This window comes from Coregonus clupeaformis, chromosome 10 (genome assembly GCF_020615455.1).
Source record: "Coregonus clupeaformis isolate EN_2021a chromosome 10, ASM2061545v1, whole genome shotgun sequence".
Lineage (NCBI taxonomy): Eukaryota > Metazoa > Chordata > Actinopteri > Salmoniformes > Salmonidae > Coregonus > Coregonus clupeaformis.
The window spans coordinates 21943758-22015846 of NC_059201.1; the positions used below are offsets into that span (position 1 = coordinate 21943758).

The 72089-nt window shown below is 44.9% G+C and overlaps 1 protein-coding gene and 1 long non-coding RNA gene across 2 annotated transcripts; both read right to left on the reverse strand.

The window, feature by feature from the left end:
* Nucleotides 1-6376: 6376 nt before the first annotated feature.
* LOC121575349 (taste receptor type 1 member 3) lies at nt 6377-14689 on the reverse strand. Its single transcript, XM_041888378.1, has 8 exons — nt 13654-14689; nt 13145-13445; nt 12547-12903; nt 11739-12161; nt 11422-11625; nt 11036-11156; nt 10382-10752; nt 6377-7606 (listed from the first exon to the last, which is right to left on the reverse strand). The coding sequence occupies exons 1-8, from the start codon at nt 13878-13880 to the stop codon at nt 6989-6991; spliced, it is 2622 nt and encodes an 873-aa protein (XP_041744312.1). The 5' UTR covers nt 13881-14689; the 3' UTR covers nt 6377-6988.
* Nucleotides 14690-22087: 7398 nt separating this feature from the next.
* LOC121575350 lies at nt 22088-23113 on the reverse strand. The gene is made up of 2 exons (XR_006002317.2): nt 22866-23113; nt 22088-22393 (listed from the first exon to the last, which is right to left on the reverse strand). It is a non-coding gene; the product is annotated as an uncharacterized LOC121575350 (long non-coding RNA).
* Nucleotides 23114-72089: the final 48976 nt, after the last annotated feature.

Below are 72089 nucleotides of genomic sequence, written 5' to 3' on the forward strand. Positions count from 1 at the left end.
AACTGCCCGTCTGCCCAACGGCGCCTGAACTGCCCGTCTGCCCAACGGCGCTTGAACTGCCCGTCTGCCCAACGGCGCCTGAACTGCCTGTCTGCCCAACGCCGTCTGAACTGTCCGTCTGCCAAGCGCTGCATAAGCCGCCCGTCTGCCATGAGCCTTCAGAGCCGTCCGCCAGACCGGAGCCGCTAGAGCCTTCCGCCAGACAGGATCAGCCAGAGCCTTCCGCCAGACAGGATCAGCCAGAGCCTTCCGCCAGACAGGATCAGCCAGAGCCTTCCGCCAGACAGGATCAGCCAGAGCCTTCCGCCAGACAGGATCAGCCAGAGCCTTCCGCCAGACAGGATCAGCCAGAGCCTTCCGCCAGCCAGGATCCGCCAGAGCCAGCCAGCCAGGATCCGCCATTCAGTCCGGTGCTGCCCCTTAGTCCGGTGCTGCCCCTTAGTCTGGTGCTGCCCCTTATCCTGGTGCTGCCCCTTAGTCCGGTGCTGCCCCTTAGTCCGGTGCTGCCTCTTAGTCCGGTGCTGCCCCTTAGTCCGGTGCTGCCTCTTAGTCCGGTGCTGCCCCTTAATCCGGTGGGGGGGTCAGTTGGAGGAGGCTACGAGCGGGTAGTGACTATGGTGGGGTGGGGACCACGACCAGAGCCAGAACCACCGCCGAAGAGGTATGCCCACCCAGCCCTCCCTTGGTTAGCCCTAGTTGAGGCGCGGTCGCAGTCCGCGCCTTTGAGGGGGTACTGTCACACTCTGGCTCCGGGACTTGTAGTTGGGCCAGGGTGTATTCGTTTTGTTGGGGTTTGTTTTGGTTAGGTTGGGAATAGGGTGTGTTCATTTGGGTGTGTGTGGTTTTGGTTAGTTCTTGTGTAGTCATGTGACTCCCAATCGGAGGTAACGAGTGTCAGCTGTCGGCTCGTTATCTCTGATTGGGAGCCATATTTATCTGTATGTTTTCCTTTGGGTGTTGTGGGTTTTTGTTCCGTGACGGTATGTTTAACCGTGGACTTCACGAATCGTGTTTTGTTTATATTTAGGAACTTTAATTAAATAAAGTCATGTTTATTTCACACGCTGCGCCTTGGTCTACTACTCCTTACCCAGACGATCGTGACAGGGTGGGCTAATTTCAGATGGGCTGTGTACAGGTGCAGTGATCGGTAAGGTGCTCTGACAACTGATGCTTAAAGTTAGTGAGGGAGATAAGAGTCTCCAGCTTCAGAGATTTTTGCAATTCGTTCCAGTCATTGGCAGCAGAGAACTGGAAGGAATGGCGGCGAAAGGAGGTGTTGGCTTTGGGGATGACCAGTGAGAGATACCTGCTGGAGCGCATACTACGGGTGGGTGTTGCTATGGTGACCAATGAGCTAAGATAAGGCAGGGATTTGCCTAGCAGTGATTTAAAGATGGCCTGGAGCCAGTGGGTTTGGCGACGAATATGTAGTGAGGACCAGCCAACAAGAGCGTACAGGTCACAGTGGTTGGTAGTATATGGGGCTTTGGTAACAGAACGGATGGCACTGTGATAGACTACATCCAATTTGCTGAGTAGAGTGTTGGAGGCTATTTTGTAAATTACATCGCCGAAGTCAAGGATCGGTAGGATAGTCAGTTTTACGAGGGCATGTTTGGCAGCATGAGTGAAGGAGGCTTTGTTGCGAAATAGGAAGCCGATTCTAGATTTAACTTTGGATTGGAGATTCTTAATGTGAGTCTGGAAGGAGAGTTTACAGTCTAACCAGACACCTAGGTATTTGTAGTTGTCCACATACTCTAGGTCAGACTCGCCGAGAGTAGTGATTCTAGTCGGGTGGGTGGGTGCCAGCAGCGTTCGATTGAAGAGCATGCATTTAGTTTTACTAGTGTTTAAGAGCAGTTGGAGGCTACTGAAGGAGTGTTGTATGGCATTGAAGCTTGTTTGGAGGTTTGTTAACACAGTGTCCAATGAAGGGCCAGATGTATACAAAATGGTGTCGTCTGCGTAGAGGTGGATCTGAGAGTCACCAGCAGCAAGAGCGACATCATTGATATACACGGAGAAAAGAGTCGCCCCAAGAATTGAACCCTGTGGCACCCCCATAGAGACTGCCATAGGTCCAGACAACAGGCCATCCGTTTTGACACATTGAACTCTATCTGAGAAGTAGTTGGTGAACCAGGCGAGGCAGTCATTTGAGAAACCAAGGTTATTTAGTCTGCCAATAAGAATGCAGTGGTTGACCGAGTCGAAAGCCTTGGCCAGGTCGATGAAGACGGCTGCACAGTACTGTCTATTATCGATCGCGGTTATAATATCGTTTAGGACCTTGAGCGTGGCTGAAGTGCACCCATGACCAGCTCGGAAACCGGATTGCATAGCGGAGAAGGTACGGTGGGATTCGAAATGGTCGGTGATCTGTTTGTTAACTTGGCTTTCAAAAACTTTCCAAAGGCAGGGCAGGATGGATATAGGTCTGTAACAGTTTGGATCTAGAGTGTCACCCCCTTTGAAGAGGGGGATGACCGCGGCAGCTTTCCAATCTCTGGGGATCTCAGACGTTACGAAAGAGAGGTTGAACAGGCTAGTAATAGGGGTTGCGACAATTTCGGCGGCTAGTTTTAGAAAGAAAGGGTCCAGATTGTCTAGCCCAGATGATTTGTAGGGGTCCAGATTTTGCAGCTCTTTCAGAACATCAGCTGTCTGAATTTGTGTGAAGGAGAAGCGGGGGGCATGGGCAAGTTGCAGCGGAGGGTGCAGAGCTGGTGGCCGGGGTAGTGGTATCCAGTGGTCTAAGGCACTGACTGCATCGCTGTGCCACTAGAGATCCTGGTTCGAATCCAGGCTCTGTCGTAGCCGGCCGCGACCGGGAGACCCATGGAGCGGCGCACAATTGGCCCAGCGTCGTCCAGGGTATGGGGAGGGAATGGCCGGCAGGGATGTAGCTCAGTTGGTAGAGCATGGCGTTTGCAACGCCAGGGTTGTGGGTTTGATTCCCACGGGGGGCCAGTATGAAAAAAAAAGAATAATATATGCACTCACTAACTGTAAGTCGCTCTGGTTAAGAGCGTCTGCTAAATGACTAAAATGTAAATGTAAACATCCAGGTGGAAAGCATGGCCAGCCGTAGCAAAATGCTTGTTGAAATTCTCGATTATTGTAGATTTATCGGTGGTGATAGTGTTTCCTAGCCTCAGTGCAGTGGGCAGCTGGGAGGAGGTGCTCTTATTCTCCATGGACTTTACAGTGTCCCAAAACTCTTTGGAGTTAGTGCTACAGGATGCAAATTTCTGTTTGAAAAAGTTAGCCTTTGCTTTCCTAACTGCTTGTGTATATTGGTTCCTGACTTCCCTGAAAAGTTGCATATCGCAGTGGCTATTTGATGCTAATGCAGTACGCCACAGGATGTTTTTGTGCTGGTCAAGGGCAGTCAAGTCTGAGGAGAACCAGGGGCTATATCTGTTCTTAGTTCTGTATTTTTTGAATGGGGCATGTTTATTTAAGATTGAGAGGAAATTACTTTTAAAGAACAACCAGGCAACCTCTACTGATGGAATGAGATCTATATCCATCCAGGATACCTGGGCCAGGTCAATTAGGAAGGCCTGCTCGCTAAAGTGTTTTAGGGAACGTTTGACAGTGATGAGGGGTGGTCGTTTGACCGCGGACCCGTTACGGACGCATGCAATAAGGCAGGTGTATTTAGAGGGTAAGTTAGTCAGGATGATATCTATGAGGGTACCCATGTTTACGGATTTAGTGTTGTACCTGGTAGGTTTGTTGATAATTTGTGTGAGATTGAGGGCATCTAGTTTGAATTGTAGGATGGCCGGGGTGTTAAGCATATCCCAATTTAGGTCACCAAGCAGTACGAACTCTGAGGATAAATGGGGGGCAATCAATTCACATATGGTGTCCAGGGCACAGCTGGGCCTGAGGGGGGTCTGTAGCAAGCGGCAACAGTGAGAGACTTATTTCTGGAAAGGTGGATTTTTAGAAGTAGAAGCTCAAACTGTTTGGGCACAGACCTGGATAGTATGATAGAGCTCTGCAGGCTATCTCTACAGTAGATTGCAACTCCACCCCCTTTGGCAGTTCTATCTAGATGGAAAATGTTGTAGTTGGGGATGGAAATGTCAGAATTTTTGGTGGCCTTCCTAAGCCAGGATTCAGACACTGCTAGAACATCAGGGTTGGCGGAGTGTGCTAACGCAGTGAATAACTCAAACTTAGGAAGTAGACTTCTGATGTTAACGTGCAGAAAACCAAGGCTTTTACGGTTACAGAAGTCAACAAATGATAGCTCCTGGGGAGTAGGAGTGATACTGGGGGCTGCAGGGCCTGGGTTAGCCTCTACATCACCAGAGGAACAGAGGAGGACTTGAATAAGGATACGGCCAAAGGCTTTAAGAACTGGTCTTCTAGTGCATTGGGTACAGAGAATAAAGGGGGCAGATTTCCGGGCGTTGTAGAAAAGATTCAGGGCATTATGTACAGACAAGGATATGGAAGGATATGAGTACAGTGGAGGTAAATCTAAGCGTTGGGTAACAATGAAAGAGATAGCATCACTGGAGGCACCGATTGAGCCGGTCTCGGCGTGTATGGGGGATGGAACAAAGGAACTATTTGAGGCAGTTTGAGAGGGACTTGGGGTTCTACAGTGAAATTGCATAATAAGAACTAACTGGAACAGCAATAGGCAAGGCATATTGACATGGGAGAGAGGCATAAAGCAATCACAGGTGTTATTAGAGAGAGCTAAGACAACAACTGGTAATGGCGATAAAGTTTGGGCTGAGGCTAAACAGAATAACAGGACAGGGTACCGTGTAAAGGAGCAGTCCAGCAGGCATCAGCTGTGCAGCTGAGTGATCATAAGGTCCAGTGAACAGCAATATGTGAATCCGAGAGCAGTTCAAATTGGTGCTTCAGAACAGCGAGCAGGAAGCACAGTTGTAGTTTGCGTGTGCTAGCGGGCCGGGGCTAGCAGATGGAGCTTCGTGGTCGTCGCATCGGGAAGCCTGCTGAAACCACAGACGATTATGTCGGCAGACCAGTCGTGATGGATCGGCAGGGCTCCGTGTCGACTCTAGGAGGTCCCGTCCGGTTGACAGAGAGGTAGATAGCCGGGAGATGTGCTTGACTCAAGGCTAGCTCAAGGCTGATTATCCAACAACAACATTCATTTGGTTGCAGCTAGCTAGTTGCGATTATCCAGAGTTAAAGGTCCAGTGATTCAGTGATTCCGGCAGAAAATCCGATATGCTCTGGGTCGATAACTCGCTGTGCAGACAGTGCAGCCTGGCCGATAATAGTCCAGGCTAGAGCTGGCTGGTAGGTAGTGCTGGCCACAGACAATGGAGAAAAAATCCGCTAACCGTGGCTAATAGCAAGTAGCTAGTTAGCTGGTTAGCTGGCTACTCCCGTCCGGTAGACAGAGAGGTAGATAGCCGGGGCTAGCACAAGGCTCAAGGCTAACTGGTGCTACGGTGCTGCAGAGGATAAGTTCATTAGAGTTACCAGCCTCAGAAATTGCAGCACAAATAAATGCTTCACAGAGTTCAAGTCACAGACACATCTCAACATCAACTGTTCAGAGGAGACTGCGTGAATCAGGGCTTCATGGTCGATTTGCTGCAAAGAAACCACTACTAAAGGACACCAATAAGAAGAATAGACTTGCTTGGGCCAAGAAACACGAGCAATAGACATTAGACCGGTGGAAATCTGTCCTTTGGTCTGATGAGTCCAAATTTGAGATTTTTGGTTCCAACCGCCGTGTCTTTGTCAGACACAGAGTAGGTGAACGAATGATCTCCGCATGTGTGGTTCCACCATGAAGCATGGAGGAGTAGGTGTGATGGTGTGGGGGTGCTTTGCTGGTGTCACTGTCTGTGATTTATTTAGAATTCAAGGCACACTTAACCAGCATGGCTACCACAGCATTCTGCAGCGATACGCCATCCCATCTGGTTTGCACTCAGTGGGACTATCATTTGTTTTTCAACAGGACAATGGCCCAACACACCGCCAGGCTGTGTAAGGGCTATTTGACCAAGAAGGAGACTGATGGAGTGCTGCATCAGATGACCTGGCCTCCACAATCACCCAACCTCAACCCAATTGAGATGGTTTGTGATGAGTTGGACCGCAGAGTGAAGGAAAATCAGCCAACAAGTGCTCAGCATATGTGGGAGCTCCTTCAAGACTGTTGGAAAAGCATTCCAGATGAGGCAGGTTGAGAGAATGCTCAGAGTGTGCAAAGCTGTCATCAAGGCAAAGGGTGGCTACTTTGAAGAATCTAAAATATAAAATATGTTTTGATTTGTTTAACACTTTTTTGGTTAGTACATGATTCCATATGTGTTATTTCATAGTTTTGATGTCTTCACTATTATTCTACAATGTAGAAAATAGTAAAAATAAAGAAAATCCCTTGAATGAGTAGGTGTGTCCAAACTTTTGACTGGTAGTGTACTGCTACAGAATCATAACATTTGATAAGACTTGATTTTGCCTACATCATCATCATAATTCGGTCTGGTTGGCTGATACACGCAGCAGAGAGAGGCAGAAAGACAGAGAGAGGTAAATCACAATCACTAAAATAAATCGAGTTAGCTAACTAGCAGATTTACATCAATCATCAACATCAATGGTCAGCTGATAGCCCACCCTCTTTTCCTGATGTCAATCATGTCTTTAGGAGGTACTGTTACTAGCTTGCTTACAATTTGTGATGACAAGTGAGTGTGTTGTTGCAGAAATAAATAGGCCTATGCAACAACAAAAAATTGCTACAGAGACATTTGGTATGTTATTAATTAATTTTTCATTTTGAGCACCTGTCCCCTGAAAGGTCTGTGCACGGCCCTGCTCCTTTACAATGCGTTTATTCACAATTTCTGCAGAGATATATAACTAAAATAATTCAATCAAACTAGTATACATGCACATGAAATGTATAACACACTAAATTAAATTGTATACATTATTGAAACATTAAACAGAATAAATGTCACTGTCCCTGTCCCTCCCCTGATCCCTGTCCCTCCCCTGCAGGTCCCTGGTCCTGTTCCTCCTGTGGAGTTCCTGGAGCTCCCTCGAGGAAGGTACGGAAATGCTCTGCTGTGTTGAGCTCAGGTTTCTTCAACAGCAGGTGACATTTTGGCAGATAGTAGGCTGCCATCAGCCCCATGTTACTGAGCAAACTGACAGATACATGGACAATGGAGCGTTCCTTGTCATTCAGACCGGTGTAGATGGGGATGAAGATCACCCAAACCACGCAGTAGGTCAGGGTGGAGAAGGTGATATCTCTGGCCAGGTTGTACTGTCGAATGGGCTTCACAGCCATGAAGGTGCACATGAAGGATATGAGAGCGAGGAGGCCATTGAAGCCCTGCATCAGGCCCAGACCTAAGATAGGCTCCACAGGGCATCGTAGGAACTTTCTCACAAAGGTCACCTTTATCTTGGCCAGGTACAAGGATAGAGAGGGCCCCTCCTGGACATAATAGCCACAGATCCCTGCTTGCACACCACAGCAGGCCAGTACCAGCAGCCAGCCTCCATGGCCTCTCAGTGTCTCCAGATGAGACAAAGCCTTCTCAGGGAACTCTGTCACATACACAATCTGTCAAAAGAGGGAGGAGGACAGAAAATTAGCTATTATATGATTCAAGATACTTTGGGTCTTCCTCACTCATATTCAATCAAATGTCTCCTTACTGAAGAGCTCAGTGACTTTCAACGTGGCACCGTCATAAGATGCCACCTATGCAACAAGTCAGTTCCTCAGATTTCTGCCCTGCTAGAGCTGCCCCGGTCAACTGTAAGTGCTGTTATTGTGAAGTGGAAACTTCTAGGAGCAACAAAGGCTCAGCCACGAAGTGGTAGGCCACACAAACTCACCGAACAGGACCGCCGAGTGCTGAAGCGTGTAGTGCGTAAAATAGTCTGTCCTCGGTTGCAACACTCACTATCGAGTTCCAAACTGCCTCTGGAAGCAACGTCAGCACAATAACTGTTTGTTGGGAGCTTCATGAAATAGGTTTCCATGGCCGAACAGCTGCACACAAGCCTAAGATCACCATGCGCAATGCCAAGCGTAGGCTGAAGTGGTGTAAAGCTCGCCGCCATTGGACTCTGGAGCAGTGGAAACGCATTCTCTGGAGTGATGAATCACACTTCACCATCTGGCAGTCCGACGGACAAATCTGGGTTTAGCAGATGCCAGGAGAACCCTACCTGCCCGAATGCATAGTGCCAACTGTAAAGTTTGGTGGAGAAGGAATAATGGTCTGGGGCTGTTTTTCATGGTTCGGGCTAGGCCCCTTAGTTCCAGTGAAGGGAAATCTTAACGCTGAAGCATACAATGACATTCCAGTCGTGGTCAAAAGTTTTGAAAATGACACAAGTATTGGTCTTCACAAAGTTTGCTACTTCAGTGTTTTTAGATATTTTTGTCAGATGTTACTATGGTATACTGAAGTATAATTACAAGCATTCCATAATTGTCAAAGGCTTTTTATTCACAATTACATTAAGTTTATGCAAAGAGTCAATATTTGCAGTGTTGACCCTTCTTTTCAAGACCTCTGCAATCCACCCTGGCATGCTGTCAATTAACTTCTGGGCCACATCCTGACTGATGGCAGCCCATTCTTGCAGAATCAATGCTTGGAGTTTGTCAGAATTTGTGGGTTTTTGTTTGTCCACCCGCCTCTTGAGGATTGACCAAAAGTTCTCAATGGGATTAAGGTCTGGGAAGTTTCCTGGCCATGGACCTAAAATGTCGATGTTTTGTTCCCCGAGCCACTTAGTTATCAATTTTGCCTTATGGCAAGGTGCTCCATCATGCTGGAAAAGGCATTGTTCGTCACCAAACTGTTCTTGGATGGTTGGGAGAAGTTGCTCTCAGAGGATGTGTTGGTACCATTCTTTATTCATAGCTGTGTTCTTAGGCAAAATTGTGAGTGAGCCCACTCCCTTGGCTGAGAAGGGTCTCAGGATGCTTTACTGTTGGCATGACACAGGACTGATGGTAGCGCTCACCTTGTCTTCTCCGGACAAGCTTTTTTCCGGATGCCCCAAACAATCGGAAAGGGGATTCATCAGAGAAAATTACTTTACCCCAGTCCTCAGCAGTCCAATCCCTGTACCTTTTGCAGTATATCAGTCTGTCCCTGATGTTTTTCCTGGAGAGAAGTGGCTTCCTCGCTGCCCTTCTTGACACAAGGCCATCCTCCAAAAGTCTTCGCCTCACTGTGCGTGCAGATGCACTCACACCTGCCTGCTGCCATTCCTGAGCAAGCTCTGCACTGGTGGTGCCCCAATCCCACAGCTGAATCAACTTTAGGAGACGGTCCTGGCGCTTGCTGGACTTTCTTGGGCACCCTGAAGCCTTCTTCACAACAATTGAACCTCTCTCCTTGAAGTTCTTGATGATCCAATAAATCGTTAATTTAGGTGCAATCTTACTAGCAGCAATATCCTTGCCTGTGAAGCCCGTTTTGTGCAAAGCAATGATGACGGCACGTGTTTCCTTGCAGTTAACCATGGTTAACAGAGGAAAAACAATGATTTCAAGCAACACCCTCCTTTTAAAGCTTCCAGTCTGTTACTCTAACTCAATCAGCATGACAGAGTGATCTCCAGCCTTGTCCTCGTCAACACTCTCACCTGTGTTAACGAGAGAATCACTGACATGATGTCAGCTGGTCCTTTTGTGGCAGGGATGAAATGCAGTAGAAATGTTTTTTGGGGATGAAGTTCATTTTCATGGCAAAGAGGGACTTTGCAATTAATTGCAATTCATCTGATCACTCTTCTTAACATTCTGGAGTAAATGCAAATTGCCATCATAAAAACTGAGGCAGCAGACTTTGTGAAAATTAATATTTGCGTCATTCTCAAAACTTTTGACCACGACTGTAGATGATTCTATGCTTCCAACTTTGTGGCAACAGTTTGGGGAAGGCCCTTTCCTGTTTCAGCATGACAATGCCCCCGTGCACAAAGCGAAGTCCATACAGAATTGGTTTGTCGAGATCGGTGTGGTAGAACCTGACTGGCCTGCACAGAGCCCTGACCTTAACCCCATCAAACACCTTTGGGATGAATTGGAACGCCAACTGCGAGCCAGGCCTAATCGCCCAACGTCAGTGCCCAACCTCACTAATGTTCTTGTGGCTGAATTGAAGCAATTCCCTGCAGCAATGTTACAACATCTTGTGGAAAGCCTCCCCAAAAGAATGGGCAAAGGGTGGACCAAATCCATATTAATGCCCATGATTTTGGAATGAGATGTTCGACAAGCAGATGTCCGCATACTTTTGGTCATATAGTGTAGCTGTATAATATCTCAATAATTCATGTTTGTCTGGTGTTCTACAGGTCTAGGCTTTACCTGCAGTGAGATGGCTAGGATGGTGGACAGGGTGACCGTGTGGAAGATGGAGCTGAGGGGAAGCTGCAGACGACACACCATGTCCCCCGGCTGGACCAGGAACAGCAGCAGGCAGGCACAGCACCCCATCATGCTGAGTAGGGACACACCACCCAGGTGCCCCCCAGAGGCCCTCACCAGCGGAGACCCACGGTGCTGCAGGAACAGGACCCCAACAGCCCCCTGACAGGCCAGCAGCACCAGCATGGCCAGCAGCAGCCCCAGGGACTCAGGCTGGCCCCAGGTCAGGAAGTCAAAGGTAGGCTCGGAGCAGTTGGTGCTACGTATCAGGGACCACTGGCCCTCTCGACACTGGGTACACTGGATGTCCACTTGGAGTCAGAGAGGGAGCAGAGAAATGTAGTTAGAATGATAGAACCAGATAAGAGTAGAAAGTCTTAAGGCCACCACTCACACCTTTCAGTTTTGTAGATGTATTGAGCATTTTTTTTACGCAGCGTTTGTCAGCATGTGAGAAAAGTGTAAAGCTGAAATATCTATGACTTTCACCATGTCGCTAGTGGAAAATATCAAATAAATCTACAAAACAAAATCACAAGAATTATCGAGTTTTAATGCATAGATTGATGGAAGTCATGTCTGTGAATCACCCACTTCTGCCATTCTGGAACGTGCCCGGTAAACAGTCAATACAGTCAAAGCAGCAGGAATGGAAGCCTTTCACTCTGCGCACCTGGCCAGGGCCACACTCAGAGGAACAGGTAGATTCAGGGGCCTGCAGCAGAGGTGGTGTCAGAGAGAACGTAGTGGTAACACATACTTAAATGTACATTATTTTATGTCAAACCTTTTAGCAGCTTTATCCAGTAGTGGTGAAAATTGATTTTGCTGCATAAAAGGAAAAGTAAATCTTCTCTAGCTGAGGTACCACTTTGCAGAGCGTAGCTGGCACATTGAAAAGTTTAGTCCCAGAGGGAAAAAATTGAAAAACCGATAAAGTGCAACATAATGTTTGATGAGGAGATGCAGGCAGAGATTACCTTAGCATATACTGTATGCCATTGGATTAGGGTGTTGTTGATTGACAGGTTCTCATAGAAGGTGCCGACATCTTTGAAACTCAGACTGTTGTTTCCCCAGACCCACTGTAGTATGTTGTAGCCAATGTTTGGGTTTCCATTACTGTCAAACTCAAAATGACTTCCATTTAGACTGAAGTTAACCTTCTTGAGGACATCCAACAGCTGCAGGGTGTCAATCAATGTGTTATTTATCTTTGTTAATTGCATGTGGAAAGTACCTTGCACATCTTCACATAATCATTGTTTGGAGAAAAGAAAACTGAGGGAGAAAGTACCTGCCAGGGGTAGACTTTGCTTTTAGCGCCCCTCAGGCAGCTCTTGGCACTGCACCCGAGCATGCTGTGCAGTGCGTGTGCAACACTGTAGATGGCAGCATAGACACTGAAAGCTGACCTCTGCAGTATGGGCTTTGTCACTAGACTCATGTTGTCTGGGGACAGGTTCCAGCAGTTTGGGCATTGGTTCATACTATGGGTTGGCTCTGTATCTGGACCTGGTGAGGGCGGCCTGGCCCTCTCCTCTCTGATCCTGGAGAAGAGTTCCCTGGTGTAGGGTGTGAGCAGGCCCAGGGTCTGGCTCTGGACTGTGAAGGCGATGATAGTGCCCACAGTGTGGATGTTTGGCAGAGTTGACACATCTCTGTGCAGGGCCCACGCATCGCTGGCCACCCAGACCCCTGTCAGATTCATCCTGATCACCTGATCACAAACAGCATGTTGGGATCTTACATGGTCCCAGTTCTTACAGACAAATGTATTAGTCAGAGGAGGCTGGTGGGAGAAGCTATAGGTGGACGGGCTCATTGTAATGGCTGGAATGCAATAAATGGAATGGTTTCAAACACATCAAACATATGGAAACTACGTTTGACTCTGCTCCATTTATTCCATTCCTCCTATAGCTCCTCCCACCAGCCTCCACTGGTATAAGTGTAAATTTAGATATTATAAATGAGTAGCATTACTGTACTTAAGAAACAGTCAAACCAATGGCTGCATAAAGCTTTTTGAAAAGCTTGTGAGAAACGTTTTACAACTTTGTCAAAGTCTCTAGACCTCTTGTGTGACTTGCTGTCTTACTGACCTCAGTGAAGAAGGCTCTGGCGGGCTGGGAGAGAGAAAACACCACCACCACACCCACTTTGGTCTCTATGATGCGGTCCAGGATTTCTCTGACCACAGGCTGTGGGTCGCTATAGATGGGGATTAACCCCTCGTATGCCACACAGATGGAGCTCTCTGCTGCCAGGGTGGAGAACTGCCGCTGGCCCTGGCGTCCATACTCATCCTCACTGCCCACCACGGCCACCCAGTTCCACTGGAACCTGTTCATCAGACGCACCATGGCCTCCACCTGCCTCTTGTCACTGGGCACGGTGCGCAGGAACGATGGGTACAGACTCTTGTCACTGAACTTGTCACTGGTGGCACTGTAGCTGATCTACAGAGGGCAGATGAAAAAACAGTAGATTGATAACAAACAATTATGTCTATACTCATTGCAGTTGTATCGCACACGTTCATCTTAGTTTCACCACAGCACACAGTTCAATCGAAATTACATTTAAGGGATTGTTGTAGAGGGGATAAATGCTGGATTCTTCATTTTGTTATCACCTTATTTTTTGAGGATGGTATTGTTTGCATTGAAAGAGAGCTTTCCATCATGTGACCAAACAAACCTGTGGCATGAGGAAGAATCCCAGTAGTTTTCCTATGACTGAGACCATCTCTGAGGTGGACGGGCCGATGACAGCCACCACACGGGTCACGTAGTCTGTGTAGTTACACATGATGGCCAGCTCCCGGCTGGAGTCCTCTGTGAGAAAGAGGAGGGTGGGCTTTACGATGATGGCAGACTGCCTGCAGGTGTCGAAAATCTCATAGCCCAGTCTGATGCCAGGGAGTAGGGTGGAGTTGGCGTTGATCTCATCCACTGTGTACTTCATCACCAGGGCCATACCCAAACCAAACTCATTAATCCTGCCAGGTGAAACACATGACAAGGAGGGGCTGTTATAGTGCTCTCCATGGTCAGATGATTCAAACATATTAGACGCACTAATTAGAACGAGACATGCAGAATCTGCCCATATGATTACAGTATAAAGGCACTAGACATAGAACAAAAGTCATATTCAGACAAAAGTACATTAATCATTCGTTATAAGTGTGTCTTGTGTTACTGTACCTGTCACAGCTAATGCTGTCCGGCTCTACTCTCTGGCTCAGGTTGCTGGTGAGATCATTGATGGGGAAGAGCCCCCCGAGGAGGATGTCTCCCGAGGAGTTGAACAGAGTTGTAGTGATGTTCTGGAACCATGGTGGAGAGCTCTGACTACACCCTGCACCAAACAGCCAGCATAGAACCAGCAGTCTCAATGGCACTGCCATGCTGCTGAGGGCAGGGAGAGACATGCTGAGAGGACATGGCAAACATCAGAGGGTAAAGCAGGCATCAACAAATGAGAGTTTATAGAGATACATTGAGAGAGAAAGAAATGGTGAGAGGGAGAGAGAAAGAAGAGACAGAGGCCAGGAGAAAGTTAGGAGTCAGCAGCTGATGCTGCAAGAGAAGGGTAATTTGCCAACCAGTTACAGAGTGATAGAGAGGCTCACCTGTATGTGTACCTTCACAGCCCAGCGAGATATTTGGGGAGAACTATATTCTCAGTCTGTCTGCACCTCCTGTGTCTCCTGTATTGTGATGGGTGGTGAACTGAATACCTGGGGTCAGGCTGTCCTGTGTCAGACTACAGGTCTCACCACAGGTGTGCAGTTGCTGTCAGCATGACTCCGGAGGTGCATTTGCATTTACATTTATTGTGCACGTGAAGATGTTTGAAATGAGACACCAACACATGAAAATCACCAGGTGACAGGTTCTTGTCCCACACTTCCAGAGCATTTTATTGACATTTGCTTGTGGTTGGCTGATCAGGCTTTGTCAGTGTAGTGCGTTGTTGGGGAGGTTAGAAAATATGAGCACTTTAATACCACACGCCTGATTTGCAAAGTTTTTTTATAAGACAGTAAAACCTCGCAGGTGGCCTTGTGTGTGTTTGATGAGTCCCTGTGGTGTCTCCATTTCATATATCTATAATATTGAGACAAATCAGGTGTCAGGTGGCAAATCAACAGAAGCCTATTCATCTCTCTCCTTTCCTTTTCTGCTCCCGGTGTCATTTCATGTTTTCATGTGTATCTGAGCTATTGCCGTTCAAGCAGGCAGAAATACAGCCGGTATGACGAGTTTTGCATAACAGCTCAGATACACATGAAAACATGAAATGACCCCGGGAATCGATAGAACATCGCTCAGAGATGTACCAAAATGATAACATTCAAAATGAGTGAATATTTTCTTTAAGGTTAAGTTGAAGTTGGAGTTGAATTGTGACAGTTGAGCGTTTAGGTTTTTTCTCTCTATGATTTTTGCATATTTGTATTAAGCCCGTATTAAGGTGTGTGTTTGGACACTAGTTAAAACAGGTACTGTAGTCTTTCCTTTATCTTGTCTGAGATCTTGACGTGAGCAGGTAGGCACATTGTGATGAAACTTGATGTTTCACTTTAGTACAGGTTGTCTACTTTCCACCCACGTTTTTAGTTTTTACGTCATGCTGTTATTTCCTTTTTACCATCAGTTCGTGATATAAAGTGCTCTAAAACAGAGACAGTGTTTTACATTTCTCATCATTTCTTCATTATACAAATTTTTGCTTGTTTGCATGTGTACACTACTGTGAGGTGGGTTTTATGTGTGTGCATCTGTGCACCACAGAAGGTTGGTGGCACCTTAATTGGGGAGGACGAGCTCGTGGTAATGACTGTAGCGGAATTAGTGGAATGGTATCAAACACATGGTTTCCATGCGTTTTATTCCATTCCTCACAGCTCCGTTCCAGCCATTATTATGAGCCATCCTCCTCTCAGCAAAATCTAATTTTATTTGTCACATGCGCCGAATACAACAGGTGTAGAAGACTTTACAGTGAAATGCTTATTTACAAGCCCCTAACCAACAATGCAGTTTGAAGAAAGAATACCACCATTTTTATTTAATTTTTAAAAATATAATATAAAATAATACGAAATAAAAGTAACAAATAATTAAAGAGCAGCAGTAAAAATAACAATAGCGAAGCTATATACAGGGGGTACCGGTACCAAGTCAATGTGCGGGGGCACCGGTTAGTCGAGGTAATTGGGGTAATATGTACATGTAGGTAGAGTTATTAAAGTGACTATGCATATATAATAAACAGAGAGTAGCAGCAGCGTAAAAGAGGGAGGGGGAGGGGGGGCAATGCAAATAGTCTGGGTAGCCATTTGATTAGATGTTCAGGAGTCTTATGGCTTGGGCGTATAAGCTGTTTAGAAGCTTCTTGGACCTAGACTTGGCGCTCCGGTACCGCTTGCCATGCGGTAGCAGAAAGAACAGTCTATGACAAGGGTGGCTGGAGTCGTTGACAATTTTTAGGGCCTTCCTCTGACACCGCCTGGTATAGAGGTCCTGGATGGCAGGAAGCTTGGCCCCAGTGATGTACTGGACCGTACGCACTACCCTCTGTAGTGCCTTGCGGTCGGAGGCCGAGCAGTTGCCATACCAGGCAGTGATGCAACCAGTCAGGATGCTCTCAATGGTGCAGCTGTAGAACCTTTTGAGGATCTGAGGACCCATGCCAAATCTTTTCAGTCTCCTTAGGGGGAATAGGTTTTGTCGTGCCCTCTTCACGACTGTTTTGGTGTGTTTGGACCATGATAGTTTGTTGGTGATGTGGACACCAAGGAACTTGAAGCTCTCAACATGCTCCACTACAGGCCGTCGATGAGAATGGGGGCGTGCTCGGTCCTCTTCTTTTTCCTGTAGTCCACAATCATCTCCTTTGTCTTGATCACGTTGAGGGAGAGGTTGTTGTCCTGGCACCACACGGCCAGGTCTCTGACCTCCTCCCTATAGGCTGTCTCGTCGTTGTCGGTGATCAGGCCTACCACTGTTGTGTCATCGGTAAACTTAATGATGGTGTTGGAGTCGTGCCTGGCCATGCAGTCATGAGTGAACAGGGAGTACAGGAGGGGACTGAGCACGCACCCCTGAGGGGCCCCCGTGTTGAGGATCAGCGTGGCGGATGTGTTGTTACCTACCCTTACCACCTGGGGGCGGCCCGTCAGGAAGTCCAATATCCAGTTGCAGATGGAGGTGTTTAGTCCCAGACATGCAGAGATGCGATTCGCCACCTGGTTATCAGAATATTAATTGGGTGTCGTCTGCGTAGCAATGATAGGAGAGACCATGTGAGGATATGACAGAGCCAAATGACTTGGTGTATAGAGAGAATAGGAAAGGGCCTAGAACTGAGCCCTGGGGGACACCAGTGGTGAGAGCACGTGGTGCGGAGACAGATTCTCGCCACGCCACCTGGGAGGAGCGACCTGTCAGGTAGGACACAATCCAAGAGTGAGCAGCGCCGGAGATGCCCAACTCGGAGAGGGTGGAGAGGAGGATCTAATGGTTCACAGTGTCAAAGGCAGTGGATAGGTCTAGAAGGATAAGAGCAGAGGAGAGAGAGTTAGCTTTAGCAGTGCGGAGAGCCTCCGTGACACAGAGAAGAGCAGTCTCAGTTGAATGACCAGTCTTGAAACCTGACTGGTTTGGATCAAGAAGGTCATTCTGAGAGAGATAGCAGGAGAGTTGGCTAGAGACGGCACGCTCAAGAGTTTTGGAGAGAAAAGAAAGAAGGGATACTCTCGCTCTCTTGAAGATGGAAGGGACATAGCCAGCGGTCAAGGATGAGTTGATGAGCGAGGTGAGGTAAGGGAGAAGGTTTCCGGAAATGGTCTGGAGAAGAGAGGAGGGGATAGGGTCAAGCGGGCAGGTTGTTGGGCGGCCGGCCGTCACAAGTCGCAAGATTTCATCTGGAGAGAGAGGGGAGAAAGAAGTCCAAGCATAGGGTAGGGCAGTGTGAGTAGGACCAGGGGTGTCATTTGACTTAATAAATGAGGATCGGATGTCGTCAACCTTCTTTTCAAAATGGTTGACGAAGTCATCCACAGAGAGGGAGGAGGGAGGGGGAGGAGGAGGAGGAGGATTCAGCAGGGAGGAGAAGGTGGCAAAGTGCTTCCTAAGGTTAGAGACAGAGGCTTGACATTTAGAGTGGTAGAAAGTGGCTTTAGCAGCGGAAACAGAGGAAGAGAATGTAGAGAGGAGGGAGTGAAAAGATGTCAGGTCCGCAAGGAGTCTAGTTTTCCTCCATTTCCGCTCGGCTGCCCGGAGCCCTCTTCTGTGAGCTCGCAATGAGTCGACAAGCCACGGAGCAGGAGGGGAGGACCGAGCCGGCAGGGAGGATAGGGGACATAGAGAGTCAAAAGATGCAGAAAGGGAGGAGAGGAGGGTTGAGGAGGCAGAATCAGGAGATCGGAGGGAGAAGGATTTAGCAGAGGGAAGAGATGATAGGATGGAAGAGGAGAGAGTAGCGGGAGAGAGAGAGCGAAGGTTGCGACGGCACATTACCATCTGAGTAGGGGCAGAGTGAGTAGTGTTGGAGGAGAGCGAGAGAGAAAAGGATACAAAGTAGTGGTCGGAGACTTGGAGGGCAGTTGCAGTGAGATTAGTAGAAGAACATCTAGTAAAGATGAGGTCAAGCGTATTGCCTGCCTTGTGAGTAGGGGGGGACGGTGAGAGGGTGAGGTCAAAAGAGGAAAGGAGTGGAAAGAAGGAGGCCGAGAGAAATGAGTCAAAGGCAGACGTAGGGAGGTTACAGTCACCCAGAACTGTGAGGGGTGAGCCATCCTCAGAAAATGAACTTATCAAGGCGTCAAGCTCATTGATGAACTCTCCAAGGGAACCTGAAGGGCGATAAATGACAAGGATGTTAAGCTTGAATGGGCTAGTGACTGTGACAGCATGGAATTCAAATGAGGAGATAGACAGATGGGTCAGCGGAAAAAGAGAGAATGTCCACTTGGGAGAGATGAGGATTCCTGTGCCACCGCCGCGCTGACCAGATGCTCTCGGGTATTCGAGAACACATGGTCAGATGAGGAAAGAGCAGTAGGAGTAGCAGTGTTTTCTGTGGTAATCCATGTTTCCATCAGCGTCAAGAAGCCGAGAGACTGGAGGGTAGCATAGGCTGAGATGAACTCTGCCTTGTTGGCTGCAGAACGGCAGTTCCAGAGGCTGCTGGAGACCTGGAACTCCACGTGGGTCGTGCGCGCAGGGACCACCAGATTAGAGTGGCAGCAGCCACGCGGTGTGAAGCGTTTGTATGGCCTGTGCAGAGAGGAGAGAACAGGGATAGACAGACACATAGTTGACAGGCTACAGAAAAAGGCTACAATAATGCAAAGGAGATCGGAATGAAATGAACTAAACATCTGGGAAAGCGAGAGTACGGGGCCTCCCTCACTTACGTTTCACTGATTCACTGAAACACTCAAATATAACTCTCCCAACTTCCACTTTAGAAATTATAATTGTTGTAAACTACAGCGGTTCAATGTTTTCTAGGAATAGACTCTAACTTAGTTTATTCAGCTAGCTAACTTGGTACAGTATTCTTCTGTGAAAACCGTCCAAGGCACCGAATCCTATGACACCATAGCCAACTAGCATGCCAGCCTCCAATAACACGGTTTAGCACCAATACTTGGTTACAACAAACCACCAGTGTGTTAACACGCCAAACAGATCATTCGTGTCCGTGTCTAACGTTGTGTCAAGTTTTGGGTTAGTTTTATCAGTTTGAGTGAGTACTTCGTCAACTTATTCAGCCAGTTAGTTAGCTAGAATAGCTAGCATACTAGCTAGCCATTGCTCTCTGCCAACGAACCAACCCCTCCTCCCACGGCACGAAACACAGAGAGAGCCAAGCTAACGTTAACTAGTCACCCATGTCCCGAATTCCCTTGAACGACTCTGGTTACCAGTATGTAAAAACAAAACAAAAATAAATGTAGGTTGTAACTTACCCTTAGTAGCTACTGTTAGCCAGTTAAGTGCAAAGCTATCGATTCAGCCAGTTCGCGTCTGTCCCAACGGAGAGAAAGCGTCTCCAAATATTACAGCTAGGTCGTTCCAGCTATTGTTTAGTTAGCTATCCAGGTAGCAACAAGCTAGCTACATTTCGAGTACAGTAGCTACTAACTACCTAACGTTAACGCTTCAGATAATGAGGTTAGAAAAACAGCTGAATGGGCAGTAGACTCAGATAAACATCTTGTTTGTCAATGGAAGTTTTTTGTTTGGTTCTTCGGTAGCCTACGCCATGAATCCACCCACAGCCTTCCTAAAACGTTCCTGTGATAAGGTTCCAGGAAACACACACACACACACACACACACACACACACACACACACACACACACACACACACCTTTTCAGATGATAGACAGATCTACTGTATATATTTTAATACAACACAGCGTACAGTTTCACAACTAGGTGTCAGGTGTGGGTTTATAACACACTGATACACCACACAAAAAAACAGTAAGAATGCCTGATTTGCACAGTTTTTATAGGACAGTAAAACCTCACAGGTGGCCTTGTGTGTGTTTGATGAGTCCCATTGATGTCTCCATTTCATAGACCGGTCACACTTTATTTGGATAGCCCGTATTTTCCATATGTAGATGATCTACCGATCAACAAACTATCTGTTGATAAGCAACTGCTTGCTAAGGTTACGTTTAGGGTTAGGGTTAGGTTTAGAATAAGGGTAAGGGTTAAGGTTAGGATTGTGCTAGGGCTGGGGTTAGGATAAGGGTTAAGGTTAGGGTTAGAGCTAAGGTTAGGGTTAGCAGATTGATAGTTGAAACGTTACTGATAGTCTGTAGATAGTCTGTAGAGCATCTACAGATGGACTATCCAAATAAAGTGTTACCCATAGACCTATAATATTGAGGAAAATCAGGTGTCAGGTGGTAAATCAACAGAAGCCTATTCAACTCTCTCCTGTCCCTTTCTGCTGCCGATACCACTTTGTTAGCACAAGCTGTTCAACATTTGCCAAATTCAATATTAGCATACTATATCTACTTCTACCATTATAATCTTAAGGTTAAGTTGAAGTTGGAGTTGAAGTGTGATAGTTGAGTTTATTTTCTCTATATATAATTTTTGCGTATTTCTATTAAGTCCTGGATACTAGTTTTACCAATGTTTTGCATTCACCTTTGCATGTCAATTCATTTGTCCATTTTCATACAGGCAGAACGTCACATTTCCAGGTTCCTCCAGGTATTTTGCATGAAACAATAAACACCTTTAACCTTAAAGGGGCAATCTGCAGTTGCTACAATCATTTTAGGATTTATGAATTCATTATATGTACCCATTGATTCTTGAAGAATATAACTTATAAATGCCTCATGAGCTTATTTGAACTGTCATACCCCATCAGAACCCAAAATATAAGCTTGTTTTACTCCAATGTTTGTAAACAAAGTAAATGTAAACAAACACTGTATAGCTTCAAAACATGGTTAGAACTATAATTTTGATATCATGGATGGTCGGTCCTTGTATCCATAGCTGTCTATGAATTTGAGAGTGGTTACATTTATCCAGCCACATCCCTCAGCTTTTTACTGAAACAGTGTTAGGGACACACTTAGTTCTTTTTTCAACTGTTGATTGCCACTGTAACACCATCCTTTGAAACATTTTACTCACGGTCATATATATATAGGTGTGTGTTTGGACACTAGTTAAAACAGGTACTGTGGTCTTGTCCGCGATCTTGACATGAGCAGATAGACACATTCCAATGTTTGTGATGAAACACTTGATGGTTCACTTTAGTACAGTGTGTCTACTTTCCACCCACGTTTATATTTTTTACTGCATGCTACTATTTTCTTTTTAACATCAGTTTGTGATATGAAGTGAACTATTGTGAAAATGCTATACAATTTCTGTTCATCCATGTTTTTGCTTGTTTGCATGTGTACACTCTTGTGAGGTGGGTTTTATGTGTGTGCATCTGTTCACATTGTTCCTGTATTTTAGCAAGATGTTGCACTGGCAGTAGACTCAGATAAACATCTTGTTTGTGAATGGAAGTTTTTTTGTATTTTTTTGTAGCATGAATCCACCTCCAGCCTTCCTTATCCTTTCCTGGGATAAGGTTCCAGGACACACACAGGGGCATGGACTCTACAAGGTGTCGAAGTCGTTCCACAGGGATGCTGGCCCATGTTGACTCCAATGCTTCCCACATTTCTGTCAAGTTGGCTGGATGTCCTTTGTGTGGTGGACCATTCTTGATACACACGGGAAACTGTTGAGCGTGAAAAACCCAGCAGCGTTGGAGTTCTTGACACAAACCAGTGTGCTTGGCACCTACTACCATGCCCCATTCAAATGCACTTCAATATTTTGTCTTGTCCATTCACCCTCTGAATGGCAGACATACACAATCCTTGTCTCAATTGTCTCAAGGCTTAAACATTTTTTTTTTTTACCTGTCTCCTCCCCTTCATCTACACTGATTGACATGGATTTAACAAGTGACATCAATAAGGGATCATAGTTTCACCTGGATTCACCTGGCCAGTCTAAATAATAGGTGTCAGGTGTGGGTTTATAACACACTGACACACCACAAAAAAACACGAAGAACTCTTTACATGGGGAGAATTGCCTCTAACATGTTTTGATGTGGACTTTATTTTTCACAAAGGTATGATATTTATCTTATTCGTAGGGGTCAGAGCCCTGATGTGGAGAGAGAATCAGAGTCCATGTGGTGGTGGTAGTGGTGGTGGAGGTTGAGAGGCTTCCAGGGTTTCTGTCTGTGTGGGTAGTGTGTACACATGCAGGCTGTTTGGACAGTTGATAACAGAGGTGAGTGTACCTGCCTACTGGGAACCTATGGTTGTCTTTCCTCGCTGTACAAGGCTGGTTGTTCTGAACAAACATAATGGTCCTGCAAACGAAAACAGTTTTGATTAGTCTGTTGTTTTCCATTGCTCAACTTTTTGACTTGCATAATAGGATTGTAGCTATTGGTTAGTTGCAGACATGTTTTACAGATGCAACAGAGTAGACATCATTCTACATTTGCATTAAAAATAGACATAGAGGTTGGACAGAGTTGTAGTGATGTTCTGGAACCATGGTGGAGAGCTCTGACTACACCCTGTTCCAAACAGCCAGCATAGAACCAGCAGTCTCACACTGAAGGCAGGGAGAGACATGCTGAGAGAACATGGCAAACATCAGAGGGTAAAGCAGGCATCAACAAATGAGAGTTTATAGAGATACATTGAGAGAGAAAGAAATGGTGAGAGGGAGAGAGAAAGAAGAGACAGAGGCCAGGAGAAAGTTAGGAGTCAGCAGCTGATGCTGCAAGAGAAGGGTAATTTGCCAACCAGTTACAGAGTGATAGAGAGGCTCACCTGTATGTGTACCCTCACAGCCCAGCGAGATATTTGGGGAGAACTATATTCTCAGTCTGTCTGCACCTCCTGTGTCTCCTGTATTGTGATGGGTGGTGAACTGAATACCTGGGGTCAGGCTACTGCCCACTGGGCACAGACGTCAGTTCAAGGTCTGGTTTTGTTTTACATTCGGTTGAGTTGTCAACTAACGTGAATTCAATGTGAAATCAAGAAAGATTTCACAATCTCATTGGACTTAAGTTAAAAGTTGGGTAAAGAAAAACACAATATCCTTAAGTTGATGACTTTTTGCAATTCCAATCAGTTTACCACATTGATTCAACATCATCGTATTCATTTTTTTTTGTTGAAATGACGTGCAAACAATGTTGATTCAACCAGTTTTTGCCCAGTGGGAGGTCTCACCATGGGTGTGCTGTTGCTGTCAACATGACGCCGGAGGTACATTTACAATAGCGGTGCACATAAAGATGTTTGAAACAAGACACCAACATATGAAAATCACCAGGTGACAGGTTCTTGTCCCACACTTCCAGAGCATTTTATTGACATTTGCTTGTGGTTGGCTGATCAGGCTTCGTCAGTGTAGTGCGTTGTTGGGGAGTTTAGAAGATATGCACACTTTAATACCACATGCCTGATTTTCACAATTTTTTATAAGACAGTAAAACCTCACTGGTGGCCTTGTGTGTGTTTGATGAGTCCCCGTGGTGTCTATTAATCTCTCTCCTGTCATTTTCTGCTGCCGATACCACTCTGTTAGCACAAGCTGTTCAACATTTGCCAAAATCAATATTAGCATACTATATCTACTTCTACCATTATAATCTTAAGGTTAAGTTGAAGTTGAAGTGTGACTGTTGAGTTTGCTTTCTCTCTCTACGATTTGTACATACTCTATTTATATTAAGCCCTGGATACTAGTTTTACCAATGTTTTGCATTCACCTTTGCATGTAATTGTATGTGTCCATTTTCATCCAGGCAGAACATCACATTTCCAGGTTCCTCCAGGTATTTTGCATGAAACAATAAACACGTTTTAACCTTAAAGGGGCAATCTGCAGTGTCTACATTAATTTTTTTTTAACTTAGAAATTAATGATATGTACCCATTGATTGTTGAATAATATAACTTATAAATGCCTCATGAGCTTATTTGAACTGTCATACCCCATCTGAACCCAAAATATAAGCTTGTTTTACTCCAATGTTTGTGAACAAAGTAAATGTAAACAAACACTGTATAGCTTCAAAACATGGTTAGAACTATAATGTTGATATCATGGATGGTCGGTCCTTGTATCCATAGCTCTGTCTATGATTTTGAGAGTGGTTACATTTATCCAGCCACATCCCTCAGCTTTTTATTGAAACAACTGCTGATTTCCCCTTTAACACCATCCTTTGAAAAAAATTGACTCCCTGTCATTATCAGTGTGGTAACTACATATTTTCCTGTATAAAATAAGGCTATACTTAAATGTACTTAATCACAGCTCTTTAATTGGGTGACAGATAATGTCTGACAGACAATATATAGGTGTGTGTTTGGACACTAGTTAAAACAGGTACTGTAGTCTTTCCTTTATCTTGTCTGAGATCTTGACGTGAGCAGGTAGACACATTCCAATGTTTGTGATGAAACACTTGATGTTTCACTTTAGTACAGTGTGTCTACTTTCCACCCAAGTTAATTTTTTTTACTGCATGCTTCTATTTTCTTTTTAACATCAGTTTGTGATATAAAGTGAACTATAGTGAAAATGCTGTACAATTTATTTGAGGTGAGTTTTATGTGTGTGCATCTGTGCACATTGTTCCTGTATCGTTGTGCGGGCAGTAGACTCAGATAAACATCTTGTTTGTGAATGGAAGCATGCACACACATACATACACATGTCAAATGAAAGACAGATCTATATAGTTGAACACAGCACAGCATACAGTTTCACCACTAGGTGTCAGGTGTGGGTTTATAACACACTGACACACCACAAAAAAACACGAAGAACTCTTTACATGGGGAGAATTGTTTTGATGTGGACTTTCTTTTTCACAAAAGTATGATATTTATCTTATTCGTAGGGGTCAGAGCCCTGATGTGGAGAGAGAATCAGAGTCCATGTGGTGGTGGTAGTGGTGGTGGAGGTTGAGAGGCTTCCAGGGTTTCTGTCTGTGTGGGTAGTGTGTACACATGCAGGCTGTTTGGACAGTTGATAACAGAGGTGAGTGTACCTGCCTACTGGGAACCTATGGTTGTCTTTCCTCACTGTACAATACTGGTTGTTCTGAACAAACATAATGGTCCTGCAAACGAAAACTACTTTTGATTAGTCTGATGTTTTCCATTGGTCAGCTTTTTGACTTGCATAATAGGATTGTAGCTATTGGTTAATTGCAGACATGTTTTACAGATGCAACAGAGTAGACATCATTCTACATTTACATTGAACATAAACATAGAGGAATGGGTACACTCCTATCAGTAATTGATTTTGTGGGTTTTCACTTACATGAATAAGGTCTAAGGGCCCAGCGCAGGGTTTCTAGTAAGCTAACATATGGAATTGTTTTAAGGTCATACCAAGGATCATTTAGCTATTTGATTGCTATTTTTAGGACCCCTGTAAGTATAACAAAATATATCAACAAATTATTTGATGAAACATTGAATTTGGCCTTACTGCTATTAGCCCATAGAAACTCATTGAATAACACATTCATACATGGCAGAAAAGATAGGCAGTAAAATAAATCAAAAGGAAGTATGTTTTGAAGTGTCTGTCCTATATCTGAGAGATACATGTATAAGAAGGTTCAGGATTCTTTATGTATTTTTTTAGCCATATTTAACCCATTTGTTGTCACTTTTATGTACTTCCATATATACTGCCATTCATTTTTTTAAAACTGGTACCGGGCTACCTTCAGACGAGTCTTGTGAGGCTTGTGGGCGAAACAACCGACATGTACGTGTTCATGAGAGTCTCACCTTTCGATGGTGGGGTCATATTAGTGTGTAGCCCAAACTGTTCGGACGCTTCAGACGTTTTCGTGAGAAGACTGATTTTCCGGATGTCTCCTGGTCTGACAAACATCTCTGTAGCTCTGACACTTTCCCCCGCAGATGCGGAAGGCCGACATCGGTGGATGTGGTGGTTTGAGACGCAGCCCATGCAAAAAATATATCTCTAGCTTAAAGAGACGGATTTTGATGGGGATTTTTTTGGTATGCTAATTAGATTTCCGTGGGGCGCAGACATCGACTCTAGTAAGATTAGTGTGCTACTAGTGTGTATGTTTGTTCATAGCAGTGTTTACATAGCTGGCCTACAGAAACTATGGCACTACTGCTCTGTGAAGGCTGAGACTGTTGCAAAACTCTCTGACCACTCCATTCAGTCCTCTTTGAGCTGAGAGAGAAACAGGCTTAGTGCCCACCCCCCTCACTCATCCCCACCTTCCCCCCTGGCCGCAGAATGGCCGGATCAGCCTCGCTCTAATCTCCATCGTTGGCCAGAGGAACAGTGGGCCTGTTGTCGACATGCTGTCCTCATACCCCACAGGACCTGACAAATTATTAACCAGCCAGAGCAGAGCAGGCAGAGCAGAGGACAGCCAGCCCAGCCAGCCCAGCCAGGAAGTGGAATACTAAAATGTGCTGCTGAACATGAGGCCATCTGTCTTGATCAGCTCCAGTGCCTGACACTGTATGGTGAAAGTGTGGGAACGTGGGGATCCTGCTGTGCCAAGACAGGGAGGCCAAGCAGCACCAACCCAGCTGTGCTGTAGAGTAGAGTACACCATGCAATTTACAACACACTGCTCACATTAATGACTACATCAACAACAGTAAATCAAACCAGCCCATCAGTATAGACCAGTCTGTCCTTGACAAAACAGCTTAACATGACTTCCCTGCCTCTAAGGCTTACACACTGTGCATTTTACCTTGCCTCCAAGGTAAATGAAGAACACGATTTATCGTAGCGTCCTACCCTCCTCCTCTTCAGTGGTCCAACCTGTTCTTCTGGACTTCAAAGTATGTGGGTGTGTGTGTGTTGGAGTTTTGGAGTTTGTATATTTATCATATATCATATAGCTGCAGTATACAAATATGTTCATGCATGTATGACCCATATGTAAATTCATGATGCTAACTATACTTGTAAGTTAGGTCCACATGAATGCATACCCTTGCACGCACTCTTACATAGAGTTGGAAATATACCGGGTAAGGTTGTTGTTTTAACCTGATGCTAAGCTGTAACCTCCATATCAGAGTTTAGCTTTTTTTAGTCTGTGACCTGACTGTTGTTGTAATAACTTAACAAACCAGTTAACGCCAATTAACGAAATTCTTAGAATCCACTTTATCTGATGTTGTTGCATCATGTCCACGACTTAGGACAAATCCTGTTTGCACTACAGAGTGGCTAACCTGCAGGTTGCACGTCAGGGAGAGGTTGCCCTTGGCACTTACCTCACAAAACGGTTTGCAGTTCAAACCAGGAATATGTGTGTGACAAGTGTGTGTGACTCAATCTCTGCCAGTGGCTTCTGCACCTTGTAATCTAATACACTAGAGTAGAGGGTGTGTGAGTTTATTGACCCTTGTGTTGTGGGTATGAGAGGCTGGGAGAGGATACTGTAGCTTGAGAGGAGGCATGCACTCTGCAATGGTGAGACAGGAAGTGTGAGTGTCTAAAGAGATATCAGTGACAGAGTGAATGCATGGGGAAGAGGCACGTGAGAAAGTGTAAAGCTGGATGAGTGGGTATTGAATGTATGACAATGTACGTGAGGTTGAAAGAAAGGAGAAAGTATAAGATGGTGGAAAGGAGAGAGTGAAAGAGTGAGTGGGTTGGTTCAGAGGTTGCAGAGGGAGCAATGATTGCTTGAGTTGAATGCCTGACTGTTGATACTGCATGTTGGCTGACGTTATCAGCAGCTGTTCAAACCTTGGGGACATTAGCAAAACGAGTGTTCCTTTTACTGTAGCTAGCTAATTCCTGTGACCTGCATGATGCAACACACTCCCTAACAGACTCCTTGCACAATAACACCCAGGACAGTGGACCTGTTTGCACCTGTTCTTCATTACATCTAATAGAAAATGTGTTTTTCTAGAGTACATTTTCATTTTCTGTCGACTTTGGTTTGACATGAAAATGGCCTTTCTCCTAGGTGGAGAAGGTCAGAGAGGAGCAGAACCACTACAGCAGAAGTTACTCTATGGTCAATTTTCTGTCATTCTCAGTGATCATTACTGGCATGTGTCTTTGTCTCTTCCCTCATGCTATACCTTGTCAGAACTGCTATATTCAAAGCTGCACACATTATGTGTGTATCAGTCCAGTGTGTTTGTTTATTTCTGCATAGCTAGTAAGAGTTGTCAGATGTGTCAGCCTCTGGCCTATGATTAAACAGGAGGCCTGTCTTTGGTCTCTTTATCAGTCACTCTGATATCCTCTTGTGGTTTCCAACCTGTTGCAACTGGTGGATCAGATCACATCAAATTGACTCATATCTGTTAGGTGAACCAAGGACAATTGTGTTGGTGGTGGGAGTATCCATTAAGGAGAGGAGAGAAGAGTCTTCAAATCAAATCAAATCATATTTGTCACATGCTTTGCAAACAACAGGTGTAGACTAACAGTGAAATGCTTACTTGAAGGGTCCTTTTTCTAGCAATTCAGAGCTAAAGCCTCTTAAATGTAAATAAATGTAATCGGAAATGTAATTTACGTAATCCCCAAAAGTAATTATTTATCATGAGAGCGCCATAAACAATATCTAGTATTGCTGCATACTCCAAGAAAGGATAAAATCTCACCTTTCTGATAATTTTTTTTATAATTTGCTGAGGTGTGGTCACTTTTGAGGACACAAGCTCAAGTACACAGTATGATAAAAATATGAAAATATGAAATATTTTATGATGTATTTCCTATTCAACAAAACTGTATGAATAAGGCTTGAAATTACTTATATTTTTTCTAAATATAGTATAATCAATTTATAAAACAACTATAAGATTTCACCTTCCTTATAACTGTAAAATACATATTTGTATATTCAGTGTTAGAGAAAATGTGCATAATTTCTAAACGTCTCTCTTGATCAAAACGTCTGCCCCATCACTGTGAACATCTCACAGAGCTCTAGCTTGGCTTCCTGAACTTGTTAGGAACTCGCCTTTGAACTCATATTAAAGTTTTTTTTTGTTTAAAATCTATTAATTATTTTAATTATATTACTGTCTATAAATCGATCTCTGAATAAGCTACAGTGACGAAACCACTCTCTCCTGCTGCATTACGATGTAAAGATTCCAGGCATGTGTGTTATTGTTGGCTGTGATGTAGGGTTCAGCCAGGAGTTGATGGACAGTCGGAAGAGCGAATGAAATGGTAGGAGAGACATCCCAGATTCAAGTGGTGTCAGATTTCACATCCTGCTTCACACTGGCAGAAGGGACATACTCCTGTGTCTGTGTGAATCAGGGCTGCCGCTCAATGCAAGCTATGGTGTCCACAGATCGATTTATAAGTGAAAAGATCGGTCGGAACCGGTACCAGAACCACGCAGGTCCCCTAAACAGGGGACTTTACATCAAAGAAGCTAAAGATAAAGATACAAAAATAGAAATAGTGACACGAGGTATAAATACCCAGTGAATAACAAATAACAATAACAAGTAAAAATAACATGGCTATATACAGGGAGTACCACAACTGAGTCCATGTGCTGGGGTACAAGGTAATTAAGGTAGCTACAGTTGAAGTCGGAGGTTTACATACACCTTAGCCAAATACATTTAAACTCAGTTTTTAATAATAGTAGAGAGAATGATTTATTTAAGCTTTTATTTATTTCACATTCCCAGTGGGTCAGAAGTTTACATACACTCAATTAGTATTTGGTAACATTGCCTTTAAATTGTTTAACTTGGGTCAAACGTTTCGGGTATCCTTCCACAAGCTTCCCACAATAAGTTGGGTGAATTTTGGCACATTCCTTCTGACAGAGCTGGTGTAACTGAGTCAGGTTTGTAGGCCTCCTTGCTCACACACGCTTTTTTTAGTTCTGCCCACAAATGTTCTATAGGATTGAGGTCAGGGCTTTGTGATGGCCACTCCAATACCTTGACTTTGTTGTCCTTAAGCTATTTTGCCACAACATTGAAAGCATGCTTGGAGTCATTGTCCATTTGGAAGACCCATTTGCGACCAAGCTTTAACTTCCTGACTGATGTCTTCAGATGTTGCTTCAATATATCCACATAATTTTCCTTCCTCATGATGCCATCTATTTTGTGAAGTGCACCAGTCCCTCCTGCAGCAAAGCACCCCCACAGCATGATGCTGCCACCCCGTGCTTCACGGATGGTGTTCTTCGGCTTGCAAGCAACCCCCTTTTTCCTCCAAACATAACGATGGTCATTATGGCCAAACAGTTGTATTTTTGTTTCATCAGACCAGAGGACATTTCTCCAAAAAGTACGATCTTTGTCCCCATGTGCAGTTGCAAACCGTAGTCTGGCTTTTTTTATGGCGGTTTTGGAGCAGTGGCTTCTTCCTTGCTGAGCGGCCTTTCAGCTTATGTCGATATAGGACTCGTTTTACTGTGGATATAGATACTTTTGTACCTGTTTCCTCCAGCATCTTCACAAGGTCCTTTGCTGTTGTTCTGGGATTGATTTGCACTTTTCACACCAAAGTACGTCATCTCTAGGAGACAGAACGCGTCTCCTTCCTGAGCGGTATGACGGCTGCATGGTCCCATGGTGTTTATACTTGCATACTATTGTTTGTACCGATTAACGTGGTACCTTCAGGCGTTTGGAAATTTTTCCCAAGGATGAACCAGACTTGTGGAGGTCTACAATTTTTTTTCTGAGGTCTTGGCTGATTTCTTTAGATTTTTCCCATGATGTCAAGCAAAGAGGCACTGAGTTTGAAGGTAGGCCTTGAAATACATCCACAGGTACACCTCCAATTGACTCAGATGATGTCAATTAGCCTATCAGAAGCTTCTAAAGCCATGACATCACTTTCTGGAATTTCCCAAGCTGTTTAAAGGCACAGTCAACTTAGTGTATGTAAACTTCTGACCCACTGGAATTGTGATACAGTGAATTATAAGTGAAATAATCTGTCTGTGAACAATTGTTGTAAAAATTACTTGTGTCATGCACAAAGTAGATGTCCTAACCGACTTGCCAAAACTATAATTTGTTAACAAGACATTTGTGGAGTGGTTGAAAAACAAGTTTTAATGACTCCAACCTAAGTGTATGTAAACTTCCGACTTCAACTGTATTTATAAATCTGCCTTTGTTCTGTATTCTGTGTTTGTTGCATGTGTTGAATGGTGTGAGATGAACTCTGATTCAGCTGTTTGGCCTGTTTTATCACCCACACCCCCCACACCCCCACACACCCTCATGCAGCGCCTCATTTCAGCTGGCTGCAGTCCAAACACACAGCAGAGTGACTTATTCAGACAGACATGTGTGTGCATAGAGTCACTGCAAGAGAGTTATTGCAAAAAGGGTCAATGTAAGTAGTCCGGGTAGCTGTTTAGCAGTCTTATGCCTTATATGAGTCTTAGACTTCAAGATATCACATTTACACACCAATAGGGAGACTCATTAAAAATCCATGTTTTTACTGTACACAAGTTAATCTTCAAAGTTTAAGAGCAACAGCAGTGACCAGTTATATATAATGCCATGCAGTGTTTAGATCATAGCCTTAAAGCTTTAGCAGGTAATGCTTCCTAGAAACTTCCTCATCCATCCAGACCTCATATAAACTGAGGTAGCCCTGTTGTGAGCAGCTGGAAAAACATCCCACAAATGGGCGGCTGGTTCTGAACAGTACCAAATTGTTGTCGCCACAGGGAAATGGGGGAGTAGGGAGCGAGTGAGTGAGCTGTGGAATTTTACCAGGTCAGCCTTACGTAAGAGGCTGAGGAGCCATGGCGAAGAGGCAGGGAGGTACACTAACAGGCAGGCAGGCAGGCAGGGAGGGAGGGTGAGAGAGAGAGAGAGAAAGAGAGCGAGAGGAGGTATGCAGGTTGACAGGCAGGGAGAGAGGTAGAGGCAAGATCTGATGAAAGTTGAGAGGGATGAAAAGTGTTTGACCGCTGTAAGTCAAAGCAGCTTTGAAAGTATAAGAGATGGTGTCTCTCTCTCTAATTTACTTCTTCTTTTTTTTTTGTAAACGTTTCACCCTTGTCACTCTCTCCCTCCTTCCCTCCGTCCTCTCTCTCTCTTTGCCATCCTCCTTTCCTGTTCTCGGTCCACACATGAGTCAGTGACAGTCTGTCACTCAGTGGGTGATTTGATGCTGGTTGATTAGAGCGAGGCGTGCCTTTCTCTCTGACTCAAGTAATTGCCTTCCTCTGAAGACAGACAGGACTTAGCATCTGCTGTGAAGAATAAATGAGGAGGGGGTGTCTGTTTTTAGAAACAGCCCAGCTGGCACAGTCGGACCCTCAGGGTGTCTCTCTGTCATCCCCAGCGCAGGTTGGGATCTGCCAGAACCATAACACTCCCAGTTATTCCTGGGTAGTTCACCTGATGCTGCCTGCTGTCACCGCACCGCCCCGTAATGCACCGCAAAGCACAGTCATTTCCTCCTTCATACATCCCACCTCCAACTCGTTATATGCCTGGAGGCAGATACTCCATTGCAATTATTTCTTAATCACCAGGTGAGCATTTAGAAACAACACAGACACGCTTTATTAAGCTCTTGGTGATTAGTTAAATGTCAAAGCTCTATTTGACCATAAATCTATTTTAGTCTTCTAAAGAGGGTAGAATATAGGGTAGATTGTATCATGTATGTACAATGCCCCCTTTGACACAACAGCCTCATCAATCTTGATGTTTGTTTTGACATAGAACACCATCATTCCGGAATCCACAGTCACAGTATCCCTTGCTGCAGGACAGAGAAGCAGTACCATTCACTGCACTCCTATCATTACCATTATTACTCTACCATTATAGCTATCTTATTCCCCTGTCCATTCAAACAGACAAGGTTTTCCAGGGCCCACTGATGAAATGGAGACAAAGGCATATTTCTGCAGCTTCAGCCTCTCTCATTAGGAACACTGGAGAGTGTATCACTATTTCAATTATTTTTAGTGCTGCCGGCCGAGGGAGGGAGGGAGGGAGGGAGAGAGAGAGCGAGAGAGACTTTGACTTTTTGTCTTTCTTTAATGATACATTCTAATTTCATTAAAACCTCACCCCCCCAAAAAAATACAAAAATACCAATATCCCCTGTACTGCATACTTACCTTGCCCTCTACCCCACGATACAACACCACACATCAGATTAACCCAAACCTCACCACTTCTACAACCGTACATCCAGGCCATCTTCCCCAGCTATACAGACAGCCCCACCAACACACCATATCTCCACACTTTTTATCATTTTATAGAACTCAAATTCCACCCTAAGGCGCGCAGAGACAATCCCATTAAATAATAGAATAGGGTCTGTTATCCCCCCACCTTTGACCCTGTTCCTCCTTGTTAGCCAAATAGCCAACTTTGCCTGAGCAAACAGAAAATTCAACAACACACATTTGGCCTTTTCCCTATCTGAATACCTGTACCCCATTATAAACATCCCGACAGTAAACTCCACCCCCAACCTCTCACACAGACATTCCAACAGAGACATTAAAGGCACTAACCTGGCGCACACAGAAAACACATGAATCACAGTTTCACACATGACACAGAAAGGACACCTCTGTCCGACTCTCGGTTCAACCCGTGCCAACCAGCTGTTAGTGGCCAGGGCTCCATGTAGAACCCTCCACTGGAGGTGTGCCTTCACTCCTGTTAGGCTCCTAATGTTCCTTACCTTAATACAGAGGTTGTATAGGGCTTAACACTGCCGCCCTCGGCCAGTGATGGCCCAACCAGAAAAAATCCACCAGCTTGTGTTGCAGGTCTGCGAGCAGACCGGCGGGGGGGTTGAGGACAGTCAGTTCATGCCACAGGGAAGATGCCAACAGGTTGTTGATTATCAGCACCCTCCCTCTATATGACACTTGGGACAGGAGCCACCTCCACCTGGCCAGTCTTGACACCACTGCCTGTGACATCCCCTCCCAGTACTTCCTGACCCACCTCTCCGAGCCCAGGTACACCCCCAAAATGTTAAGCCCTTCACAACCCCACTGCAAACCCCCTGGAAGCAGAGGAGGGGCCCTATCCCACCATGCCCCACATAACAGAGCTTTGCTCTTGCCCCAGTTTACCTTAGCTGACGAAGCTCCCTCGTACACCTTCAGACTAGTCTCTACTGCCTGCATATCCTGACCATCCCTGACCATCACAGAAACGTCATCTGCAAACGCTGACACTGATATGCCTGTCCAGCACACTCCCTGCAGTCTCCTGCGTAGCAGACCCAAAAAAGGCTCAATGGCTAGTGTATATAACTGCCCTGATAGTGGGCATCCTTGTCTAATGCCCCGCCTCACCCAGACTGGCCTACTGAGCCCCCCTCCCACCTTGACCATACATGACGCCCCAGCATACAACATCTTCACATAGGACAAAAACCTTTCCCCAAACCCAAACACAGACATCACATTAAACAGATACTCATGGTCCACTCTATCAAAAGCCTTCTCTTGATCTAAAGAGACCAGTCCAAAGTTCATATTAGAACCTCTCGACAAGTCCAACATGTCCCTGATTAAGTTGTCCGTGATTGAGCATCCTGGTATGCAATATGTCTGGTCCTTGTGTACTATAGAGTCCAGATGGGACTTCAGTCTGTTAGCGAGGACCTTCACAAATATCTTGTAGTCCGCGCAGAGCAATGCCACAGGCCTCCAGTTCTTAAGTTCACACAAGTCCCCTTTTTTGGGCAGGAGAGTCAGAGCCACCCGACGGCAGCTCATCGGCAACTCTCCTACCCCGACCCACTCACACAACACGCAAAAGAAGTCCAGTCCAATTATTCCCCAGAATGTTTTATAAAACTCCACTGGGAGTCCATCGACCCCCGGTGCACGGCCGGGGGACATCTGGGTTACGGCCTCTGCCAGTTCATGGGACAACAGGGGAATGTCCATTTTATCCCTCTGTGCCAGAGAGAGCTTAGGGAGTTCTGCAAACAAAACCTGAGCACCCATAGAATCACACATTTCTGCCTTATACAACTCAGCATAAAACTCCACAGTCCGCTCCCGCATCTCCCCCACCACAGAGGTCACCCGCCCATCTGAAAGCCATAGACAATGCATACCCTTGGCTTCACCGCTCTGTCTTTCCAAACCAAAGAAGAAGGAGCTGGGAGCATTCATATCCTTGAGCATGGAGAACCTAGCTCTTACAGGTGCTCCCTTTGCTTTAACCTGGAAAAACTGCCCAGGTCCCTACATAGTTCAGCTAAATTAGCCTGGAGGCCTACATTGCCTTGCCCCAACAGCTCTACCTCCATATCACTAATACTACGCTCAAGTTCCCCCAATAGTCTTCTAGCCTCTGAGGATGAGAGAGCTGTATACTGTTGACAGAAAAGCAGAATTTGGACTTTTCCCACATCCCACCATTGACTCAGACTCATATGCCTCTCTTTGCTGCCCCCACCTTTCCCAAAAAGTCTGGAAACCTGGGCATAAAGTGGCATCTTGTAAGAGCTTTACATTAAACTTCCAATAGGATGCCTGCCGGGGCCCTGGTGAAATAGACAGCCGAGCCATGGTTATGTGATGGTCCGAAAAACCCACCAAGAGAATGGTAGTGCCCAACAGCCTAGTGCTCTGATTCCTGGACATGTACAATCGATCAAACTGGGCTGCACTCACCCTAGCCCCAAAGACCTTCACACATGTATACTGTCTTGTGTTGGGATGTCTAGTTCTCCAAACATTCACTAGGTCAAACTGATTAATAATGTCCCTTAACACCCCCACTGAGCCTAAATGAGGCTCCTACCCATTTCTGTCTTTTGTCAAATCCATTGTACAGTTACAATCCCCGCCAACCACCAGCGTCTCCTCAGGCGATACCTGTGAGAGTTCCTGTCTAAGACACCCAAATAGAAGCCCCCTCTCTCTCCTTGTGTTAGGCACATACACATTTATAAAGACAAACCCCTGTACCCCTGTACCCCTACACACCTCTTTTGAGGAGCACATTTTTACAGACAGACCCGGTACAAAAAGGACTGCCACCCCTGCACTAACATTTGTCCCATGGCTCAGCACACTTGTCCCTTTCCACCAGAGCCCCCAATCAACTTCATTCATCACATCACTATGCGCTCCTGCAGAAACAACACCTGTCCTTTTTTTGTTTTACATATTCACCCAACACACTCCTCTTTTCCGCATCTCTGGCACCATTAATAATAAGCGAGCCTACCCAAAGAGTCTCCATAAGAAGTGGGAGAAAAGCCAGCAAAGAAAGAGACCAATAGCAAAGCTCAAAAAGCCCCAGTGCCAGAAATAAAACTTTCATCTAAACAGTGTCTGAAGGTAGACCTTTACGCACGGTTGTGACCCTCTTCCTCAACCTAAACTGTTTCCTGGGTGAGAGGACACAATGCCCCTCATTTTTCATAGCATGTTGTAGCAACTTTCCCGGATCGCAAAAAAAAGACTCAAGATTAACTTTTTTCCCCTTAGTCTCATTCAGGAACCTTGACAGTTCCCTCACCGTGTACTTTGACTCCTCTGACTGACTGGCTGTCAGCTCTGAACCCATTGAGGAGGAGTCTGAAAATAAATCCTCCTCATCGTCTTCTTCCTCAGACTCACCTTCCTCCTCCTCATCTCCATCTCCCAACCTGACCACCTGCCCTTTCTCTCTAGTCGGGGCCTCCCCCCCCAGAACCAGGCAAAGGTTCCTTGGTGCCTTTCACCACACCAGCCTCTGCCCTCCCACCTCCTTTCTTCTCCCTCTTTTTCCTCTTCCGCTTGACACCCTCCTCCACCCCCCCTAGTCGCTTACCCTTCCCCACTATACTCTCCTCATCCACTAGCATAACCTGACTAAGCCCCATCTACACCACCATCCATGACATGACTAGACACAGCCTCATCTACACCACCATCCATAACATGACTGGACCCAGCCTCATCTACACCACCATCTATAGCATGACTAGACCCAGCCTCAGCTACACCACCATCCATAGCATGACAAGAACCAAACTCACCTACACCACCATCTATAGCATGACTAGACCCAGCCTCATCTACACCACCATCTGTAGCATGACTAGGCCCAGCCTTAGCTACACCACCATCTATAGCATGACTAGACCCAGCCTCATCTACACCACCATCTGTAGCATGACTAGGCCCAGCCTTAGCTACACTACCATCTGTAGCATGACTAGGCCCAGCCTCTGCTGCCTGCGTCTCATGGCCCCCTGCACGTTGACCTCGATTTCCCCAACTGGTGCTTGTACCCTCACCTTGTCTACGGCCTTTATGTGGGCACGCAAAGCTCTTATGCCCCAAATCCCCACACTCAAAGCACCGTAGACTATCTGTGCTGGCAAACCCTGCGTAGAGCCCCTCCCCATGCCTCACTTTAAAATGCACATTTAACTGTTAATTTTAATTTTTTATTTCACCTTTATTTAACCAGGTAGGCCTGTTGAGAACAAGTTCTCATTTACAACTGCGACCTGGCCAAGATAAAGCAAAGCAGTGCGATAAAAACAACAACAACACGGAGTTACATATGGAATAAACAAAACATACAGTCAATAACACAGTAGAAAATCTATATACAGTGTGTGCAAATGTAGTAAGTTATGGAGGTAAGGCAATAAATAGGCCATAGTGCAAAATAATTACAATTTAGTATTTACACTGGAGTGATAGATGTGCAGAAGATGATGTGTAAATAGAGATACTGGGGTGCAAATGAGCAAAATAAATAACAATGTAAATAACAATATGGGGATGAGGTAGTTGGGTGGGCTAATTACAGATGGGCTGTGTACAGGTGCAGTGATCGGTAAGCTGCTCTGACAACTGATGCTTAAAGTTAGTGAGGGAGATAAGTGTCTCCAGCTTCAGAGATTTTTGCAGTTCGTTCCAGTCATATGGGGCGGCAGGTAGCTTAGTGGTTAAGAGCATTGTGCCAGTAACCGAAAGGTCGCTGGTTCTAATCCCCGAGCCGACTAGGTGAAAAATCTGTCGATGTGCCCTTGAGCAAGGCACTTAATCCTAATTGCTCCTGTAAGTCGCTCTGGATAAGAGCGTCTGCTAAATGACAAAAAATTAAAATTAAAAATTAATTACAATTAAAAAAAAAAAAAAATTGCAGCAGAGAACTGGAAGGATTGGCGGCCAAAGGAGGTGTTGGCTTTGGGGATGACCAGTGAGATATACCTGCTGGAACGCATACTACGGGTGGGTGTTGCTATGGTGACCAATGAGCTAAGATAAGGCGGGGATTTGCTTAGAAGTGATTTATAGATGACCTGGAGCCAGTGGGTTTGGCGACGAATATGTAGTGAGGGCCAGCCAACGAGAGAGTACAGGTCACAATGGTGGGTAGTATATGGGGCTTTGGTGACAAAACGGATGGCACTGTGATAGACTACATCCAATTTGCTGAGTAGAGTGTTGGAAGCTATTTTGTAAATGACATCGCCGAAGTCAAGGATCGGTAGGATAGTCAGTTTTACGAGGGCATGTTTAGCAGCATGAGTGAAGGAGGCTTTGTTGCGAAATAGGAAGCCGATTCTAGATTTAACTTTGGATTGGAGATGCTTCATGTGAGTCTGGAAGGAGAGTTTACGGTCTAACCAGGCACCTAGGTATTTGTAGTTGTCCACATATTTTAAGTCAGACCCGCCGAGAGTAGTAATTCTAGTCGGGCGGGTGGGTGCAAGCAGCGTTCGATTGAAGAGCATGCATTTAGTTTTACTAGCGTTTAAGAGCAGTTGGAGGCCACGGAAGGAGTGTTGTATGGCATTGAAGCTCGTTTTGAGGTTTGTTAACACAGTGTCCAATGAAGGGCCAGATGTATACAAAATGGTGCGATCTGCGTAGAGGTGGATCTGAGAGTCACCAGCAGCAAGAGCGACATCATTGATATACACAGAGAATACAGTCGGCCGGAGAATTGAACCCTGTGGCACCCCCATAGAGACTGAGGTCCAGACATTGAAATTCTTGATTATCGTAGATTTAGCGGTGGTGACAGTGTTTCCTAGCCTCAGTGCAGTGGGTAGCTGGGAGGAGGTGCTCTTATTCTCGCTGTGTCCCAAAACTTTTTGGAGTTAGTGCTACAGGATGCAAATTTCTGTTTGAAAAAGCATGCCTTTTGCTTTCCTAACTGATTGTTATTCAGAAACATGAACACTTGCCTCCAGAACAAACAACATGCTTGACGGCATCTGCCTGAAAACCTGCAGACAGTACACGAAAACCACTAGTAACCTACGAAAGCGACTCAGCTCCTTCCTGATTTGATCATCCGTAATAAACTGAGGTAAATTTGCAACTACCACCCTAGTCGAAGGGGTAGAAAGAGGATAAATTGCCACCAACACACCTCTTACAAATATTCCACTAGAAATGAGCCTACCCACCAAATTTGCTATTTTCATGAACACAACCACAGCTTTGTTCATTCTGGAAGCGGAATGTATAAATTCAGCTCCTACCTGTTCACCGACCGTGAGCAGAACCTCCTCCACCTTAATTCCATTCTCGGGAACATACCTGAATCCATGCCGTAACGAAAGTGTCTCCTCAGCGCTAGGCTGCGATGCCATTGCGCACACCACACCATTCAAAACCCCAGGAAACTAAACCTCTGTCCTCTTCCTCCCTAACTTAGAAAAAAACCCAGTGGGTACCACTAAAACAAACAGTGCATTAACCCTCCACCATAGAAAAGAAAATTTGAAAGAAAAGACGAAGGAAAGAATCAAGAAAATAAGTTAGGACAGAGCCCACCATACCAAACACTCAAACTCCCAGCATGGAGATGGAGATGGAGATGGAGATGGAGATGGAGATGGGGGAGAGAGAGAGAGAGAGAGAGAGAGAGAGAGAGAGAGAGAGAGAGAGAGAGAGAGAGAGAGAGAGAGAGAGAGAGAGAGAGAGAGAGAGAGAGAGAGAGAGAGAGAGAGAGAGAGAGAGAGAGAGAGAGAGAGGGGGGAGAGAGAGAGAGCGGAGAGAGAGATAGAGGGAGAGAGAGAGGGAGAGGGAGAGCGAGAGAGAGAGAGAGAGAGAGAGAGAGAGAGAGAGAGAGAGAGAGAGAGAGAGAGAGAGAGAGAGAGAGAGAGAGAGAGAGAGAGAGAGAGAGAGAGAGAGAGAGAGAGAGAAAGAGAGAGAGAACTCAGTTGGGCTCTTTAGACACTGAGCTTGTCACTATGGTGACCTTACAGGAAAATCCACATTGCAGTACTTACAGCAGGTGACATGAGTAGTCATCACCATTGTCATGCATAAAATATGTATCAGGTGTTGACATGTGGCATTGGGACACAGGGGAGGTCACTGTAGGAAATAAGACCCTTACAGCTGTAAATCAAACCCACTTTCAGTTGGTTTCTCACCAGCTGTGTCTGTTATCCTGAACCTTAAAATACACTATCAGTGTCTGTTATCCTGAACCTTAAAATACACTATCAGTGTCTGTTATCCTTAACCCTAAAATACACTATCAGTGTAGATTATCCTTAACCCCAGTTTAAACTATCAGTAATCTGCCAATCTATCAGTGTATGTTATCCTTAACCCCAGTATAAACCCTGCCAGAGGCAGAGCACACCTGCAGACCCTACAGCTAGCTGTTTCCACAGGTTGATGAATGATACCTATGTGCACTGGTTCCTCTTGATAAAAGTTTGTGTGTGAAGAGGCGGGCTGCTGTCCATGACTATTCATAGGTTGCACCTCCATCACTCGGTCACATCATGCCGTTGTTGTGAACGTTCTCAATCCGCCCTCTACCGGCAGCGTAATAGTGGTGCCCTAAAGTTGTGACGAGCCCAGTCATTCTGGACGGAGGCTAATGACTGTTTAGTCTAAATTACACTATAGTGCCTGGAAATACCATGACATTGCTAAAGTAGTCAAATGTTTAGTAGGAAACAACTTTGCCAGCATTATCATGTCATCAAATTTACTTTAGATAGATAGCAAAGTTAGTCAAAAGTAGCTAGCAATGATAACGGTAGTTAGCTAATATCCGGTGTCCTTCCCTCAATCTTAGCTAACTAGCTAACATTATACTGCATCTAAAGTCAATCTGGCGACATCAAAATGATGACAAAAGGTTTTCCTACTAATTATTGGCCTTGTATTTCTAAGCCACTGTAATGAACTTTTGAGGAAATCTTCATCAGCGCTCATTGACGATGCATTGAGTAGAATGCTCAGTTGGGCATCAGTCCAAAACAAACGTTCAAAACAATATTGTGATGAAACATGCCATCCATGAATAAAGATCAAATAAGACGGAAGGTGTTGAGGCCTCCCTTAGCTTGCAAAACACCTGTATCTGACTAAGCCTATACTAATCATACACCTCTACACAGCACAGCAGACCATCGCCGGCCCCAAAGAGAGCAGGTGGGACAGAAAAATTGAGTGAGAGAAGGAAATGAAAGGAAAGGATAAAAAAAGGAAAGGAAATAATGATAGGCAAAGGGAGAAAGAGGGAAGTAGGGTCAGTTCAGGTGCCTGTCTCAGCTTGAGTCACTTATTACAAGCTTAGTGATTCAATATTGATTCAATATATTTAGACATACAGTAGATGGCTACAGGCCATTACCGGTAAATTGGTCATTCCAAAATCCATGACTGTACCGTCTGACTCATACAGTTGCTAGACCACATACAGTATAACCGGACATTAATGAATTATTTGTGTCATGAGAGCATAAAACAAAACATCTATTTAATGTAGCCAGGTGCAGGGCTTTGCTAACCTCCTCTCCAGACGTATACAATATTGAATGAGTCATTACATCCACACATCCTGGACTACAGGCAAGTCACTTGTTCAGATAAAGTAATTATTTCCTAATTACTACCTGTCCCTTTGTGCTTACCCCCATACAGGACTCCTGGTAAAAGGCTGTAGTGGATTAGACATAAGGTGGGTGACTCAGGGAGTGGGGGTTGGTCGGCCAGCAGCATCCAGACCTGACCAGTAGGCAGCTGGGTGGGATATACTGTACTGTGTGAGGGTAGGGCTGTTAAGGTGACCATATTACCGCCACACCAGCGTTCACGAGTCATGACAACAGTCAAATTCCACATGACCGTTTAGTCAGGTAATTAGGCTTCTCCAATCTCTGATGCTGCTGATGGTCATTAGTAGCCTACCAAACTTGCTAACTGCCTGGTACTCAGCACTCTATTGTCCCTCTAATCACTTTGACATCAATGCAAACGCAATCGAAAATCTAATCAAACACTCCATGAGCTCATGTTGCACAACATTTCTATAGGCTATGCAATTGCGAGAGAACAGAGTGATGGCCTCTATTAAAAAGAGGAGGATCCCATCCAGCTTCTATTAGGCTAGGCCTACTATATTTATTTCTCAACTTTCCTAATATTAAGCACATTGCTGGCTGGCATGAAAATGAACCACAGGAAAAGCGTCCTCCATTTGCTATTTAAGTGCATAGATGACATGTATTTTTTTTCGAAACAGGTACATGATAATGGTCCATTCTAAATCAAAACAAATTTCACACATTTCACACATATATGATTGCAAAAGTATTCATCCCCCTTGGCGTTTTTCCTATTTTGTTGCATTACAACCTGTAATTTAAATTGATTTTTATTTGGATTTCATGTAATGGACATACACAAAATAGTCCAAATTGGTGAAGTGAAATGAAAAAAAGAACTTGTTTCAAAAAAATATAAAAAATACTACGGAAAAGTGGTGCGTGCATATGTATTCACCCCCTTTGCTATGAAGCCCCTAAATAAGATCTGGTGCAACCAATTACCTTCAGAAGTCACATAATTAGTTAAATAAAGTCCACCTGTGTGCAATCTAAGTGTCACATGATCCGTCACATGATCTCAGTATATATACACCTGTTCTGAAAGGCCCCAGTCTGCAACACCACTTAACAAGGGGCACCACGAAGCAAGCAGCACCATGAAGACCAAGGAGCTCTCCAAACAGGTCAGGGACAAAATTGTGGAGAAGTACAGATCAGGGTTGAGTTATAAAAAATATCCGAAACTTTGAACATCCTACGGAGCACTATTAAATCCATTATAAAAAAATTGAAAGAATATGGCACCACGACAAACCTGCCAAGAGAGGGCCGCCCACCAAAACTCACAGACCAGGCAAGGAGGGCATTAATCAGAGAGGCAACAAAGACACCAAAGATAACCCTGAAGGAGCTGCAAAGCTCCACAGCGGAGATTGGAGTATCTGTCCATAGGACCACTTTAAGCCGTACACTCCACAGATCTGGGCTTTATGGAAGAGTGGCCAGAAAAAAGCCATTGCTAGAAGAAAAAATAAACAAACACTTTTGGTGTTCGCCAAAAGGCATGTGGGAGACTCCCCAAACATATGAAAGAAGGTACTCTGGTCAGATGAGACTAAAATTGAGCTTTTTGGCCATCAAGGAAAACGCTATGTCTGGCACAAACCCAACACCTCATCACCCCGAGAACACCATCCCCACAGCGATGCATGGTGGTGGCAGCATCATGTTGTGGGGATGTTTTTCATCGGCTGGGACTGGGAAACTGGTCAGAATTGAAGGAATGATGGATGGCGCTAAATACAGGGAAATTCTTGAGGGAAACCTGTTCAGTCTTCCAGAGATTTGAGACTGGGACGGAGGTTCACCTTCCAGCAGGACAATGACCCTAAGCATACTGCTAAAGCAACCCTTTAGTGGTTTAAGGGGAAACATTTAAATGTCCTGGAATGGCCCAGTAAAAGCCCAGACCTCAATCCAATTGAGAATCTGTGGTATAAATTAAAGATTGCTGTACACCAGCAGAACCCATCCAACTTGAAGGAGCTGGAGCAGTTTTGCCTTGAAGAATGGGCAAAAATCTCAGTGGCTAGATGTGCCAAGCTTATAGAGACATACCCCAAGAGACTTGCAGCTGTAATTGCTGCATAAGGTGGCTCTACAAAGTATTGACTTTTGGGGGGTGAATAGTTATGCACACTCAAGTTTTTTTTTTTTTTGTGTCTTATTTCTTGTTTGTTTCACAAAAAAATAAATGTTGCATCTTCAAAGTGAGGGGGCGGGGAGGGGGGGGGGGGGGCTTTACTTGGCTCGTCAAGCTCTAGCGACTCCTTGTGGTGGGCCCAGCGCCTGCAGGCTGTCTTCGGTCGTCAGTTGAATGGTGTTTCCTCCGACACATGGGTGCAGCTGGCTTCCGGATTAAGTGGGCGGGTGTTAAGGAGCGCGGTTTGGCGGAGGACGCATGACTTGACCTTCGCCTCTCCCGAGCCCGTTGGGGAGTTGCAGCGATGAGACAAGATCGTAATTGAAATTGGGAAAAAAAGGGGGTAAAAAAATTAAAATTAAATATAATAAAAGCATTACATGCATAATCGCATTTGTGGTCACTTTTGAGAATGGGGTTTTCCTGCTAATGGAACATTCAAGCTTATAGCCTACTGCTGTGTGCGCATTGCTGCACTCATAATGTGAAGAAATAGCCTAATAGTTATCAACATTTTAAGCTAAACGTTCTCATCTGTTCCGTCAGGCTCATTGCTTAAAACAGTTTTTTTATGCTAGTGGTTGTATTAATTTGGGATCAATTGCATCCCACAAATATCCCAGACTATGTTTGGAATATTTATTTCTCGCACTGAATAGAATAGGTCAACTTTTGTACTATGGGGGGTAGTAGATTGACATAGGCTAGTGCTTTTGTTGTTCGTTAGGCCTGCTCATCTTGTTGGCTGACGAAAAGTAAATGTGGACAATTCTTCCAATATCTTCAATATGCGCCTCGGAATTGGATAAGGACGCGCACAGTTGCGTCCCCGTGTCTGTCTTCACTTGTAGTCTGTGAGAAAGATCCGATCACGTGATGGAGAGCGATGTGAGTAAGAGGTGCTTCGTCACGCAGTGTATGGTGAGAATAAGTGTATGGTGAGAATAAAGTTGATTGTTGACGTGTGGGAGTGTATGGTGAGAATAAAGTTGATTGTTGACGTGTGGGAGTGTATGGTGAGAATAAAGTTGATTGTTGATGTGTGGGAGTGTGTGGCTGGCATAAAATTGATTGTTGACGTGCGTAGTAGGCCTGGGAATTGCCAGGGACCTCACAATACGATATTATCACAATACTTTTGTGTTGATACGATATGTATTGCGATTCTCACAATTCTCACAATTCTACAAAATCAATACTGTGATTTTATTGCGAATCGATGTTCCGAACATATTGCTCACCATATGTCTGCTGCAGAGGGACAAGAGAGAGCCATGAGAAAACAAGTTTGGATCAGGCATGGAAATAAAAGTGCTGAAAATAAATTGGCCCCCTATTTAAGAAGAAGATGGAGAACAAGCTATGAAGGTAAAATTGTGGCGTTTTGGTGCAGGTACGGCCAACTAGCGCAAAAATTATATTGCGATATTGTCAAAACGATACGATATATCATCAAAAATAATATCAAGATATGTAACTGTATCTATTTTTTTTGCCCCATCATTAGTGCGTAGGCTAGTACTTGAGTCTGTATGTGTGGGTGTGGAGGGGGAGTGTGCTATATGGTTAACATGTGGGTGTATGTGTGACTGTGTGTTGGAGAGCGGTGTGTGTGGGAGTGTGTGTGTGTGTGGTGGGGGTAAAGTGGATGGTTGACTCCACTGGAATGCGGCGCTGACTCAGTTCGTCTGGCAGCCATGGCCTTGCTCACTCTGTGGACTCATTCACACTCTACGCCCCCCTTTTGGGGCTGGGGGGGAGGGGGTTGCCTGTTGCCTGTTGCCTCATGTCGGATTTCCGGTAAGTCTCTTGGCATTTCAGGGAACGGAGCTCCAGGAAGCCCAGGGACGCTGCCTTGTTTGGGTTCTAGTCTAGTCTGGCCTCAGTTCTCTGCCGTAAACAAACCAATCCCTTGGTTACTGCTGTATACACTATACAGTATAATAACAAAACAAACTCACTCACCAATGTGTGTCTCATAAGATAGTTAAAGCCTCAGTGTAGCCGCGGGAAGATGTTTGGAGGTGGGGTGCTGCGATTTTTTAAATCCGGGGGGGCAGATAATATTTTGCCCGCGCTACAGACGGCTATATCGGTCCGCTAATACAAGACTAGTAAAGGCCGACAAACATTGTTTTTTCATCCGAATTTTTTTTAGATTTGTTATTCATATTTCTTATTTATTCTGATCTTTCAGGGGGTGCTGCAGCACCCTCAGCATCCCTACTTCCGCGGCTATGAACCTCAGTCAGCCTTAAAAGGCAATTCCGCCACTTTTCAACCTCATATTCATCATCTCCAGCACCAAACCAGTGTCTACATGTGTAAAAACAGAGCGTTTCTATGGTTAAAAAGATAAGAAGAAAGGTCTTTTAAAAAATGCTTCTCTGTGACATCACAGGGTAGGATTAAAAAAGTTTCTAGCACAAGGGAGGGCATTTTCTTATTTTCTCATAGTGTTTGAAAATCACTGTTTTTAAAATGTTTTAACTTTTGATGGTGTCATCGGGTAGAACTTTTTAACTTTATATTTTTTTCTACAAAACTTAGGAATGTGCCATTTTCACATATGTTGACACTGGTATTGTGCGGGAGATAATGAAAATAAAGTTGAAAAGTGGTGGAGTTGCCCTTTAAAGGCATTTGTTCTCAGTGCAGGTGGTTGGTAGTGCTATGATATAACTTGCTTTGTTCTATCAAGGAGAAAAACACTCTTCTCTCAGTCCCACGCCTGTCCCACCACCCACCATGGACAGACAGAAAGACCTGCTGTGTCTCCCTCTACGGGGACACTGGCCACCTGCCCACCCTGCCTAGCTGCTGCTGGCCAGACTGAGCAGATCTTCTTTCAGACAGGGATTAGCTACACCTCTCACTGGACTGTCACAACAAAACATGCTATCACACAGCAGAGGCTAGCTTCTAATACACTAAGAGGAGCTTCTGACTCATCCCAATCATTTGACAGACATTGACCTAGAGTTATGGCAATCTCTTAGACTCACTTATATAACTGCATTTATTAATACCAATGCATTTTAAATGTTAAAGCTTTAAAAAGACCCCAATTCAACTATACAGCACTTTCCTGAAATCGACTCCGAAGGATCATTGTCAACCCTCAAGCACATGGTAATTTCCCACAGCACTTCTGTTTCAACTTGCCAGGGACCTTGAAACAGCTTTCTAGAATTTCTCTACACAACTGTGTACAGTGTCTGAGAAGAGCTCTCTATTTCATGTGTAAGGGTTGGTTGGTTCTTCTATCCTTGTGGGGACCTAAAATCCCCAAAAGTCCCCACAAGGATAGTAAAACAAGGAAATTCTCCATTGTGGGGACACTTCCCATGTCCCCATGAGGACAACTGCTATTTTAGGCTTAGGGGTTAGGTTTAGGGTTAGGGTTACAATTAGGGTTGCAATTAGGGTTAGGGTAAGGAGTTAGTGGTTAGGTTTAGGGTTAGAAGTTAGGTTTGGGTTAGGGTTACGGGTTAAGGTTAGGGTTAGGTTTAGGGTTAGGCAAAATAGGATTTTTAATGGAAATGAATTGTAGGTCCCCACGAATATAGAAAAACAAAACTTGTGTGTGTGTGTGTGTGCCTGTGTGTCTCCCTGTGTGTTTGTAAAAGTGGAAGTTGAGCATGCGGGCTGGTAGAATGTGCCCTGATGACCTTTGCCTGTAGACTTCCACATGCAACCCGGACATTGGGATGGTGTGCGTAGGGAGAGGAGAGGAGGAGAGGAGAGGAGAGGGAGAGGAGAGGGAGAGGAGAGGAGAGGAGAGGAGAGGAGAGGAGAGGAGAGGAGAGGAGAGGGAGAGGAGGGAGGGGGGAAGGGGGGAAGGGGAAGGGGAGAGGAGGGAGGGAGGGAGGGAGGGGAAGGGGGGAGGGAGGGGAGAGGAGGGAAGGGGAAGGGAAGGGCAGGGAAGGGAAGGGGGAGAGGAGGATGGGGGGGAGGGGAGAGGAGGGGAGGGGGGGGGGGAGGAGAGGAGAGGAGAGGAGAGGAGAGGAGAGGAGAGGGAGGAGGAGAGGAGAGGAGAGGAGAGGAGAGGGAGAGGAGAGGAGAGGAGAGGAGAGGAGAGGAGAGGAGAGGAGAGGAGGCCTTAATAGACCCGGTGTCTGCTAATGGGAGACACTCTGTTTGTAAACCCTGACCATATGACACATGCAGAGAGATAACACTGGGGCAAGCACTGCACACTTACAAACACATGCACACATGCACTCTTACACACACAGAGACCCAGCGCACACAAACATATGTATGTATGTTCAAAATAAAGGAGAGGGAGGGGTTGACCAAGTTTATTATCAGCGGGTACGTCTTGTGTTGTACAGCACTTGGTGAACCTCACAGCCGTACATTTTACTGCTTTCATAAATCCCGACTTACCTGTTTGACTTATTTTCAAACACATGCTCAGTTCAGTGAGAGGCTTGATTTATTCAACCTTAGAAATAACTTTACATACAAAACCACAAACCTCAAACTGGTGGTGAAAGTGTCCTGGTAAATATGGCACAATACATCCACACCTGCATGGACAGACTGTACAGTGTTAGTACACATGTACACACCCGCAGACACACAGACCCACGAACACTCTGAGGGAAATATGAAGGCAGTCTATTGCACAATGAGTTAGTAAACATGACGTTGAACGCCTCCCATAAGACCATGCAATTGGATGTCCAAGCAGTCACACACTTCCGCTGCCTAAAACTAACTGCACCACAACATGGTACTGAACATACTGTGTACTTTGGATTTCAGCTGTAAAGGATGCTCTACATATATTGAATGATCTTTAGAGATCTGAATGCCCACCCCATGAGGTGAGGTACTCTTATTCTATTGTACCAGTATATGGAAGAGGGGACTCTCCTATGTTGTCTCAAACAGACAGGGCACGGGTAAACCCCACCCTCTGTGCAGGGTGAAAGGACACTAATAGATCTGACAGATCTGGTTCAACCGGTCACAGATGACAAGCCTTTGAAATTGCTCCAAGTCGATCTGACTCAAGCGTGTGCCTTCTCCGAGTGTGAAATCAAACTCATTGGCATTTGTGCCACATATTAAAGACAAGACCTTGTTACCTTGATTTGATTAATGACCTATTTTGATAGGCATGAGATGACTGGAATCCAGAACTGTGGAGCAGGGTTATAAATTCAATAAATTGTATTTTAGTGTGACATCTAGGTTGTGTACCTTGGATATGTGTCTCTCTAATCCCAGACTTTTTACCAATCATAAATCTGACATGTCCACTTTTTCACTAATGTGACTTAGATATCAGGTCCACAACTGATACTAACCAGTGCCATTCTACACAGCACGTAATTGTTCTTACTCATTAAGAATCTGTATAAATCAGGAGAGACTCAACCTGTGTGAGGCTGGTAACTGTCTCCAGAGCTCTGTCTGTTTGGTTGGCTGTGTCATATCTCTCCTGTTAAATCCATAGGTGCAGATCCTACCTGCGAGAGACAGACAGGCTGGTGCCAAAGGGCCATAAAACAATCAGGAGGCGGCCATATATATGTCCTGCCTATCAAATAGCTAACAGAGCAGAGATGGGCCCATTGAGTCAGGTCACGGAGGAACAAACAGTGCCACTGCCCCTCCCCGGCCCCTCAGTCGCAAGAGAAAGCCTCTATGGCACACAGACACCCAGTCTTCCTCCTCACAGTATAAGGTTACCAATCCCATACTCACAGCTCTCAGACTGAGTGAACATTATGTACTGATCTAATCTATTAGAAAGGGTTTACCCAAGACACAGGGGAAAATGGTAGTGCTGAAAGGGAATGAGCTAGACAGGCCCAAAGAGCTGCAGCTCCTATTCTCCGGTGATGCAAATCTGTTGATGCATACAGGACTCTGGCTCTCAATCTGATCAGTAGCCTAGCTACACACCCACCTGGATATTTGGCATTTGGAAAGCCAGGAAATTGGACCTGCGATTGGATGCTTGCAAAGGGACAAATTTATGAATGTCTAAAGCTTCCACAAATGCACACAAATAATGTTGGGCCCTATTCAGTGTTGTTATGGGGGGAGGTATATACATTTAAAAGATAATGCTCAGAACAAGCTGACTACAACTCTTCCCCTGCTTCATCTATTCAGTTCAACTACTGAGGGATGACTCTATCACTAGGGCAACACGTCAAACAAACAATGTGTGGGCTTGTATGTGGATGAAACCCTACACCCACCACAACTGCCTTCCGCTGCACAAAATGCATTGAGATCTGAAGTCATCACAGAAGACCAGTGTAATTAGTAGACTCTAACACAAGTCCTGTTCCTTAGAACCAACCAAGCATGTGGGTGGAATGGGTTTCTGGGATAATGATTGTTTAGGTTTTCTCCATGTTTACCAGAATTGCGAACTCTGTAAATACAGGATGTGCCACAGCATTATTAATATCCCAAGGCTTTGTGTTCTCATCCATGGCTCATTGACTGGCCCACACAGCCCAGCAACGAGGAGGGGGTGAGCTGTGGAGAGATTTGGTTGAGTTGGCTGCATACTGTTTATCTATTCCCAGGCCTTTGGGAGCATGATTGTATAATGATCATCTCCATTGTTTATCTGAGGCCCTGTAAACCATTGAAATACAATTCTGTAATATTCAGCCTTTTAGTAATAATAATAATAATAATATGCCATTTAGCAGACGCTTTTATCCAAAGCGACTTACAGTCATGCGTGCATACATTTTTTTTTTGTGTATGGGTGGTCCCGGGGTTCAAACCCACTACCTTGGCGTTACAAGCGCCGTGCTCTACCAGCTGAGCTACAGAGGACCACAAGTCTAGTCTCTCTCTAAAAGAGGGGTGTGAACATTTCAAAACAATTTGGGGTTGCATGGGTTGTGAGGTGGGGGTTTGTTACTAGACCGATAAATGACAATATCCATCCGGACCTTTGCCACGTAGAAAATGTGTGTGACCGGACCTTCTCAAATAGTGCTTGAGTACCCAACTGGTTTAGGTGTTGGGTTACACCTACACATGATGTACAGTCGTGGTCAAAAGTTTTGAGAATTACATTTTTACATTTTACATTTTAGTCACTCTTATCCAGAGCGATTTACAGTTAGTGAGTGCATACATTTTCATACTAATTCATACTAATTTTCATACTAATTTTCACAAAGTCTGCTGCCTCAGTTTTTATGATGGCAATTTTCATATACTCCAGAATGTTATGAAGAGTGATCAGATGAATTGCAATTAATTGCAAAGTCCCTCTTTGCCATGAAAATTCACTTAATCCCCAAAAAACATTTCCACTGCATTTCAGCCCTGCCACAAAAGGACCAGCTGACATCATGTCAGTGATTCTCTCGTTAATACAGGTGAGTGTTGACGAGGACAAGGCTGGAGATCACTCTGTCATGCTGATTGAGTTAGAATAACAGACTGGAAGCTTTAAAAGGAGGGTGGTGCTTGAAATCATTGTTCTTCCTCTGTTAACCATGGTTACCTGCAAGGAAACACATGCCATCATCATTGCTTTGCACAAAAAGGGCTTCACAGGCAAGGATATTGCTGCTAGTAACATTGCACCTAAATCAACCATTTATCGGATCATCAAGAACTTCAAGGAGAGAGGTTCAATTGTTGTGAAGAAGGCTTCAGGGCACCCAAGAAAGTCCAGCAAGCACCAGGACCGTCTCCTAAAGTTGATTCAGCTGCGGGATCGGGGCACCACCAGTACAGAGCTTGCTCAGGAATGGCAGCAGGCAGGTGTGAATGCATCTGCACGCACATTGAGGCGAAGACTTTTGGAGGATGGCCTGGTGTCAAGAAGGGCAGCGAGGAAGCCACTTCTCTCCAGGAAAAACATCAGGGACAGACTAATATTCTGCAAAAGGTACAGGGATTGGACTGCTGAGGACTGGGGTAAAGTCATTTTCTCTGATGAATCCCTTTCCGATTGTTTGGGGCATCCGGAAAAAAGCTTGTCCGGAGAAGACAAGGTGAGCGCTACCATCAGTCTTGTGTCATGCCAACAGTAAAGCATTCTGAGACCATTCATGTGTGGGGTTGCTTCTCAGCCAAGGGAGTGGGCTCACTCACAATTTTGCCTAAGAACACAGCCATGAATAAAGAATGGTACCAACACATCCTCTGAGAGCAACTTCTCCCAACCATCCAAGAACAGTTTGGTGACGAACAATGCCTTTTCCAGCATGATGGACCACATTGCCATAAGGCAAAAGTGATAACTAAGTGGCTCGGGGAACAAAACATCGACATTTTGGGTCCATGGCCAGGAAACTCCCCAGACCTTAATCCCATTGAGAAATTGTGGTCGATCCTCAAGAGGCGGATGGACAAACAAAAACCCACAAATTCTGACAAACTCCAAGCATTGATTATGCAAGAATGGGCTGCCATCAGTCAGGATGTGGCCCAGAATTTAATTGACAGCATGCCAGGGTGGATTGCAGAGGTCTTGAAAAAGAAGGGTCAACATTGCAAATATTGACTCTTTGCATAAACTTAATGTAATTGTGAATAAAAGCCTTTGACACTTATGGAATGCTTGTAATTATACTTCAGTATACCATAGTAACATCTGACAAAAATATCTAAAAACACTGAAGCAGGAAACTTTTTGAAGACCAATACTTGTGTCATTCTCAAAACTTTTGACCACGACTGTACAGTCTAAATGTGTAAATCTTTTTTTTCACCAATAGAACACCTCAGGGAGGCACACTGCACACACGCCACTTCCCACTCCTCGCCTATCACAAACAAAAATCTAAGATCAGAAACATTCATTATTTTCTGCCAGTAGTTGACTCATAGTCACATAGCGAGACCTGCAATTAGTCAAATGAGGGGGTAACCCAATGACAAACATGACTTACCCCCTGGGTAACTGAGTAAGAGTTAGCATGTGCATTCAATGAACCCAGTGGGTTCTTACACCATGTGTCACTCTGTTCCTTCCGTGGCCAGAGGGGATTTCATCTTGTCCCATCAGTAAATACCCTGGAGTCTTCCCCAGTGTTGGGAAGGGAACCTATTGGTGTCACGTGGATTTAGTCTTGATGAGACTACAGACTGTGCATTGGCCATTCAACCTGGGGCGTAATCAATAGACCTTATCTGGTTATCCATATGAGAGCTGAGTGGTTATCAGGCCTGCTGTGTGGTAGGTAACAGGATGTACTAAGACGCTGAGGGATTGTAAACACACAGTGAGAGGTAAACAACTAGAAAGTGGAAGTTAAAGGCAGAAACAAACAGAAGAATAGGAGTTATTATCATACGCTCTTTGGACACAGAGGAAACAACAATGAGGGAATTAAATTCACTGGGGACAGAGATGGGCCAAAACAGATGAGTAACAACATGAGCATTAGATACTCAGGGGACAGTGGGAAGGTGGAAGCACAATTGGGACAATGTGAATAATACACTCCAGGGACACATCTTTTGTTCTATTCCCCCTAAGGAGACTGAAAAGATTTGGCATGGGTCCTCAGATCCTCAAAAGTTTCTACAGCTGCACCATCGAGAGCATCCTGACTGGTTGCATCACTGCCTGGTATGGCAACTGCTCGGCCTCCGACCGCAAGGTACTACAGAGGGAAGTGCGTAAGGCCCAGTACATCACTGGGGCCAAGCTTCCTGCCATCCAGGACCTCTATACCAGGCGGTGTCAGAGGAAGGCCCTAAAAATTGTCAAAGACTCCAGCCACCCTAGTCATAGACTGTTCTCTCTGCTACCGCACTGCAAGCGGTACCGGAGCGCCAAGTCTAGGTCCAAGAGGCTTCTAAACAGCTTCTACCCCCAAGCCATAAGACTCCTGAACATCTAATAAAATGGCTACCCAGACTATTTGCATTGCCCCCCCCTCTTTTACACTGCTGTTACTCTCTGTTTATTATCTATACATAGTCACTTTAATAACTCTACCTACATGTACATATTACCTCAATTACCTCGACTAACTTGTGACCCCGCACATTGACTCGGTACCGGTACCCCCTGTATATAGCCTCGCTATTGTTATTTTTACTGCTGCTCTTTAATTATTTATTTCATATTGAATTTTACCAATAAAGTGTTAAACAAAGTAGCCACCCATTGCCTTGATGACAGCTTTGCACACTCTTGGCATTCTCTCAACCAGCTTCATGAGGTAGTCACCTGGAATGCATTTCAATTAACAGGTGTGCCTTCTTAAAAGTTATTCTGTGGAATTTCTTTCCTTCTTAATGCGTTTGAGCTAATCAGTTGTGTTGTGACAAGGCAGGGGTGGTATACAGAAGATAGCCCTATTTGGTAAAAGACCAAGTCCATATTATGGCAAGAACAGGTCAAATAAGCAAAGAGAAACAACAGTCCATCATTACTTTAAGACATGAAAGTCAGTCAATACGGAAAATGTCAAGAACTTTGAAAGTTTCTTCAAGTGCGGTCGCAAAAACCATCAAGCGCTATGATGAAACTGGCACTCATGAGAACTGCCACAGGAAAGGGCGGCAGGTAACTTAGTGGTTAAGAGCGTAGTGCCAGTAACCGAAAGGTCGCTGGTTCTAATCCCGAGCCGACTAGGTGAAAAGTCTGTCTGTGCCCTTGAGCAAGGCACTTAACCCTAATTGCTCCTGTAAGTTGCTCTGGATAAGAGCGTCTGCTAAAATGACTAAAATGTAAATGAAAGGAAGACCCAGAGTTACCTCTGCTGCAGAGGATAAGTTCATTAGAGTTACCAGCCTCGAAAATTGCAGCCCAAATAAATGCTTCACAGAGTTCAAGTAACAGACACATCTCAACATCAACTGTTCAGAGGAGACTGTGTGAATCAGGCCTTCATGGTTGAATTGCTGCAAAAACAACACTACTAAAGGACACCAATAAGAAGAAGAGACTTGCTTGGGCCAAGAAACATGAGCAATTGACATTAGACCGGTGGAAATCTGTCCTTTGGTCTGATGAGTCCAAATTTGAGATTTTTGGTTCCAACCGCCGTGTCTTTGTGAGACGCAGAGTAGGTGAACAGATGATTTCCGCATGTGTGGTTCCCACCGTGAAACATGGTGGAGGAGGGGGTATGATGGTGTGGGGGTGCTTTGCTGGTGACACTGTCTGTGATTTATTTAGAATTCAAGGCACAGTTAACCAGCATGGCTACCAAAGCATTCTGCAGTGATAAGCCATCCCATCTGGTTTGCGCTTAGTGGACCCAAAACACACCTCCAGGCTGTGTAAGGGCTATTTGACAAAGAAGGAGAGTGATGGTGTGCTGCATCAGATGACCTGGCCTCACAATAATCTAAGCTCAACCCAATTGAGATGGTTTGGGACGAGTTGGACCGCAGAGTGAAGGAAAACCAGCCAACAAGTGCTCAGCATATGTGGGAACTCCTTCAAGACAGTTGGAAAAGCATTCCAGGTTAAACTGGTTGAGAGAATGCCCAGAGTGTGCAAAGCTGTCATCAAGGCAAAGGGTGGCTACTTTGAAGAATCTAAAATCTAAAATATATTTTGATTTGTTTAACACTTTTTTGGTTACTACATGATTCCATATGTGTTATCTCATAGTTTTGATGTCTTCAAATAGTAAAAATAAAGAAAAACCCTTGAATGAGTAGGTGTGTCCAAACGTTTGACTGGTACTGTATATTAATATACAAAAACACTATGAAAATAAACTATGATGCAATTGAATACACATGAAAGCCTCAGAAAACAAAATACAATCAAAAATGTCCACATTCAGGCTGGTCGACCCATCGGACCCTCCTGTGGATTCTCTCTGTCCCTGCCTAGACCCAATATCCCTAAGCATCCACGAAAAAACAAAAACATCTGAGGTCCCCACATGTACCCAACAACAGAAAACATAATTCTTCAAAAATGTATACAGAAAGAATATGACACAAATTATGTATTACACATGCAAATATGTCTATATATATATATATATCATTGCAGACACTGGAATGTAGTCCACTACACTGCATCTCCTCAGCAGTGTCGACTTTTAATGCAACGTTGATGATGGAATCTGAACATTTCCACACCTTCCATGTTCCACTTCCTCCAGTCCATTCATATTTTCCATGTTTGAGTATTTGAATCCCACTCTACACATTCCCCCATATGCTTCTGGAAGAAAAGAAAACACCAACCAGTATATTTTGCAAAACAACACATGCAAATTAAAACATCAATATCAACAATAATATAAAAATTACATATAAAATGATATATAAAATGAATCACATTCCATTTCCCCCCTTTGATTCATAAGAAAATACTAAATATCACAATAATATGTAAAGACGTGAAAAATGATCGGATATTCAAAATGGATATCTATCCATCAATACTCCATCCAGTCCCACTTGTTTATCTCCATCTAGATCAGTAACAGTTAACAACGGCATCTGAGTGTTGTCTCCAGGCATCACAACTCCAACCCATCTCAATATCATAGCCTTCGCAAAAGTCAATAACAAAGTACAAAAGCAAAACATCACACACAGCGCTACAAGAGCGGCTACTAAAATCTGAACTATCACTGCTCCCACTGGGCCTAACTGATCTTGCAACCAAGCCTTCGCTGACCATCCAGCTCCTTCAGATCGACCAAACGCATCCCTTATATTCTTCAATGCATCTATAACACTAGTGATATTATCGGAACTATCTGGGATCAAAGTATAACAATCATCCCCCGTCAAGTTCATAGCCAAACATAAGCCACCTTGTTTGGCTAAAATATAGTCAAGAGCCATATCATGTTTTAACAGCGTCAGTCTGTGACTTCTTTGAGTATTTGACAGAAGGTTAAACCCTCGTATCGTTTCATTTGCAAAACCCTGCAAAGTATAGGTAATATTATCAATGTGATCTGCCAAAAATGTTACACCATACCATGGAAAAAGTCCAAGTCCCCACATCTCTCCTAGACATATCCTCCAATGGTAGGATTCCAGACTATGAAATTGCGCCATTTCCCTTTTCACCCTATTTCCAGACCTAGAATCAGATTTATCAGTGTCCGGTGCCTCCCCCTTTTGAATAGTATAAACCTCATATGGAAGCTTCAACGTCGACATGTAACAACATCCTGTCCATCCATAGGGTAAGAATATATATGCTTTATCACCACAAACCCACCAAATATCTCAAATTCCCAATAGTCACATTGCCAGGCAAAAGCTGATCTTTCACCATCAAAGTCCTGCTCTTCTTACTAAATGGAACATAAATTATATTTCTCATTACTAACCTTACGTTCATGCTTACCCAAAGTCATCAGATAATCATCACAATCTGATATTCCCATAAACATACCCGGTCCATCATATGTTTTATTTGAACAAAAACAGATTTTAGACCTCACGGGTTTCACCTCCAATGCTTCAGGAATCGCTGTTAACTGATTTTCCTTCCGATCTAACAAATTCACATAGGGTAATTCATTTAACCAAGAACAATTAAACCTAGGCATAAACAAATGCTTCGACAACGACATCATTATATCTGTTAATGATTGTTGCTGATACAACAGCCATGATAAAGCATAAGATTGACACGCAGTTGATAGAGGTTGAGCCACCGTCTCTAAGATTGAACCCCATGTGCCTGATGCTGGAATTCTCAACAGACATGGACCCTCAAGATTCCTCACTGATCTTACAGAATGAGTTAACTGCTGGAACCATAGATTCCTACCTGCCCATCCATCTTTAATTTGCAAAACAGAAGAATCAAATCCCTATGCCTTCCATTTAGTTTCTCTCTTCCCTAACGAGCGGTATTGATCAGATATATCTTCTGGTGTTCCATCAAAATTAAAGAACTCATCCTGTACCTCCGGGATAGTATTCTGCACTATTTCAGATTAATCTACATCATTCTCTGCTACCATCTGCTCTCCTATTTCAACACTATCCTTACTACAATTTACAGCACTCTCCATCCGTATCATAGACTTCTGAGTCACTTTTACTACATCCTTTAGTTTCAGAAAAGTTGTTGTTGGTGTCTGTGTCACATTTCCGAAATTTGTTATCGCCGTCGGAACATTAATCTCTTTCAAAGTCACTGTTAAAATAGTGGCTTTAGTTGATGTATTAACACTCTTAATTATTTCCAGTGGCAAAGTGACAGATGTCCTCTGTGTATTATTTACTGTTGGAGTGGCTACTGTAATATACTGCTCCTGAACTTCTTTGGTGACTGTGGAAACCTCAACAGACTTTAAATCTTCCATCATAAGCATCACCTTACGAGTTACATAGCCTTCTAACCAATAATTCTTAACCGGAACAAATTTGAACGCTGGCTCTAAATAAGTACAAGTATATTCTCCCTGATCTTCCCATGTAACATTACGCAAAATAAGTGAGCAATCACTCATAACCCTCTTCCACTTCATATCGTTGTACAAAATATACTTCCTTTGACTAGATGGCACAGCTTCTACTTCTGGTCCTGATAACAACACTTCTTCTCCATAATTATATCTCCACGTGGGAGGAATGTCACCACCCCCACTCCGTCTCTCACATCTACAAGGAAGATGAGCTGTACCACCCATCCTAACCCTAATGACAGTCTTTTCTGAGGTGCCATTCTAATCAAATGTGATACATTTATAGCTTTAATAACTGTCAATGTTGAAAGAGTTGAATTGCTTCTCACTGTTGTTGTATTAGGCTGAAGTGTTGATGTCATTGTTGTTGATTCATCTATTTTCCCTACAGCTTGGAGCTCTTTACTTGTATTTCCATCTATCACCACTAGTGTCACTACATTAACTCTCAGTCCCGACTCTAATCCCTCACTTTCAAACTGTGGATTATAAAAAATACATTTATAATCACCTTGATCCTCCTGCTGGGAATTGTACACATAGAGACTACAATCACCCTCAATCTTCAGTCTTCTCTTATCATTCAGCAACGCATACTTTCTCAATGCAACTGCTCCTAACAGATCTAAACTCCTTCCATAGCTATTTTCCCACTGAACTCTAAATGTCCCTTCACCACTGTTCTCTCTCGTGCACTGACATGGAAGCTGAGCTGACTTTCCTAGAGTTACTTCAACCCTAGTTTTCGTAACGTTTTGGTCTGACTTTTCTCCTAACTGGTCTGGGCCTACTTTGTCTAACCGAATCACCAGCTTCTCCGACTGTAAGTACAGACACAGAGTTGCTCCGTTTCAGGATTGGGTTTATTAGGGTCGGGTTCCAGTTGAATTTTTTATTTTTAGTGCGTTTTGGGATAAAAATAAATATTTTTCTTGATGCTCTCTGTCCTTGGTGATCTCCGCTGTTTCACATTCCACTGAAATATTCCCTGTTGTTTCTTGGACGTATTGAAAATCAATGTCCCCAAATCTCCTTTCCTTTCCATCCATTGCAGAGTCATCTCTGGCATCATCAGAAGTGTAAACATTATCATCAACGTTGTCCACAACATGGACAATCTCTCCTTCTGGGTTTTGACTCTGGATATTGTCATGCATCTCTCCCTCTGCCTGTTCTCCCCTATCTTCATCCTGCTCTCTTGAGCCTTCAACATCCTGTCTCTCTGCGCGTGGCACCTCTTCTCCAGGCGCTTTAACACAATGTGACAAATGATACCACGTTGGAGACCCTTTAACCTGGACAGCTGTTCCAGTACTACGAACAACTTCAAATGGTCCTTCACGACGTTCGTTATACCACTTCCTTCTAAATACCTTCACGAACACCTTGTCCCCAGGTTGCACTGTACTCCTTTTTTGCTCATCAAGCTTCTCCTGCACCTCTTCTTTTCTTTGCCTGTCAGAAACATATGTGGACAACTTTTTATGAAAATTGGCCATATATGTAACGTACGCTCTCATTTCATCTTCCAAAAAAGCCAAGCTTGGACCCTTTCCGCTTGTTCACAAACAAGGCATAGGCATCCTTCTTCCTGTGACCAGTTCATGGGGTGTCATACGTAGATCACGCAACTCACTTGAGCGACACACCATTAATTCTAAAGGAAGTGCCGCTATCCAGTTTAGACCCGTATACTGACAAATTTTGACAATGCGATTTTTCAAGACACCGTTCATTTTTTCACAAATCCCTTGACTTTGTGGGTGATAAACTGCTCCAAGACGTTGCTTAATTCCCAATTTTTGCAACATCAATTTCACTGATTTATCCACAAATTCCTTCCCATTATCTGAGGATATTCTATCGGGAAGTCCCCACCTGCTTATGACTTCTTTACACAAGAACTTGGCAACCGATTGAGCATCTTTTCGCTTGGTTGGACAGGCCTCCGGCCATCGTGAAAATCTATCTACAACCACCAACATGTATCTTTTCCCATCAACTGGTTTTATCATATCAACAAAGTCGATAACCAACTCACGCATAGGACCTCTCGGTGTAGGAATGTGACCAGGAAGAACAGTCACACCCATGCGAACATTATTTTTCAGACAGATTGTGCACCTCCCTATGACATAGTCAACCTGTTCAAGCAAATATGGTGCCCAAAAACCATACTCCTTTGTGATTTTTCTCCTAACCTCCCCACTTGCAACATGAGCTAACCCATGTGCTTCCTGAATCATCAGACCTAATAGGTCTAGAGGCGCTACTATCAACCCCTCATGGTTTCTCCAAAGACCAGTAGCATCTTTGATGGCACCTCGGTCTAGCCATAACTGTTTGTCGATCGTAGAAGCAGCTTCCTGCATCAAAATCACATCCTTAAGCGTAATTTTGTCTTCCAAGTCCACTCCATGAGTGACCAGAAAAGCTTTTCCCAAATTGTCCGCTTCTGTGACGGCTTTTGCAGCTTCATCAGCAGCTTTGTTCCCTTGTGTGACTTTTGACACATCTGTTTTATGAGCTGCACACTTAGCTATCGCTATCTCTTTAGGCTTAATCATAGCATGCAACAGTTTCATTATTTGCGCATGATGTTGTATCGGAGAACCATCCGTTTTCTTAAAACCTTGACCTTTCCACACTGCTCCAAACAAATGACATACACTATGTGCATATGCTGAATCAGTGTATATCGTCACTCGCTTTCCTTCTGCTAACAAACATGCTTCTGTTAGCCCCACAAGTTCAGCAAGTTGTGCAGACGCAGGCTGTGGTATTACTTCAGCCTTTTCAACAACAAATCCAGTTCCTTGGGCTTTAACTACTGCATAGCCAGCACACAATTTATCTCCCACACGATAACAAGACCCATCAGTCCAATACTCCAGGTCTGCCTCACGTAATGGGAAGGCTTGCAAATCTGATCTAAGCCTCAAGTATTTCTCTGCTTCTTGGACACAATCATGTGGCTCACCATCCTCTGAAGTTGGCAAATTCTCGGCTGGATTCACCGTATCACACCTCACTAGGGTGACATCTTCCTGCTCTAAGAGCCTATGATAGTCTCTGAGCCTAGGCATAGTCAATGTATATTTCCCATAGTTCAGAAGATTTCTGAGACTATGATGGGTAAGAATTGTTACTGGGTAACCCATCGTAACAGATGATGCTTTGTCATACATTGAATATACTCCCACCATTGCTCTGTAGCACAGTGGTAGCCCTAGTTCTATTTATGAATAGGCAGTAGAGTAGTAGGAAATAGGCTGAGGATTCGTCCCTGTGCCTGTCGGCTGACAAAGAACTGCACATGCATATTTACCTCCAGTAGAAGTAGACACATATAGCAAAAAATTCTTAGAGTAGTCTGGTAGTGTGAGTGCAGGTACCTCCTGCAACCTCTGTTTGATCGTTTCAAATGCCACATGGCCTTCCTGTGTCCAGGAAAGATTGCTATGGAGTTGACCATTTCCAGTATCCTTAACCATAGCTCTCAAAGGTCCCATCAAACTTTCAACCCAAGCTGAAGAATAACCAGCAATACCAAGAAACGTCATCATCTCTCTGACAGTTCTAGGCTTCGGAGCCTTACGAATAGCTTCCAATTGACTGTCCGAAATGCTTCTGTGTCCATGCGTTATTTTCTGACCCAAATAAACAACCTGCTCCTGGCAATATTGCAACTTTTTCTGTGAAACCTTATGCCCCTTTTCTGCCAATACCTGTAGCAATGTAATTGAGTCTCTATTACATGTTTCCTTATTCTGTGAGCAGATAATTATATAATCTACGTACTGAATGACAGTGCTTTGCAATATCTGATCTATCCCTACCAAATCATCCTTCAGTACTTTATTGAAAATGTGGGGGCTATGCTTGTACCCCTGTGGTAAATGACTGTACTCATAGAACTGTCCCTTATATGTGAACCCAAATAAACTCTGACTTTCTACACTAAGTGGAACACTAAAAAATGCACCACATAAGACTAACACCGTAAAATGTGTCGCATCAGGAGGAATTTGGGCTAACAAGGTATGCGGGTCTGGCACTTCTGCTGGAAAGTCAGTCACTACCTCATTCACCGCTCTCAAATCATGAACCACACGATAAGTTTCATCTGGTTTTTTCACAGGCAACAAAGGTGTGTTACTCTGAGGATTTTTTGTTGTCCTTAAAACACCTGCTTTCGAAAGTCCTTCAATTTGTGGTTCGATCCCTTGGATTGCTTCATCTTTCAATGGATACTGATTCTTCCAAGGAGGTCTGGCTCCTGGTCGAAGTTCAACTTTCACCGGTTGGGATGATTTCACAAGTCCTATATCGGTACTGTGTTGAGACCACAAACATTCTGGAACTTGTTGCAACATCTCCTCTTTCATAGGGTCTGAATCCATCTTCGCACTGCAAATAGATTCATGTGTCATCCGTACAGCTTGTGGCTCTCCTTGTCCTTGAGCCGAAATCATGATTTAGGGAAATCACTGATCTTCACTCCTCCAAATCACCAAATTCTCTTTCATCGGTACGAAAACAGCTTTCTCTGCTTCTGTCATCATTTCTCCTATTTGCTTCTGCTCATAGCCTTCAGAAACCAACAAGGTCACATGTGGCACACTCTTCTCAATCTCAAATTCTTTATCCAGATAATCGTCTGTGTTTATCTTCATAGCTGCTCCTTGTGGTCCTAAAATTATGCAACATGAGCTGAGTTTAACTTTCTTTGGTTGATGACTCAACCATTCCTCTGAGTTCGATTGGGCAGCATTCTTGAAATACTTGAGCGTACATTGAAATTGATATCCCGGAAGCCTCGCATCTGGCATGTTTGCCACAATGAATTTCTCCCATATCTTAGCCTGCTTCAAAAAATCATCACTGAGATTTCCAATCCAGAATACTGAAGAAGAATCCATCTCTGTCGTCATCAACAATTGGTAAACCTTTTCCTTTGGCACTTCTACCAGACAGCCGTCTGGTGTACATTTTATTGTACAGTTCAATTTACACAATGCATCTCTTCCCAACAATGCAATAGGTGTATGTTCTGATACCAGTATGGGTATTGTAATTTTCCGATTTTCATAGCAGAGCTCAATTGGTTCCGTAAGAGGAATCAGCTGTTTCACTCCCTCAAATCCGATTATCCTAATTAGTTGATTGGACATAGGGAGATGTGTAGCATCTTCAGGCCGAACACAGGTAAAAGCAGCTCCGCTATCCGCCATCACTTCCAATGGTCGGTTGTTTACTTTCACCTCAATTGTTGGATCTTTTTCCGGTCCTGATGCTACCAGCTGACACCCCCCTTTCGGATCTTCTTGGCATCCCTAGAATCCTTGCTCTGGGCCCCTATAAGGGTTCACCGGTCCTCCAGATGATCTTGACTGGCCCCTGTATCTTCCTCTGAAATTCCCTCTGGTGTTTCCTCCTGGCCCATTACACTCACGAGCAAAGTGACCAACCTGTCCACAATTATAACACACTTCTGAAGATTGCTGGAAGTATGGCTTAAATCTTCCTCCTCTTCCTCTTCCTAAGCCTTCTCGCCCTCTTCCTCTCCAATTCTGTGTCTGTCCAGAAACTGGCTGTGGAGATGAAACAACTGGTACCGCTATTGGTGGCTGGTACAATTGCGGTTGGAACTGGTCCGGTTGAAGCTGTGGCAGTGATTGTTGATTTGGTGCACACTGATTCTGCATAACCAAAGCTTGTTTCTTCTCCTTCTTATTCTCCACCAGTTGTATTTGATTGAGTTTTCTGAGAGTTTCTTGGTCCTGTTCTTTCTGGTTGTGTTCCTTTTTCCGGTACAGATCCACTTGATGGGCTATATGATCTGTATAGACACCTTTTGTCATGCTTCCAAGTCCAACCACCTCTGCCAGTTTGCTCCTTACTGGTGAGGGCAGTCCCCTCTGCAGTTTAGCTTTCAAAATTGACTGCTCAATTTGACTCACATCTGGATCATTTCCGGTAATATTTCTCCACACTTGATGAACTCTTGACACATAGGCTCTCTGATTTTCTTGTTGTCCTAGTGGGTCAATCAGAATGTTGTCAGGATGCACATTTGTTGGAAACGTATCTTTCAGTGCTCTCCACAGCCGATTTCTACTTGCAGCCAACAATTCAGGATCATTCACCGCAGTCCCCACATATCGATGAAGTCCAGCTCTCTGAAAAATGTATTCCATACCTGGAATCCCAAGGAGATTAGCCAAAAGTCTCTTAATGTCTCCAATGGCAGACTGTGTTCCCACCGTAATTTCTTCCAATTTTGAAATCCAAGGAAATGCTCCATCTTGAAGAGTAGGCAGCTTCTCAAGTATATCTGACATATTGGTATTCTGCAAAGGCTTATACTCCAGGTTCTGTCCTCGAATTATCACTGGCATCATCTTCTTACTTGTGCTCCCTTGTCTTGGCCTCAATGTATACCTCTTCTCCAATTCTTGGGATCCTTTTTACAGCAGTTTTTTCTTCTGTATCTTCAGCTTCTTGAGTTGTTCTTCCAGTTCTCTTACTTCTTCTAAATTATTGGCCTTATCCAGGCATGATATGCATCGGTCTATATATTTTTCTATTTCTTCTGTGCTAGTCATTGTAGGATAAAATCCTCTTGAATATGAAGCACCTTTAATCTCCAAATCTTTATCGCTGTCTTCATCTTCACTTTCATCAGAACTCGAATCTCTTGTATTCTTCTTCTTCCAACTTCCATCACCCCTTCTTTCCGCTCTGGCCAACCTCCGTCTGATCACAGGGTCATATCCACCCATGATCTCTTCTGAATCACTTTGATCATCATCATCATCATCTTCAAGTTCCATCCTCCTGAACCTCACTCCACCCTTAGTTTCCAGACATCTCGTTTTCTTCTTATTTTTGGAGTTTGGATTCATCTTTATGGTCGTTTCTGCTTGTCCTCTCTCTATTATTATTTGTTCATCTTCATCTCTGATGCAATAATCACCCTCCTGAATGATCACTGGAAGTTGAGGATAGACGTCCTTAAACTCTACTTCTTCCTCGCAAGGTGGGGGTCTTTTTGCTGAATCCGTATGTGAGAAAGGTGTATTGACTTCTGCCATTAGTTTTTCTGTCACCTTCACCTCTTTTGCCATTTTCTCTATACCTCTGTCTCTTTTATCTTTTGTATCTTTTATCAGTTTTTGTCCTTCATTTTCAAACAGCTTAAGAACACCCAGCTCTCTTTGTCTCTTTTCTTTACGTTGTTCCCCTTTTTTCCCCTTCTTTTGATCTGCCTTATACGTTGCCACAAGCACTTTCATTATCTTGATGACGTCTGGGTTAAGAGTCCCTTCCACTGGCCATGGTTGTTCAATGTCAGGCCAACGTTTATTCCATTTTCCAGATAACCTTGCAATACCATTAACTAGAGGATTACTATTTTGTACTACATCAACAGGAGTAATTACTTTCATAGTTTTGATGTCCTTTTTTCCCATTGTAACAACTCTTCTATATTCCTTTATTGTGAATTACTTTATTAGCATTAGCATTTCAAACCAATTAACTTGTAAACCAAAAAATACTTTAGACTATGTAGCTTATGTTTCCCTCCTTTTTTTTATTTTATTTTTTATTTAAATTAATTAATTTAAATTTTAACTTTCCTAGGATTTATGGCCCATCCTAATGATCGCCTCTTTTGAGGGCTTCCTTAAATCAGCGACGTCCTAGTCGTATACTTTTTCCTTATTTCCTGGCCTTATTCCTTCATTCTATTCCTTTTCCCTTTAATTTTATTCAAGCCAACTATGTTATGTGGGCAGCTTGTCTCTCCCTTTTCTGTTTCCCTTCCTCCTTGTTTTGTCCCCTCTGTGTCTGTTGTATCTGTATGTGTGTTTGTCCCCTTTATGTGGGTGTGTCTGGAGTGGATCAGGGGGCGTGCTCAGGATCTGCCTCTCCTGTGCAGCTGCGGGTTGTTTCCAGTGATTCCTGCCTACGCAGCTGCATCCTATTCTCTAATCAACCTGCACTACTAATTCCGGGGCATGGCTCTCCACCGGCGCCAGATCGTTGTTCTTACCAGAGCGGTAACTTGGCTCACCAGTAAAGTTATTTTGTCTTTGTCTTCAGCCTGGCTCTCCACTCTCCTTAACCTGTCATTTGTTTTGTCTTTAGTTTCGGACATACCTCCCAACCTGCCTGCCTTCCTGCCTGTCGGCCTGCCTGCCTGCCTGCCTGCCTGCCTGCCTCAGCCTCTCCTTCCTCCGGAGCCGACTAGCCCACTCTGTTCCTTTACTTCAGTGGTTTTTGGACTAAGACAATTTTTACTTTTATTAAATATTTTGTTTCTTCCACTCCCTTTGTCGTGTTTGTTTCTCTGAGTGCTGGGTTGAACCATAGCCTAACAGAACGATCTGGCCATGGACCCAACAGAGAGACAGCACGGGGCAAACGAAGACAGCTTCCAACAAGCTATCCAGGCTCAAGGAACGTTGCTAGGACAGCATGACCAACTGATTCGGACTCTTTTGGAAAATAATCATCAACTGCTGAACCAGGTGACTCAGTTAACTACACAAGTCTCTAAATTGTCTGTTATCAGTTCTCCATCTCTCTCTGACCCCCAGTTTGATGCACCCCAAGTTGGTTCCTCGGACATGATGCAGGCTTGCGTTCCATCGGGAACCCCCTGTCACGTCGCCTGAACCGTTCAATGGAGAATTGGACAAGTGCCGGGGATTTTTGCTTCAGTGTGACTTGATTTTTCGGCAGAGACCACTGTCATTTTCTACTGATTCCTCTAAGGTACATTATGTTCTGGGGCTGTTAAGAGGGAGAGCTCTGGTTTGGGCTGAGGCTGTGTGCTCAAATCAAACTTTGACTGGATTGACTTTCGCTGATTTTTCTGCTAAATTGAAGACTGTTTTTGACCATCCTGACCATGTGGGTAATTCCTCCAAGATACTTTTTAATTTGAGGCAGGGTTCTAACAGTGTGGCTGAGTACTCTATTGAGTTCTGGACTTTGGCAGCGGACTCCAAGTGGAACAATGTGGCACTTCAAGGAGCATTTCTAAACGGTTTGAATGAAGCCATTAAGGATGAACTGGCTGCTCGTGACGAGCCACATGATTTACATTCTCTCGTTTCCCTGTCCATTAAGCTAGACAACCGGTTGCGGAGAGGCGTCGGGAGAGGCGGTCGGCCGCATCTAGGAGGACGAGTTCCCCAGCCTTCAACCACTCGAGTCCGCCTCCCGGAGCCGGCAGCTTCTTATTCCTGATTCCATCCCGAGCACAGAGGAGGAACCTATGCAAGTGGGTCAAGCTCGACTACCTCCAGCAGAACGGCAACGGCCTCCGAGGCGGGTGAGTGCCTGTACTGTGGAGACGCCCACACATTCTGGCTACATGCCCTAAGCGGCCAAAAGACAAGGCTCGCTCGTAACGGTGGGTCTACTTGCAGAGCCCAGAGTTAGATCCTGAACCCATCATTCCCCGATTACAAGTACCTGTAACCTTACGTTTCCAGAGTCATTCCCTGCCACTCTCAGCTCTCATAGACTCAGGTGCAGAAGACAACTTTATTAGCCACCAGTTCGTTACACAAGCTCGTATCCCCATGGAGCCACTACCTACCCCCATTCGGGTCACAGCCCTTGATGGGCGCCTCCTCGTGGAGATAACTCATCAAACCATCCCCGTTTCCCCTAGTGATTTCTGGCAATCATTGTGAAAGCATTCAGCTAAGAGTTATGTCTGGCTCAGCTACCTCCCTAATCCTTGGCTTCCCTGGTTGGCTCTTCACAACCCACAAATTGATTGGACACGTCACACCATTCTCAGTTGGAGCACTAACTGCCATTCAGAGTGCCTTAGGTCAGCGGTTCCCCCCACTAAGTGTAACCCAACTCATCCCTCAGCTCCTCTTGATCTGTCATCTGTCCCCAAAGAATACCATGACTTAGCGCAGGTTTTCAGTAAGGACAAGGCTCTGTCTCTACCACCACATAGGCCTTATGATTGCCCTATTGAACTGCTTCCTGGTGCTCCCTTGCCCTCTAGTCGCTTATACAATCTGTCCCGGCCGGAAAGAGAGGCAATGGAGCAGTACATTGGTGATTCTCTGGTCTCGGGCATAATCCGTCCCTCGTCGTCTCCTTTGGGTGCAGGTTTCTTTTTCGTGGAAAAGAAGGGACAAGTCGTTACGCCCCTGTATCGATTTCAGGGGGTTTAAACAACATAACTGTTAAAAACAAGTATCCCCTTCCACTCATCAACTCTGCTTTTGAACCTCTGCATGGCGCCACAGTTTTCTCCAAGCTCGACCTCAGGAACGCTTATCACCTTGTCCGGATCCGTAAGGGAGATGAGTGGAAAACCGCTTTCAACACTCCACTGGGACATTTTGAGTATTTGGTCATGCCCTTTGGGCTCTCAAACGCCCCTGCTGTTTTCCAAGCCATGGTGAACGATGTTCTTAGGGATTTTTGAACCGTTTTGTCTTTGTATACCTGGATGATATTCTTGTTTTTCCAAGTCACCCGAGGAGCATGAGTCACACGTCCGTCAAGTCCTGCAACGGCTCTTGGAAAACAAGCTGTATGTCAAAGCAGAGAAGTGTGAGTTCCACAAACAGTCTACATCGTTCCTTGGTTTCATCATTGAGAGCGGGCAGGTGAAGGCGGACCCGAGAAGATCCGGGCAGTGACGGAATGGCCCATACCCACCACCCGTAAGCAACTTCAACGATTTTTGGGCTTTGCTAACTTCTACCGTAGGTTCATTAAGGGTTTTAGTAAAGTGGTGGCACCCCTTACTAGACTCACATCCCCAAAAGTCCCTTTTCTGTGGTCCCCTGAGGCGGAGCAGGCGGTAGGGGTTTTGAAGGAACTGTTTTCCACCTCCCTGTGTTGATACACCCCAATACCTCTCTGCAGTTTGTTGTGGAGGTGGACGCGTCGGACTCAGGTGTGGGAGCCGTCCTCTCCCAGCGCTCCCCCACTGACCAAAAGCTTCACCCCTGTGCTTTTTCTCCAAAAAATTGTCACCCACAGAACGGAATTACGACGTTGGAAACCGAGAACTGCTGGCGGTCAAGCTAGCACTGGAAGAATACGGCACTGGCTGGATGGAGCTGAACTGCCGTTTGTGGTCTGGACAGACCACAAGAACTTGGCTTACATCCAAGCCACTAAGAGACTCAACTCACGCCAAGCCAGATGGGCCCTGTTTTTAGTAGGTTTAACTTTATTCTTACATACAGACCGGGGTCAAGAAATGTTAAACCAGATGCTTTGTCCCGCCAGTTTGCTGACCCTTCGGAGACCAGCGAGCCTGAGGCAGTCCTGCCTTCCTCATGCGTCGTGGCGGCTGTTCAGTGGGAGATCGAGTCTCTTGTGAAGACTGCACTTGCCACGGACCCGGGACCGGGTGATGGACCTCCCAACCTACTCTTTGTTCCCGAGACGGTCCGGTCTCAGGTGTTGCAGTGGATTCACACCTCCCGTTTTGCTGGTCACCCTGGGATGAGACGCACGTTGACGCTGCTTAGGAGACATTTTTGGTGGCCTTCAATGGAAACTGACGTTCGGGCTTTTGTGGCAGCCTGTTCAACCTGTGCTCGGGGCAAAGCCTCCCATCAGTCCCCTTCGGGGCTGCTGCTACCCCTCCCAGTTCCCAGCCGTCCCTGGTCCCACATAGCCATGGATTTTGTCACCGGCCTACCCAAGTCTGAAGGTAATGATACTATACTTACCATTGTGGACAGATTCTCTAAATCTGTTCACTATATGCATTACCAAAATTACCGTCTGCCAGTGAGACAGCGGACCTCCTAGTCCAACATGTATTCCGTCCCCATGGAATACCTGTGGACATCGGTATCTGATAGAGGCCCACAGTTTACTTCCCGTGTTTGGAAGGTTTTCTGTTCTGCTTTGGGTGCTTCCGTTAGTCTGTCCTCAGGGTTTCATCCCCAGACCAACGGTCAAACAGAAAGAGCCAATCAAGACCTCGAAGCAACCCTTCGTTGTGTGGCTGCTCAACATCCATCATCCTGGGCCAAACATCTGCCTTGGATAGAGTACGCCCCACAACTCCCTCACCACCTCTGCCACTGGTCTTTCACCCTTTGAAGTTACCATGGGTTATCAACCCCCCTCTGTTTCCTGCTCAGGAGAAGGAATTGGCTGTTCCTTCGGTTCAGGAGAACCTCCGCCGCTTGCCAGAGAGTGTGGCGCGACGCTCGGAAGCGTTGCTCGGACCACCGACAGGAACAAGATGACAGCGGATAGGAGCAGGACTCCCGCACCTGTGTTTCATCCTGGTCAAGAGGTTTGGCTGTCGTCTAAGAACGTACCTCTTCGTACCAAATCACGCAAGCTGTCTCCTCGGTACCTGGGTCCGTTTGTGGTGGAGTCCATCATTAACCCCGCTGCGATTCGTTTGAAGTTGCCTTCAGCCATGAAGATACACCCTACTTTCCACGTCTCCCAACTGAAACCTGTGTCCTCCAGCCTTTTGTGTCCGCCGGCTGTTCCACCTCCACCTGTTCGTCTCATTGACGACCATCCGGCCCTACACCGTCAGTAGGCTACTGGACTCTCGGAGGCGGGGTAGGGGTCTCCAATACCTAGTCGATTGGGAAGGTTATGGACCAGAGGAGAGGTCTTGGGTCCCTAAGCGTTTTGTGTTGGATCCTCAGTTGATCACGGACTTCCATCACGACAACCCTGACAGGCCTGGTGGGTCGCCAGGTGGCGACCATTGAGGGGGGGTACTGTTATGTGGGCAGCTTGTCTCTCCCTTTTCTGTTTCCCTTCCTCCTTGTTTTGTCCCCTCTGTGTCTGTTGTATCTGTATGTGTGTTTGTCCCCTTTATGTGGGTGTGTCTGGAGTGGATCAGGGGCGTGCTCAGGATCTGCCTCTCCTGTGCAGCTGCGGGTTGTTTCCAGTGATTCCTGCCTACGCAGCTGCATCCTATTCTCTAATCAACCTGCACTACTAATTCCGGGGCATGGCTCTCCACCGGCGCCAGATCGTTGTTCTTACCAGAGCGGTAACTTGGCTCACCAGTAAAGTTATTTTGTCTTTGTCTTCAGCCTGGCTCTCACTCTCCTTAACCTGTCATTTGTTTTGTCTTTAGTTTCGGGACATACCTCCAAACCTGCCTGCCTTCCTGCCTGTCGGCCTGCCTGCCTGCCTGCCTGCCTGCCTGCCTCAGCCTCTCCTTCCTCCGGAGCCGACTAGCCCACTCTGTTCCTTTACTTCAGTTGTTTTTGGACTAAGACAATTTTAACTTTTATTAAATATTTTTGTTTCTTCCACTCCCTTTGTCGTGTTTGTTTCTCTGAGTGCTGGGTTGAACCATAGCCTAACAAACTATCCCTGTGCCCAGTGTTATCAATTCCTATAGACACTCCCCCCTGTTTGCGTTGTTTTCAACGCAAACAAATTTAGAAATTTAGAACGGATTCTCATCACACAGCAAATAAGAGCAAGGTGCACACACAAGTTTTTAAACGGTACATCTCCTCAACGCACACACACACACAAGCACACGAACCGACCAGCGCCCAAAATTGTGAGAAATCTCACCTTATCTGCCGGTGTCTTGAGCGGGAGTCACTTCGTAGCTCATGAATGGAACGCTGGAGAGACGCAACACGTCC

Coding starts and splice junctions, on each gene's coding strand:
- LOC121575349 (XM_041888378.1), bottom strand. CDS start 13,880: ATGTCTCTCCCTGCCCTCAGCAGCATGGCAGTGCCATTGAGACTGCTG. Junction 11,157..11,421: donor GGCATACAGTATATGCTAAG/GTAATCTCTGCC, acceptor CCTCTGCTGCAG/GCCCCTGAATCTACCTGTTC. Junction 10,753..11,035: donor CACGTTCCAGAATGGCAGAA/GTGGGTGATTCA, acceptor TCTGACTCCAAG/TGGACATCCAGTGTACCCAG.